Consider the following 70,922-nt stretch of genomic DNA (forward strand, 5'->3'; position numbering starts at 1 on the left):
GCTGGCGCTCTTGGTCAGATAGTGTGAGCTAAACGCAGTGGAAGTATGGGAAGGACTCAGGGAGACTAGCTGGTGGGGGAGCTGGTTTAACCATCAAATTAAACAGCTGATTTCAAGCAGCTCGTCAGGTAAAGAAACTAAATACAATTCTTAATATCAATGTCAGTGGAAAAACGATTTAAAATGAGTTAAACTACCTTAAGTTGAAACATAACACAACCGATCAAAATTACTTATATAGTTATAATTTATCTGTATTTTACGGGAAAGTACGCAGAAAAGAAGTGAAATCCACCAGTTTAGTAGCGTTTGGCTCCTCAACCATTCTCTAAAGACATGACGGCCAAATTATTACCGCTCATCTAACAGCTTAAACACAATCTACTAAAATTACTGTAACTCATTGATTTAAAACTGATTTTAAGCATTAAGGCTATGAGATTTGAAAAAAAACTGTTATAAAATCCAAAATGTTTCATATTGATAAGATTAGCGTGTTTTCTTTCCAACATCCTCCTCCAAATAATTTATATTATATTCTGTTATTTACAGTTTATTTGCTTCAATAAACTATGTTAATCTGGGATGAAATGGTAAGAAAATACAGTTGCAGAAGAGACTTGTGGCGGATGCATCAAAGAATGCCGGAAACGTGATTCTGTTTTAACTATTCGAGCAGTTTCATCTTTCTCTAAATGTCATATATTGTTATTTTAAACAACACACATTCTTCCTGAACACAAAAACACACACTCAGAAACTAGGTCTGTGCATAATTACAAACACTAGCTCAAGGAAAAAAGAAGAGAGGAGAGCTACAGTCGATGTTGCAGAAAGTATAAAACCTGCAACAGAGCACATGAGAAACTTTGAGTGTTGAGAGCTGCAGCTGACTGAACTCATCCTTTAGATTATGAACCTCAAACAAAACTGGGACATAAGATGTGAGCCGCCTCCTCACATCATTCATTCAATCCTCACACATACGCTATACTCAGCCTCTTTGCAGTCATCATCTCAGCTGTATATTATATCGGGCCAAAGCACAACTAGACGGTTTGTCTAGTTGTGCTTGGCCCGAATCCCTTTCAAGTAATTTTTCCAGCGCTTCACCACATCCTTGAAGATGGGGGCGTTGTCTATGGATGCCAGCAGCTGTAGCTGGTTAATGTGCGTGGTGTGATAGTCCCAGCGTGCCAGGTTGGGCGCAGTGCCCAGCATGTAGTGGCGCAGGTCATAGATGCTCCCAGACCCAGTGTCATAGAGCGGCAGCATGGCCTTCAGCGACTCCATGCCGCGGCTGAACAGCTGCCCGGCCTCCCTGCCAACCTTCTCGCCAGCTGTCTCAGTCAAATCATAGAGTCCCAGCAGGGAGTAGATGAAGCCATTGAGGACGAAAGAGCTGGGCGTGGTGGGGTATTCTTCATACCAGTCGTATTTGTTCATGAACACAGCTTTGACCCCGTGCTGCGCTGAAGGCACCTTGTAGGGTCCAACTGCCTTGAGGGCAGCGTTGAGGTAAGCCTGGTCCTTGGTGAGGAGGTAGGCTCTCACCAGGGTGGACATGGCCTGGCCCTGGGCCATGGCCGAGTACCAGCCGGGCTCCAGAGGCCGGAAGCCTTCACCTAGTTTACGTGTGACCATAATGGGCCAGCCGCCATGTTCGTCCTGGTTGCGCAGCAGCCAGTCGCTGGCTGCAAAGAAGGCGGCCATGTGGGCGGTGGTGGAGATAGTGACGTTGTCAACAAAGCCACGTCCATGTAGGACTAATCGCACCACTCGTCTGGGCATGATCTGAGAGAGGAATCATGTGCGAATGCAGACAAAACAATTAAAACACTGAAATAAGAGCCTAGTGTCAAACGTCTTCTAATTTGAAAATCTACTTGTAAATTCTCATATCTTAATAGATCATAAATTACATTTTTACAAACTCTAACAATTTCAAATACTTCAGAATTGATATATAGATAAAGTATTTAAAAAACAGTTTTAGTAACAAAAAATCATTTGACTCAATAAGACAAACCAGCAGAGGTTTACTGTGTGATTTTTAACTACAAATCATAGCTTATTAAAATCAACCAACAACATCACACTAACCTTAGTGGCCTTCACAGCCTTGGTGTTGGACAGTCCGACACCCTTCCTGAGGTCGGTGAGCAGGTCGCGGGTCAGAGTGCTCCAAGTGGTTCGCGGCCCGACGCCGTAGGTGATTTCCCGATCTTTGAAGGCGATGAGCTGTGTGCTGGTCACGTAGTGGATGGTGAAGGGCGGCCCTTTCTCTGTGGTCTCCAGGATCACAGACACACTGCCGTTGGTGACGAACTTGATGTCCAAGCTGAGGATGAAGTCTTTGGAGTTACCCAGCTGCAGGGCCACACCGTCTGAGGACTCTGTGAAGGTGGCGGGGGGTGCAGATAAATGGGGAAGATGTTAAAAACACACATAACGAACCTGAACTGCAGCAGAAAAGTTTCTAGTGTTTCTTCAGGTGCTTCAGGTCAGAAAAAATTACCAACCTCATTTGACTGATTTAAAAAAACTTGAATATTGGATGACAATGGATTATTTTAAGCACATTGGCTGCAAGCTTTTTTCAGGGTGTCTGCCTCCTTCAACAAGATCTGCTTTGATGTGTGTTTCTATGATCGCTCAACTTTTTTGTTCCCAAGATTCACTCTGTAGTCTCATTCTTAAATGATCAGAGAAATTCTACGGTCAAAGTATCTTTTTTATTACCTGCGGTCTTGTATCATTATTACGTGTGTGAAGCACCTTGCTCTGTGTCAGTGTGCGTGTGTGTGTGTATGACACACACACACACACACACACACACACATACACACACACACACACACACACACACACACACACACACACACACACACACACACACACACCTCATGAGATGTACAGTACAGATATGTCACTGCACACTGAGCTTAATTAGGAGGAGGACAGAAGCAAGGGAATAGAGAGGCAGAAATCTGAGGAAGAAGAACAGCAGCAGGATGGAAGAAGAAAGTGAAAGAAGAAGAAGATGATGATGCACTGCAGCAACTTTTCTATTTGCATCTCCAAATTTTCTTCCCGGCGAATTTTAAAGACACCAACTGAGATGATATTCGGTTTCCACGCAGCCACCACTCCTCTTACTGTATCTACTCTGTGCCAGCTCAGTTCAGGCACTTCTGCTCTGAATTCATTTCAACTCCCCGAAGCGCCGGCAGCTTCTGGAATAATCTCTCCTTTGGCCTTGTTACTTGGTCTGTGCAGCGAAAAAATTCCCCAATAAACCTTTCCTAATCACAGCTCCCCAAAGGATGGAGAGGGGGGGGAGAGTGTAGGAGTCAGGGGAAAAAAAGGAGGGTAATGGAATGATGGGTCGCACAAGTGCTCTTAAAAGGGAAGAGAGTGAAAATGAGCCAATGGTGAGAAGACAATTGTAAATCAGAGACGGAGAGATCTCACATGACATGAGCTGAGAGAGCGAAAGTAGACGAGGCCGACAGAGACACAAAGACAGTCGATCAGGGGGAGAATGAAGGAGAGAGCCAGTCTGGCAGGGGCCTCTGGATGACTACGGCTCTTTAATGCACTCATAAATCCATTACTTAAGGCAATGCAGAGAGTAAGTGGATTTGTACTCTGGCCCCGTGATTACTCTGCCATCAATAAAGGATGGGCAGGGAATATAGACGAGATCCCACCTCCTCAGTTCAGCTCTGCTCTCTGCCTGTTTAGCAATAAGAAATGAGACGGGGATGACATGCAGCTGGAAATATGTCAGCGTAAATCGACGCTCGTGTACATGAGTGAGAGTGTGAGACGAACACTTGTAAACACATGTATGTACTTGTTGTGCACGTGATGATCCAAGCGACATCAGTCACAAAGCACATGTGATTATTCATCCACACTGACTGGAGACACACAGAGCTTATATAAATATACTCACCAGTCACCACCCTTGGAAGTTTTTTTTAATTTTTATGTTTTATTGTCTGACAGCTTTGAATCAAAGTAGATTTAATGTTTGTTTGGTTTTAATTGGCGGAAAAAGCTCTTTAATGTCAAAGTGAAATCAAGATCTCCACAAAGTGATCTCGTTTTAGAGCTGCAACAATTAGTCGAGCAACAGAATATTAATCAGCAGCTGTTATGATAATTAATCGTAATTTTTTAAGCATTAATGCAAATGATTTGATGTTTTCAGCTTCTCAAATGCTTTGTTTTTTTTAAGAGGTTTAAGACTGCTGATCAGATGAGACAAGATATTTAACATCTCAAACAAAGTGCAACTGGCAATTTTTTCTGACATTTTAAAGACCAAAATTAATCATTAGTTGCTGCCATAATACAATATACATGTTTGTGTAAGTATTCACCTCCTTCCCGTCAGTATTTAGTAGCTGCACCTTTGGCAGAATTTGCAGCCTTGACTCTGTCTCTTATCAGTTTTATACATATGGAAACTGATATTTTCCTCACGTCTGTTCTTGTTTGGAAACCTGCTCAATCTCTGACAGGTTGCACAACGATCAGGAGTCAACAGGCTTCATTTTTCCAAGTCCAACCACAAGTTCAGATTGAGATCTGGACTCTGGCTCGGCCACTAGAGATTTGTTTTTGGTTTGACGTTAAAGGGACTTTTTCTTTTTGATCAGTGCCAAAAAAAGCATCCTACATTATATCTGCTTTGATTCAATGTTGTAAACAAGGCTGACACTAATGATTATTTTCATAATTGATTAAATGGTAAATGGCTGCATTTATATAGTGCTTTTATCCACAGCTCATTTACCCATTCAATCACACACACATCAGCAGCAGAGAGCTACCATGCAATGTGCCACCCTGACTTAACTTATTATAACTTACAATACAGTTATTATTTCATTACTAACAACTTTTTATAGACGCTGCAGTGGTCACAGCTGTTACTCCGCTGCAGCTACGTACACTGAAAACTATCAACCAACCACGAGTGGATTCAGAAAATACAGGTGCTCAGTGGTGGACCATGTTCGTGCAGGAATGTGCAGATGGTGGATGGTAGGTTATTATCAAGGGACAGACGATTGATCCACTTGTCAGAGGATTTGAGAGGCTGTTCAACACCAGCGCCCTAGATACAGTAAGGAGGAAAAATGAGAGACCCAAACAGAAAGAAAGGAGTAGGAGGAAGTGGAGGGAGGGGAGGACGGAAAGAGAAACTGACAGCAGAGGGAAGAAAACAAGGACATTTTAGATGAGTTTTCTGATGAGAGAGCAAAATAAACAGATAGAGAAAAGAACGATTGCAATGTTTAGGAAGTACAAGAGAGCTGAGGGGTTATAAGTGGGTAGAAATGGGTAGAAAGTGGTGGAGGAGAGACTGAAATCTAGGGGTAGATGAAAAAGATTAATGGAGAATGAACACTGGAGAGGGAGGGCCGAGTGGGTGATGAGAGGAGTGATGATGAAAACATGATGATGACAAGGAAGGAGAGAGAGAGAGAGAGAGAGAGAGAGAGAGCGATGATGGGGAGTTGGAGCTGTGAGACAAGGTGAGCGAGGAGCAGAGAGGGAAAAGAGAAAAAAAAGTGTGGAGAAGATGAAATGAAAAGAAATTGTTGTTGATAAGAAGTTGAGAGAGAGAAAATTAGTAGGAGAGGAAAATTACAGTAGAGACAGCATATCAACAGATGACAGAGATAGAGAGAGGGAGAGAGAGAGAGAGAGAAAGTGAGAGAGGGCGCCCTGGAAATATCAGCAGGAGATCAGACAGCTCACTGTCAGCACCGGCTGAAACATTTTGATTTCTCCAGATTCCAAAAATAACTCTGAAAATTATCTAGTGGCCGTGGTCAGCTGTGAAACTAGGCCAGACTTCCAATCTTTGTTATCATCATCATCATCATTTTATTTATAGTTTAGATATTCAAACCACTAACAGGTGTACAGCACACAGTCTGTACCTAATTACCCAAAACTGTTTTTAATGGAAATATGAAAGTTACACTGTGTGTCTCCTATAAGGATTTTTCCATCATCAATTAATCTGCTGATAATTGTCTTGATTAATTGATCCATCAGTTAATAAGATGACATCTTAAAACTGCTTCTGTAGTCGGACAAACAGTCCAAAACCTAAAGATATTAAATTTATTATCACATGAGACAAAGAAAAGCAGCATTTTGTAGCTCTGAATACAATCCTGTTTGAGACAAAGGACAACAGAACTAAAGAGGGAGACAGTTTTTTTCCCCTTCTTTATATTTTTTCTCCTTATAGATCCATTTTCAGATAAATAAAAGAGAAATATGCACATAATGATCAAATGTACAGTCTGAGGGAGGCTGGAGGAGACTCTGATACAATTTGACTGCGGTAAATTAAATTAAGAGCCCTTGGAGTTGAAGCAGTGCAAAATCCCACCAAGGACAGTGACATCCTTCAGTCAGTGTCACTTCTGAAGGCATATTAATTGTTTTATATTTGGGGATTTTCAATGCTCAAATCTTGCTAAATACCATTTTTGTGTCAACTCATCAGAGACCTTCACATCTTAACAAATTATTCTATCATGTTATGAGAATAATTTCTTAACTACAGAAAGGTTGATTAAAATCAAAAAGGTTTGTTTAATCCTTCACTTCTTCTAAATCACTTGTGACAATGTTAAAGCTGATGATATCTGACTGACGACCACTATATGACACAATTGAGTGCTCCCCGCTGTAGCATTCAGAGCTAACATTAGCTTCACAGACTGACAGCACGAGTCGCTTCAAAGCCTCGAATCCTGAAGAGCGACTAGACTGATAAAACTTAATAGATAAATATGTTCGACATGATAAAAGACAAACCTGGTGATATTCAATTTTCTTTTTTTTTTTCTTTTTTTTTTTTTTACACGTGAAAGCACATTCTTCAAGCTTCATATCCAATTTTTTATATTTATGTCTTCAGTAGGAACAAATTGACTTAGGGCAGAGTGACACAGTGACTGTAGGAAAGATGGACTTTGTATTTTTATGGGAACGGCAATAAAACAACACAATGATTTCAGCTCCACCCTTTAAAGTTTGAGCTTTAGTTTTCTGATGACTGATCTCCATCCACCAGCTGTTGATAATTTTAATCTGACAGCGTGGCTCGATCACCTGCGTTGTTTCGACGAAGAGACACGCTGTTTGTCTCTCTGATAAGAAACCAGTCTTCTAGCTTTCATTAGAACGGACAGACGACAGCCTAAAGCTTTATTTTGTCCTATAACCAACAAACAGGATTAAGCTTAATTGGCTACAGCTGATAACGTTTGCAGACAACAAGTCATTTCACTGGTATTCATCCTAAAAGCTAAAGCTAAAGTCTGCAGTGAAATCAATGTTGACTACATGACTTTCTGTCTTTAACACCAGCGGGAATCTTCACAATACATCCACACGGCACAATGTCTGACTAAGTGAACAAAATAGGAGGAAATGTGTGATGTGGGTTCTTTAATTATAATTTTTGTACAGAATCTGTCATAATGTGTTGAGTCCACCATCGATGAACGCAGTCTGCTGGTGTTCTAACGCTGTGGCAGTGACTCACCGCAGACTATCATCCCCGTCCTGAGGGTGTCGTTACATATCGAGCCTCTTACAGCCACAGTTAACAGGAGATAAGCTCCTTGCCCTCAGGCCATCTGGGCTTGTGGACGGCTTACGTACCTGGAGCACTGAACTGACGCACGGAGGTGGTGCGGGTCTTGTCGTAGATGCGGCTGAGACTGCAACCTTTCGGCACACTCCAGGGTGCTGTGCTGGCTCGGCTATCTCTCTCCTCGGCTGTATCGTAGATCTCTACGTGGGGCGGCCGCTCAGTCAGGTTTTTGCTGTAATGGCTTAAACCGTACTGGGAGATCTGGATGGCGTAGAAGTAGCCCTGAGGACCCCACTGAGTGGACAGAGGCACACCTGGGTGGAAGAGAGGGAAGAAAAGGAGGAAAATGATGTAAAGTAAATATAGAAAATGACCTCCTTACATGTGAGATGTGTCTGTGGTTGGTTGTCTTCTTCTGCTTATCAGTTTAAATGCTTCAAGCACAAGTTCCTTTTTGGATAGCAGTTGTCATAACGCCTTTTTTTTTTGGCTTGAGGAAAAACTGAATCTGTTGGTTAGTGTCACACTGTCATATCGATAAAATTGTCCTGAAATTAATTAGTGATGCCAAACACAAATCTCTCTAGTAATCTGACGGGGCTGACTGCGGCTGTTACAAATTTCTTGTAACACAGACACAGAAGACAATAGAAAATGGCCACTGCTAAAGAGAAGGAGAAAAAAGAGAAGGTTAGAAAGAAAAAGCACCTGCTTTGGTAAATGTGGTGAAATTCAAGTTAATCTACCGTGTTTCACCAGAGGCGAGCTTCCCTGCATACACGGCCAGAAATAGCTCCAGCAGAAGAATCACTCTGATTAACAGATAGTTCACATAAAGAGCTTCTGACAGAGAGAGCACAAGTGTAACTCAAACCCCCCATCCTTCTGAGAGGAAGACCAGAATATACTCACATTAGACTCCTTATGTAGTAATTTAATATTGTCTGTTTTATTGTATCCAACAGGAAGCATCTTGCACAAAAGACTCGATTTTATCTTTAGTTGTTCTCCGACATACAGATTCTGCTGTTGGCCCGAAACAGAAAAAACATTTGGACTACAAATAAAATAAACTTAAGTGTTCATACACATTCACCCTTCTCGACACAACATTCAGATAAATCATTTTGAGACATTTTTAAGAAAAGTATGTCAAAATGATCTTTTCAGTTTCTCAAAAGTTTAGATTTTTTGAGTCTTTTTCTTCTATGACAGTAAACTGAATATCTTGGGTTGTGGACTTTTGGATGTAACACAAGGAGCCATCTGAGGGCGTCATCTTTTGACATTTTATAGACCAAACAACTAATCAATTAATCCAGAAAAAAATTGACAGATTAATCGCTAATTATCATTTAATCGCTGATCTGACCTCTTCACAGGTATCCCAACCAACCACACTCAAACCGACTGGCCACAAAAACTTCCAAGTTACATGTATAATAAGGGGACTGATTTCAGAATACTGTATATACAAATATACACATACACATATCTGTCAATCCACTTTTTGCCTTTAACGTTGTATCGGTACGTGCATTTGTCCCGAACCATCACAGTATGGACGCTATAGTTTGGTGCATGCAGCTGTTTGAAGAATACAGTCTGTGACCCAAACAATTACTATCAAAATAGATTCATAATTCACAAACCCACATACACAAAGACATGTGGAACAATAATTCTACAGTGCGAGTTCAACCTGCGGTGCACCATTAGCACACTCCTGGATATATGCTAACCAGCTTAGCCAAGGTAGGCTGGTAACCTTGTGGTGTCGCTGCTTTCAGAATGAGAAATGAGAGACCAATAACACTGACAGAGTGCAACGCTATTATTAAAATATACTCCATTCTCTCTGTACAGAAACAATTCTGTGTCTCCCCGTCCCCCTCCTCTCTCAATGAGACTTGATCAGCATTCAAAATGAGGGCATGAATGTATTTATTTATTTGTGTGATGTTTATGGGGACACATATATAGCACGGGCCAGTGCTGCATGCCACATTATAGCTGCAAAGTTGTCACAAACAACTCATGACTGAGAACCGATGTGATGTATGTGTAGATAACAACCCAAATCCCACCCCTTCCCCTCCCCTTCCTACACACACACACACACACACACACAGTTCTCCATGCCCATCTTGTTACTGGCATCTCCCTTGACAACTTAAGTCAAATGACTGTCAAAATCCAACCACTGTGCCTCTCACTGACTAACACTGAGTAATCCGTTTGGAATTGACTGTTAAGCCTCCACATATTTTCACGACTCCCGAGATGACTTTTCTAGAAATCTGAGAAACTAGGTCTTTTGCCAATCAAAGCAGGCTCTTAGCCTACTGCATTCAATGTAGCAGAAGAAATGTTTCACTATTACTCGTAGTAGCTGCAGCTTATTTTCCTCCTTATTTTTTAAAACACTGGCCTTTTTTTCTACCTCTCACCTGTCAACAAACATTTGAAATATTTTAAGCTAATCGTAAAAACTGGTGTATAAGTCACACTGGTGTATGAGACGCAGTCTATTTTGGGGGGTGTTATGCAGGGAAAAACACTTTTCTATTAAAGACTGGTTTATTTGAATGCACCAGAGTTATTAATTATAAAATAATAATTAACATATATTAATTCTCCAAAACTTTCAATTTACTTTTATTTGAAAGACAATCAAAACACACATATTACATCTGAAACAGTGTGTCGGGTTAATGGTTAAAGGTCTCGGTATGATTTGCTTAACTGAACTGGACCGGTAAATTTAAATCAGACTGGGTTCGGGTTAGGCTATGAGTTTCAATTAAAGCTTTTAAAAGAACACAGGAAGCTATATGCTTAAAACTCTTGATCTCACTCACTGTGTGCAAATATTGTGCCCGAGTCGCTGTAAGTCTCACCAAGCACACTGTCCCTGGACTCTGTGTCAGTACCAGAGTCAAACAAAGCATCATCCTCTGTTACATCCAGTGGAAAAACAACAAAGTTAGTCAATCTTCTAGGCTCCAGTTCTGTGCAATAAAAGCTGATAATCTGTGCACTTTTACACATTGTACTCAAACATCTGCTGCTGTCCCGAACTAGTGGCTGAGATACTTCTGAATACACTGAATCAGCACCCGCCGGTGAACCCGCATGGTTTTATTTTATATTTTTCTGTACAACATACAGCAGGAACGGGTCATCAATAATCTATCTTTTTTCATTTGCTGTCGACACAGCTGGAGCGCACAGCACCTGCTTGACACCTCTGTTTATAGGACGTTATAGTTCATAAGTGTGTTTTACACATCATTATCTTTACAGTTATCGTTCTTAGTGTGGATGACCCTTTACATACCTATAACCATATGCAGATCAAACCGCTCTCTGAGACGCACCCCACTTTTAAATGAAAACATATCGTGCTAAAGGTGTGTCTTATACACCGTTTTTTACGGTAATTAAGATACACTATATGTTTAATATTAACAATGAGCAAAATTACTGTAATGTGCAATGTGAAGTAGGGCTGACCGATACTGGATTTTAGGGGCTGATACGATATTAGGGAGCAACAATTTTTCCAAATTGACATATTGGCAGATAACGTTGTACAGAACATACATAGACACACAATTTTTTGCAATGGTCCCTCAAATGTGGTTATCACAGTATGACAAAGATATGTAATGGACATTGATATATTACAGCTGAACAACAAACGTCATTGTATAAAATGACGTTAGTGCTCTGAAACTCACTGGGAATTCAATCATTATAATTAGCTATGAATAAAAAAAACACAAAACAAAAAAAAATACATATATTAAACTTGAATTAAGAAAAAGGATTAAATATTTTAAAAAGGTGCCTATATAACATAAAAAATAAATAAATATTAGCACACATCGGACAACATATTCACCGATACTGATATATCTGTAATAGGATGAATATATTGGTTGGGCTCTAATGTGAAGGAACGGCTCACAAACTAACTGAGATTTATGACAAATTTTTGTCTCTTTTAGCTTCCTTTAGCTAAACAGTTTTGGATTTAAAGCAAACAAACTCAAACAGCTGGAGTGTAGAAATAAACGTGTGAAGAAAAAAACAAGGATTTTGCTCAAAGTGGATAAATGGACTTGTATAAACTGGCCTTAAACATGACTCCAGAGGGATGCTTATGTTATCCTGTGTCCTTAGCCTTAGCCCCGCCAGTTTAAAGGAAATGATGTAATGGGTATTTATTTATGGCAAACATTTTGTGTTCTCCCTCTAGTGGCCTAATAGCTTCATACATGTTTAATATCTGTATTTAAAACTCGACACACTGCAGGAGCTGCTTGTATCCTGGCTGGTAACATGAAAAAGGTTATCGGACAGCAGCACAGATGAAAAGAGTAACGCCTGCACGCTCGCTAAAACCACAACTTCATTCGATTTTTGACCTGGCAAAGATCCAACTGGGATTGAAACACTGTCCGCCCAAATTTAATTTGTGGTTTGGAGTCGTTGTAAGCGGGCTGTAGCCTCAACGTGCCCGGCCTTCAGTGTGTTCAAAGACTCATTCATCTTTAGTCCACCTCACACGCCTTCACATGAAAGTGCTGCACTCATCTTGGTCAGCAGATTGAGTGTGTACAGGTGTTGTAACAGAGGAGAGGATGTGTCATGTACATGTTTGCATGAGTGTGAGTGTGCGCATTTTATTACACGCTTTAAAAAGGTCATACAATGTGTTAAAGGAGTGTGTGAAAATGTTGTTTGCAGTAGAACGGGGACTGACGATGGAGATGGTCCAAAACGAGACAGATCCTGATTTGAGACAGTGTTGTTGAGACGGGATTAACAACTTCCACTAATGACAGCGCCCAGGCTGCAAGAGTGTCATTATTATTCACTTTGCTTCTTTTCTGGAGTCTCTGGTGCAACGAGTGAAAGTAAAAACCTCCATTTCTAACCCTCGACTATAAAACCATAAGCCCTACAGGGGATGTGACAAGTAAAAGCACATAAAAGTGCTGTTTGTGATGCTTTTTTCCAGAGTCTGTGTAATAATATGAGCCTTGAGAGAATACATTTGCATTAAAATGACTAACTGTAAGTTTAGGACTAATTTGTCTGAAAAATCGGTGATGTTAAGCAGTTTTCTGCCCAACCCCATCACGGCTTTACGAAACCAGCAACTGCTTGAGCCGGAGATACCAGTTTAATGATCTGGATGCAAGATTTTGACATCCCAACAGAATATGTTAGGAGCTAAATGGATGTAATGAATAAGAAGAGGCATCAAAACATTTCCTGCATATTGCTGAGGATCCTGTTTAATACGTTTTCCATGGACAGCAGGGTGCGTTAGAATGGAAATGCTCTCGTGACCTTGTTTAAGCTCTGCGGCACCTCTGACTGTGACAGGCTAGTTAATGAACTGTTATTTTCACCTATAAAAATGTGTTAAGTTGAAGAGAGGTGAGTATGCTTGTGCACGCGGAGTGCTAAATAGCAAGGAGCCTTGAGCTTAATTAATGGGCCTCGGTAAATTGTGTGTGTGTGTGCGAGTGTGAGTCTCGATATGTTTCCTCTGTTTTGTACAAAAAGAAATGGTCGACAGGAAATGGGAGGGTGAGAATAACTTGGCTGCCTTCTGCTGGGCCCCGAGGTACCAATGGATTTGGCTCAGCTGACCCATTTTCCACTATATACAACACCAGTCAGAAGTTTGGACGCACCTTTCCATTCACTTAAATAAGGAAGAGTGTCCAAACTTTTGACTTGTGCTATATGTTCCCTTTAATACCTGTGAAACAATTAAAGGGCACGTTCACAGTTTTTCAAGTCTGTCCTAAATATAACAGTCTGCTGCCCGTATAAACACTGTAAGAGGTTTTCCTTGTTAAACGCAGTCCTCCTGCTCATGACTATTAAAAGATCCCCTTCAAATATGCTTTCAATGTAAGTGATGGGGCCAAAATCCACAGTGTGTCCACTGTCATTTTGTGCCAAAACACATTTAATAGTTAAATCTGTGGATTTTGGAGCCCTTCACTTACATTCTAAATGCATTATAAAGGGATCATATGTTCTTCATGCAGGAACAGCAGCAGGAATGATTATGATTATAAACCTGTTAAATGTTCTTGAAAGGCACCTGACTGCTGTTTTAAGACAGAATTGATTTGATTAAAGGTTACAGAGGCATAATTTGTGACCTACAGAAGTCTTTATATGGATGATGTTTCAGTTAAAAGTGATACAATACGTTCTGCAAAAATAAAACTATATATTTATTAAAATAATTTAAACGTCATAATTTGCTTTTCTCCGACTGACTGATGATGTTAAAATCTCACAAAAAGTGTGTGACAGAATAACACAGGACTCCTGAGTGTGGTGCCGTTTCTGTGATGAACAGAAAAGCAGATTTTTGTCACCACGTTTGAAAAAAAAAAAAAAAAAAAGCCAATGTGGGAAATTGCACTATCCATCTCAGCAAAAATACCTATTTACTGCCGGCCAATTACTTTCACAGACAGCGGCTATCATTGCTCATCAAGGTAACCTGACACTTTACCAATGAATATATCATTTATTACAACTCACCATAAAAACAAAAGGCTTGCTTCTTAAGTGGAAAAGGTCTCAGGACTGACTCTACTTCTACTCCCGTTACCTTCACTTTCAACCATATTTTTTTAAAAGTAAAAGGAACTGTATTTTTAGTGCTTGATGAGGTTCGGTTTATCTTTTCTTTTACTGGCAGCTTCAGGTTATTGATAATAAAAGAAGGATAATGAATATCTATTTTGTAATTTCAGGCGAGTGCATGGTGCCACTTCTTCAAGCGAGTGGAGGACAGAACTATATTAATGACAATGTGGTTTCGACTAATAGCCTTTTAAAATGAGCTATTGATCCTTGCTGGTAATTATTTTAAGGGGAACCTTGAAAAGAAAACAACTTTTGAGGAGGGACTCTTACTTCACAGACATCCAACAAGATCTCCCAAAAATCAAAAGAGAAAAAGAAGAGTCTCAATGAAGAAAAGAAACATTTTTAATTGACTTGACATTAATCACATTTGGTAGCGTTAGTGTTACAGAGAGGCTAATAGCGTCTGGGAATAGGTGGCAGAGATTGAGTGGGTTCTGAACTATCTTGTTAATCAAGTCTTAATTCACTTTCACACACATCAAATAGGAGAATTTAAGATGCATCACTTGTTTGAGACAGACCTCATTCTGTACATCACGTCTCTAGTAGTAAATTCAACGTATTTGGACTCCATACACTGAGTCTGCTTTGTGTGGGTGGTGTATGCAACAGAGTGAGCGTGGAAGTCGGGTGGTTTACTTTTGACACCATGGAGGAGAAAACACCACTGAATGCTGAATCTCATCTCACTTCATACATTTATGAAAATGCAGCTTTTTTGATTAAAAGGCATTTTTGAGATAATAAATATCTACTTTGCGTCCTGTATCTTCCTTTTCGATCCTTAATACACGTCTTAACGTAGTTTAAATGTGTCACATGTAGCTGTGAATTCAGAAAGTGTATTTAAATGTGTTATTTGCCCTTCCTTGTAAAATAGTTATTGTATCTCAGCAGAAGAAGTTAGGGATGCTTAAAATACTGATGTTCATATGCATAATGATTACATTTATGCAAGCACCACTTCAGCTCCTCAGGCAGGAGTGATCTGCCTGAGAAAATAAGGCTGGCTTTTTAAATCTCTTCTTAGTTCATGCTTTTATCCTCAGAGCTTATCCTGATTTTACTTGAGGTTTTTTTTATTTTAAATGATTGGAATTTATTCTATCTATTTTATTCTGGTTGTGTCACTATCCTTTGTTACTGAAGTTGTTTGTTTGATTTTATTACTGTTCTAATTATTTATAATCAGCTGCAATCTGCCGTCCCTCCAGCACACTGAGGTGAGCAGGAAAGATCATGGCCGACCCCTCCTACCGCTGACCTAAACTTTTTGAAATGCTCCCCTTCGGCAAGAGGCTGAGGTCTTGTCAGGACCAAAACCTCACGCCACAAGAAGAGTTTCTTCCTGTCTGCAGCCAGCCTCTTATTGCATTATTAACTGCACACTGTATATCTTGTTTACTCCTGGTCAATATTTAGTCTCCTAGTCTCATTCTCTTCTATTAAATATAGAAAATTTAAACCTGTGTCAGTTTTTCTCACTGGGAATATATATTATACATATTTTTTAATGTATTATTACTTTTTATTGTGTGTGTATAATTTTGACTTTTTTGCACCACAACAGCATGGAGGGAAATCCCTTGTATGTGCAAACTTACTTGGCAATAAACCTGATTCTGATATGTGGATTTTAAGATCTTACATAGTACATATTCTAACATGTCTCTGTGATGACTGTAAATAAACTAAAGTCTTACCTTCTACTCCACTTATACACTTGACACGGTCGCGGACCTCCACGTTGTATCCCTCAAAGGACATGAAGACACCATCGGGGTGATAGGGCTCACGCTGCGTGTACACCTTCGAGTAGCTGTGCTGGAACTCAAAACGATCGTAGCCGTCATATTGCACTACTTTGCCGTACACCTCAAAGTACTTCTCCATCCAACTGAAGGGCAGGTAGATCTCTGCACCCTCCCGTCGGCCCTTGATTGTAGATTCATCATTGATCAGGCAGTCGATTTCTTCGTACTTGATCCCATTGACAACACCGACGACAGGTGGGGGTTCTGGAGGCTGCGGAGGGTGTTGCTGGCTGCTGATGCTAGCATCTCCCACCCTGGGACTTGGAGCCACGAAGGCAGCACGGGGCAGGAAGTGAAGGGCGGTGTCGCTGGAGCAGCGGTTCCACAGCAACACAGTGATGAGTGTGAAGAGGGCGCAGATAACGATGAGGGTCTTGTAGTTCACCCGAGCAGCCAGACAGCGCATGGTCACAACTCACCTGCAGGGACACAAACATACAGGATGAGGTTAGAAGCACCTACGATTGATATTTTGTTGAGGCAAATTAAAATGTCATCTAGTCAAATGTCAGCACTGTAGACCAGCAGCCTGCAGTGAAATATGACATAGCAGGCTTATCGGTTAAAAGCCCTAACAGTACTGACTCATCATATTCCACTGAATCACAATTATTTAAGAGCAAATGAATATATTTACATGAATACGGCAGAAATCAGGTTACAAAAGAAATCAGATGACATGTTAACAAGCAAACTTGTTATTATGAAGTTTTCATAATAATTCAGAAAGTGTAGCTGTAGCGAGAAAGGCTGCAACTAACAATTATTTTCATTTAACCTATTACCTTCCAATAATTTTCTCATCTAATCAAATATTCATATGGTTCATAAAATGTGAAAAATGTCCACTCCAAGTTCCCAGAGCCCATGTTAGTCTTCGACAAGTCTCGTTTTGTCAGACCAGAGTCTAAAGACGATCTAATGGCAAAGATAATCTGTTTATTATAATCATAGATGTGTGAAAACCTCAAAATGTTCACATTTGGAAAGCTGGAATCAGTGAATTTTTTGCCATTTTTGCTTAAACAATTAAAAGGACAAATTGTTGCATCTCTACTTGTGACAGTTTTTAAAATTCAACATACAATGAGTGAGGACAAACAGTCAAAAGATTGCTGTGACAACAATATTTTCTTTAAGTCTTTCACACACACATGACCACATGTGAGAAGCTGACTAGGAAGTTAGTCAAGAAATCAGCTTTCTCCATTATATATCAACCTGGGGAGAGTCAGGTTTCTCTAATCTCATATCCTGAATACTGCTTCAAGTTTCTCGTTTACATGACGTTTAAGAAATCAGTTTACTACAGAGGGTTGACTGTAACCTGATTACTTTGGTGCATCTAAACATACTGAGGGACATAACCCTTTCATGTTCTAGTCAACTGGCTTATCTGTTAATTTATATCAAATATATATTATTATTATTAAATAAAGTTAAGTTGTTAGTGAAAAAAAAAACTATTTCACAAACTTTTTTCATGCAAATGAACTGCCTGATGAACGACAGCAGAGTGTGGATAACAACTGTGATTCTCTCATTCTTTCATCAAACACGGCACGAACCCGAGAGGATGCTGCTTGGAACAAGTTTCCCTAAACAGATGACAAGTTATAATTTGTGTCAAACACGCTTTTTTGCTTGGTCTTCTCACTTTTGTTTGGTGGATGAGTCAGATGCACCTGAGGACAGAGTAGGTAATTGCAGGGTGGATAATTGAAACAGCACGTTGTTACACATGCAAAATAGCAGGTTTGTAACCACTAAGAAACTCTGGATTGTGCTTTGAATACCACATAAGTGAATGTGGGTCGTCTTTAGTGGGGACAATGACTGGTTTAAAGAGTCTAAATACAGGTTTAGCGAGGTTGTGAGAGATGCTACATGAGGGAGACCCAGAAAACAACTCGGCCTGCATGTGGAAGAGCCTCAGACTGATCACCAACTGAAAGCCTCTCCCCCTCCACTGATGACTTGCGCCTGACCAACGACCTGAATGAGTCTTACTGTTGATTTGAAAGACAAAGGGACAATAAGTGACGCGATCCACTCCACTCAATCCTCCTCCCCCACCACAGCAGGGGCCCAGGCCTGTCCATAACCGCTCACTACTGAGGACCCCCCCTCCTCCTCCTCCTTTCCTACTACAATGACGACTCCCCTGCAGAGAGACGTTAACAGGCCGTTCAAGAGATAGAACCCCCCACAAAGCCGCTGAACAAGATTCTGTCTCTCCCTCCACCCTGAAACGCTTTGTCGATGAGCTGTCTCCAGAGTTCACAGACATTTTTAACACCTCACTGGAGACATGCCATGTACCAGCCTACTTCAAGACCTCCACCATCATCTCCATCCCTGAAAAGCCAAAGACCACAGGACTCAACGACTAAAGACCTGTTGTCCTGACCTCTATCCCATTTTAAAACCGTCACAGACCCTCTCCTGGACCCCCTGCTGTTTGCCTACAGGGCCAACATGTCTGTGGACAATGCAGTAAACATGACCCACCAGACGTTACATTACCATAAGATTCCATAATCTCATATTTTCACATTTCCAATCTTTGATTTAACATGGCGCAACTCGAATTATCATTACTATTAAAAAAACTGCATATACTGTTTACTCCTGGTCAATATTTTGTACATTTCATCTCATTCTCTCATCCATTTATTATTCAGTATTTAAAAGTTAAACCCTCGGCAGCTCTTCTCACATGTTTGGGGCCTGCGAGTGCATCGCTACTCCTCTATCTGAAACATTTATAATCTAGAGTTCAGTTAAGGAATTTGCATCTCTGACCCGCTCTGTGTCTCTTCCAGCTTCAGGGATCCTCTGCCCAGTAACTTATTCTGTTGGTTCACACGATAAGGCACCGTTAAGTCTTATATTGACATTTTAAATCCAGTCTTAAGACCCATCTTTTCACTTTAGCTTTTGAGTCTACATACAGGTTACTGTGACTGTATGATCATTTATTTTCTGTCTGTATCATATTATATGCTCTGCGTGTGTAGTTTATATATTCTTCTATTCTTACTGAACTTATTTAGATGTGTTCGAATGTCTGCAGCAGTTTTGCATAACATTTGTAATTAAAGTGACTTGTTTGCAGTAAGTAAGGAGACATGTTTCTGGACCAATCCATCGGGATGTGCGTTTTCATGTCCTCTGTGTTTCCGTGGCATTTTCACCGAGCCAGTAAGAAATCAATGCACATTCTGAGGTGCCCTCCTCCACACTAATTACAGCTTACTGCTCATAGAATTTACTATTACAGCAAACAGAGCCAGGTCGTCCGATGACAGAGGAAAGAGAGGAGGAAAATCATTACTCCCCAAGTTCATTTCAATAACTCAGCTTAATCTAGCCACTACTAAAAGGTCAATGCATTTAATGTGCATTAATTGGACAATAGTAAATTTCGCAGAGTCAAACTGTAGCGCAAGCAGCCACTTGAAAAAGTTACACTCTTATAAATGGGAAAGTGGACTTCCAGAGTGCTTTCACTAGCAAGTACTGAGGTAGTGTAAGCAAAAGATGAAGAAAACTAGGCTCCCTCTAAATCCGGGCTCGGGAGAGCAACACTGAATCTAGGTTCTGCTTATGTAATACAGTGGCTGAGATGTGAAATGTCCACTCAAGTAGGGACTGAATGTCCTTTCACCCACGACACAAAGATGAATTTTTCTGCCTCAAAAAATGGAGAAAGAACAATTTGAATATTTTCTTTCTTAAAAGCTCCAGTTTAATATTTTCCACATTTGTCTTTCAGCCAGTGGAAGAAAAAAACGTTAGTCTACTTGCCTGATAAATTATTGCAGCACATAAAAACTATCATGGATATTTAGAGAAATGTCAGTCTGGCGCAGTGATGAAAGATCGGGCCTACGGGAGCTCTGACAATGCTGAAAATGTGAGGCAGAAGGCTTGGGGACTGCACCCAGAAAGATAAGTAGGACCGGTCCTGTCAGGAAACTGACAATAAATAATTGGCTCTTTTTATAGTGATTCGTTGGCAGTGTTGAGCTCAGGCTCAAGGTGGATAGACATGGGCTTAAGCTCTGCAGCGTGGAAAGTATCCTAATGCCACGCGTCTAGTGTCTGACTAGTAGACCATTCGTCTGAAGCCATGTCCCATTTCCTGAACGTAATTTAGACCCTGATGCTGGAAGAGGCAGACTGGAAGAGGAGTTTATGTGACAGGCTAGTAAATTACAAGTTGCTGTTTGATTATGGATCAAAAATCATGAATGTTATTAATTCAATTTATTTAATTATTCAGTTGATATCACACAGTGTTACTTCTAAACCAATCCTTGACACTCAAATAAGCTTCTACCTATTTAGTACCTGGTTGAAACTAGCTAGAAAGTATTTAGAGGACTGAAGCTTTATTTTTTTTTAAAGAGCAATAGGTTGAGAAGCTTTCAAGCAAGAGGGCTGAACAAAAAAAGAAACGATTTGTTCCATATATTATTTCAATAAAAATAGGCTATACTATACTGTTAGAATTTCACCTGTCAGAGTGACAAATTTAAGGTATTTAACAAACTGGCATGTTTCAGACAGGACTACAGCTGTAATGATTTGTTGGTTAATTGCCAACAATTAAATTCCTCACTAACTATTTTGATAATCGATTAATTGCTTAAAGTCAACCTTTATGAGAATGTGTCCAACATCTCTGGTATTAATTAAATATAAATGTTTTCTGGTTTCTATGATAGTTAACTGAATATCTCTGAATTGTAGCCTGTGGGTCAGGACAAAAAAGTCATTTTGGACTTTAGGAAACAGTGGTCGATATTTTTCATCATTTTCTGACATTTTATAGACCAAACAACTAATCAGATAATGATAATGTAGTTAGTCACCCCAGTAGGTGGTGTGGGTGTTAATGAAAACGTCATCTGCCACCTCAACACAGTCCTGAGAAATGGTCTAAACATCAAAAGGTTTTCTAATAGCTATGATTGTTTATTTTCAGTTAGATTTTTGTGGATTCTTAATGAGACACTCAACTTTGATACCATATGCATTTTACTGGTTCAAGCCAAATTTCCGGAGGCTTTAATTCATATTCCACATAATAATAGGACTATTTATGGTGGTGGTGGTGGTGGTGGTGGGGGGGGGGGGGGAGTAATTAGGATTTAAGGGCAGCACTAAAAGCAGGCTGTAAGAACCATTGGCAGCTGAGCCAATGCGCCTCCTCTTGCTTTCTAATTCACTTGTTTATTTTTTGTTTTCTTTTGCACATTCATATGCAATAATAACATTTGGTTTCTACAATATTTCCTGTAAACTAAGTTGTCACTAAAGATTTCAGTGCAACACTGCTTTCACTGTTCTCTTGCTCAAATTTCCACAAATTAAGATGTTTGTAAATCATATCTACTGCTGTGCATGACTTAATTACAAGGCAAACAAACCACATTTAGCTAGTTACTCAGACAGTAGCTGCATTGTCTTTGGTGTAGTATGACCCAAATTCACTTACATCTATTAGGAGTCTGTTCTCACCACCAAAACAACACTGCACTGGTTGTTTATTCAAAAGCTTTTAATGACCTATGTTTTTCCTGATAAGAAACCTCTTCAGTTGTGTGGATAATGACTGTTCTCGCTCTGTAGCAAACACAGGAGCGTGGAGTTGTATCATCACAAAACTTGTTAGAGAAGGAGGTCGCAGTGGTTAGTTCAGTGTGCAACATGTAAAAAATTCAACATCAGAGACTGCAGTTTGCATCCCATCTTCTACTGTCGACTTCATTCTTTTTTAACCATAAATATATTATTCTTTTATTCTTTTTTTATACCTTAACATCAACCAGAATCCTTAGCTAACCTTTAACTGTTAACTTTAGCACTGGAAGATGGGATGTTTGTATGAGTGATTTTTGGAGATATGGGTCATTTCATTTTTGTTGTTCAGGTATGACAGCTTGCAATCTATCAGAAATGAATGCACCATTGTGTAATCCACAGGTTATCAGCTCAGGAGTGTTGCATAGATATAATCCCTCTGGTAATAACACTGTTATGATCTGGAGGGAAAATGACACTGACATAAAATATAAACAAAAAACAGATGTGAGACGACAGGAGGTGAAAAACAATCGTGTCGGAGGATAAAAGTCTTCCGTGCTTAACAGATTAAGGAAAAAGACACTGCAAAACAAAAGCAGCTTTTCAGCTTAGATGGTCCCACTGTCCTGCGTCAGGAAATTGAAAAGTGCCTGAAATAGCAGGTAGTGACTTGTTGAGACTGAGGATTTTTATATGAGGGCATCAATCTTTGTGAATATGATCAAATCTGGCTGTGCAGTATATACTTAAAGCAGGGCACAGTGAGAATTCAAAGAAGCATTGGTCTTTGTGTTTTGCAAAAGCACTGTTGCACCAAATAGTTTTTATAAGGCAGAACATTACCTGACGATAACGATGATTATGCCGTAGCTGTAGCCTCTGAGCTCTGCCCACTACTTCTCTTTTTGAAGGAAATGATGATGATGACGATAATTATTATACTATAGTATTTTAGCTTGGCACCATTCTGTCACACTCTTGACATAAAATGATATAAATTAAAGTAATTTAAGTAATTTTCTCCTCACTTGAGACGAAAAAGAAAAAGTATGTCTAAAGTTTGATCCATATGATTATTTAATCTCTATATATACTTCATATAGAATAGATCCATTTTTCCAATTAGCACATAATTTACATTCTAAGATTAACAAAAGCCTTGCTGAGAGTCATTTTCAAGGCATAAAATGTTAAAATGTAAAACACAATAACTCTAACTAAATTAGCTAAGATGATGTTTAAGCTTGTCACACATTTGTGTGATGTGATGTGTTTAGCTATAGTTTAGCACAAAGACTGGAAACAACCTGAAAAAGTAAAGTAAATTTACTACAAAGTAATATTTGTCATAAGAACCTTTACTAATCCATCTATTTGGAAACATATTACAAAAAGATATACTTAACATTATTCAATAATTTAATAAAATCTTCAGGGCGTTGAAAATGAACATTATATTTCACTGATAACAATACAAAGGCCCACTTAAATTATTCCAACAATAACTCTAAATCTAAACTTTAAATCCGACACTGCAGAAGCTTAACGACAACTGGTTGACACCTGCTAAATGATGCTGCTGACAGCTCTGCACTGTAGCTGCTTTAGCGAACACTTTCTCTGCAGACTGCAGACTGATAGTCTGAGTAACTTCACAGCTCCTAATCCCTGAGGTCCTAGGGGTGCTCACACGTTCAATAATACACAGCTTTTTTGCTGCTACTGCAGATCATCAAAGGCCTTAGACTCTGATTGCCAACATTTGCCTGTGAGCTGTGATGAAGTGTAACATGTGAGGGATCCATTGGCAGTTGCTTCATCAAATGCAGCAAGTGATCCCCTGGCTACCAGAATTAATTCCACCTGACATAGACAACAGCTAAACTTCTTATTTTAACACGTGCAAATATTTGGATGTCTTTATCCACTAAATCCCTGGTTACAAGGCTGGGGAAAACTGTAGCAGGATCCTAACACTACAATAGTTTGTTAATGATGAGAAAGTGTTGGCCGGTTTTTGGAGGAGTCTCAAATTGAGAGGTACATGAAATAAAATCTCTCCAAAACAGCAAAATAACACTGTGACCTTGTTAAACTAAAACTAGCTGTTCATCTCTGTCCTGGTCCCCTCTGCAGAATCTATGTACACCATTTACAACATGTCGAAGTGGCTGCAGCACTGAGCATAGCGATGGGGGAATGGAGTTGTTTTTCTTCTCCTGCTGTCCTCTGGCGTAAAAATCACAAGCAGTCATCACAGCTATAAAAGCGGAGTGCGAGCGAGCCACCCTTGGGGAGCCATTGGAGCAGAAGCCCAGTGTGTGCATGAGGTGCAGGTGTTGTAGCCCTGAGAAGTCTGATTGTATAAAATGACCCAACTTCTCACTTGATTTATCACCTCAGTAAAGTATTCTAATGAGTTTATGGTCTGAATTGCTAGTCTCAAGTCTTGTTCAATACAGCATGATGTTCATTTAGTAAATTATGGTCCAATTTAGAGTAAAATAGATGGTAAAGCAAGGCATGCTTTAGGGTGTGGCTACATTGTGTTTGACCAGACGCTACAATGGCAACAGCACTGATTAGGTAACGTAAGTATAGGTGTATACTTACTTCAGTGTGTTTTCAGCTCATGACTGTTAATTTTAACATTTTGGTCTCCTAAAGAGTCTTGTTCAGTGTTTGGTTGTACTAGAAGACCCTCTAAGAATTTGGATGTTCAGTTTTTCTTGTAAGTAAATTTTGTTTTTTGTTTTATTCTGTTTCACGCTAGCAAAAATATTCATTATCATTATCACAGTTAACCATGAACTTTAAAGGCACCGTGATAACTAAAGTAGTGGTTAGCATTAGGGTCAGCTCCACCCTCTCCTGGAAATATGGTAATTTCTGGCTCCAAAAATCCAAGATCCAAGAATCTCAAGGCTTCAAAATGAGAGTCCACAAACTAATGGGTGATGTTACGGTCACTACGTGCATTATTTATTTATTCATTTTACCAGTATATGAGTTTGAGTTTACTGCCTGTAAATCATCTACTAATGCTGAAGCTGTGAGGCATGTTAGGTCCTGTGGAGATGGTGATAGTGCGTGAGTGTGTGAGTCAGTGTTGGTGTGTGTGTGTGTGTGTGTGTGTGTGTGTGTGTGTGTGTGTGTGTGTGTGTGTGTGTGTGTCATAGATGTCAAAGTGATCTGAGGTCAGTCAGTGAGTTCTTTTACTTTCACATTTAAAATGCAACCAAACTTTTAAAGCAGTACAGATATTTAATCAGTTGAGACTCTACACTATGGCAATAAATTAATGCTGTGAGAAAAAGAAACAAGCTGATTTGCTGGACCAGTTTGTTGCTAAGACACACTTAGTATCCAGAACCAGTTAGCTATGGTAATCTTACGTTGGCACTAAGGAATCTATGACAAGTTACTTGCTTCAGTCTGGCTGCTGTGTGATCAACTGATCATGTCGACTCTCTCTCACTGACTGATTGCAGCTGACACCGCAGAGCTGCAGTCAGTGAGCATGGACGCCTGCATATTCATGGTAGAGCACTGACGAATCTCCAAGAAAAAGTACTGTTGCTAATGACTACTCAAACAGTCAGTGGGTTTTTTTGTTTTGTTTTTTAAATAAAAGGTACTACAAGGGTCTTAACAGTCACCAAATCGAGTGTTACAAAATTGGTCGTAATAGCTATTTTACTCCAGCCTTGATGTTACGCTTGGCCTACAAATAAGAGATGTGGGAATGTTTCTTGTTGCATTGCTTAAAAGAAAAGCAGACGCTCAGCTAACAAACCTACACCAACACAACAGACCAACATGTAAACTTGCATCACAGCTCAATAATAAAATATTGTTTCGAGGCAGCTGGGGAGCAAGTTAACTGCTGTGAAGTTAATGCGCCTGTGTATTTTATCTTTAGTTGGAGGATTAAGCAGGTCATTACCAAAAAGCTTATAACTGAGGCCTACTGAGGGATTAAGCAAACTCCTTATCAACGGGCGAGAGACAAGACAAAAATATATAAACACATTTCATAGTGCAATTATAACAACCCTTAACCATCTTCTTAGAGGCAGGTTACATCCACTGCTTGTCCTATATAAACATAAAAACAAGTGTGGATATAAGAAACAAGAAACACAAAAAGTTAAGAAACAAATCACGCTATGGTTAGATTCAAGTTCACATGGTGCAACAAGAATCTGGGCCATGTTCTTGTTGTAAAAGCTGTTAAGGGAAATGGCACCATATACCAATAATTGACTGTGTTTTTAATAGTGCTTGAATCCTAATAGTTATGTCCCAGATTAATTTAAAGAATCATACTGGAAAGTTTTGGATGAATGATAAAATACAGAGTCACTGTTTTTACACGTCCTTATGACTTTGTGTTTATTGTATTAATTCATGCTTGCAGTAGAGTAAAATACTGAAAAACTGCAAATTTTACACAAGATAAAATAGAGGCTTTACACATGGACACAAGACAAGATAAATATGTGTTCACATGCATTACTAAAAATGAGTAGGGTTCAGATTACTTAAAACATGTGGGGTTCGGACTCTTATTTAAAACATGTTCGAATGTTTAAAAATAAATAAATAAGTATAAATGGCAATCGTGACACCTCATCACTTGCTTCAAAATGGTCCTTTAACTTGAATGAACAGCCTAACTGCAGCATGCAGAGTTGATTGTCTCAGTTTGTTTTGGCATTAATCTCTGCCAGTTTATTTTGGTTTCTGCTGGACTTTGCATCTCGTGTTTTACCAGGTCATAAAGTAGACACAAAATGACTACAATATCTTCCAATCACTTGAAATGTACACAATAATATAATAATAATTTTGTTATTATTTGAGCCATGGCTTTACGGATGGCTACGGTGATCTGTCAGTCTGTCCACACCTTTGGACTAAAATGTCTCTGACAGAAGTGGATCGATTGAGGTCATGAAAAAAAATCCATGGTGCACAGACGATGAATCCTACTGACTGTGATGACTCTCACATAAGCCACTTCAGCAAGTTGACATTTTTGTTTTCAGAGTGAAATGTCTGGAAAACTATGGGATGGACTGCCATGACATTCGACATTCATGTCAGCCGCAGGATGAATACTAATAATTTTGGTGGTCCACTGACTCACTGCTGGGTGTACTACACTGAAATTTAGTACACACATTAATCTAGAGACATCATCATGATTACATTTCAGTTTACCCAGTAATTTGGTTTATGACAAAATACATACAAACTAATCACATTCCCATCAGCCCAAGATGATAAAAAATTATACTTGTCAAGCATCAACATCCTAACATTATCATGATGAGACTGTAAGAATTAGCTCACTTGAATGCAGCCTCACAGAGCTGCTAACATGGCTGAAGGCGTTTTGTCTTGTTTCATTAGAAGTGAGTTTAAAATGTACCAAACAAAAGTGCACTTTGTTAAGCATTACAAATTCTAGGTAGGGGTACAACTAATGATTCTTCTCATTATTGATTAATTTGCAAATTACTGCCTCAAATAATGAATAGTTTTGTCTATAAAACATCAGAAGACAGTGAAAAAACACCTGTCGCAATATCCTAGTGCACAAGGTGACATGATCTTCAAATGTCTTATTATGTCCCACATACAGTCCAAAATCCAAAAATATTCAAAAATCAGTCTAATAAAGAAATTAAAGGAATATTAGATCAGTCAAAATTATATGAATAATCAAATGTCCACATGAGCTCTGCTGAAACACACTTAAATTAAATACCATATTTACATTTTTTATGTCATGACCCAATTCTGTGAAATAGAGGCTTATGCACCTCAAATCACTGTGAAGTAAAGGCTACACAAATAATTTTAACAGACTCACCATCTCAAATCTCCACCATGGTACTGAATAGTTTGCCATCGTTCAGAGATTATGATGGTGTTGTACGGGTGTGTGTGTGTGTGTGCGTGTTAGGGTCACAAGTCCAGCAGTTTCTCTTTACGTAGACACACAATTACCCGTGTTATACCAGCTAATAAACCCAGAGAGAGATCAAAGAGCTCCGTCTTTCCTTATGCTATGACTCAGTGATGACAGGAGGAGAAATGCAGGGCACACAGAGACTTGTGTTAGCTCTGCTTTATCATTTTTATCATACAAACAAGACCGAGCAATGCACAGCAGATATAGAAGGATAAAGAGTTCATGGTTTCATTTGTGCATGTACTGAACTGAGCACGCATCAGCATGCAGAGGAGGTTGTACCTGAAATACAGTATGTCATTTAATTTCACATATAACATGTTATTTCACTTCATTAAAGAAAACCAACCAATGTTTACACCTTTTTCAAGCTGTATTCAACTGATGCTCAGCTTTCAATCTGTTACTTTTAAAATTAGATTATATTCTTTTTCATCTTTTACTGCATTTGTTTTCTACTTTTAACAGTCATTCCTGCTACTCTGTTGTATTTCTGATTTACTGCTTTTTGCCATTTCGTTTATCTCTGTAACGCGTCTTTGAGTGCCTTTTAAAAGCATCGTACAGTATAAACGAAACATATAATTATTAACATCTGAAGTATAACTGCTTATCTGCATGCGCTTACTGGCACTGTATTGAATCTTATCCTGAATCTTCACAGCTAGGGCTATAACAATATCGATACAGACCTAATCCATTCACATAGAAACGGTCATCTGGCTGGACATCCTGTCGACATTCACCACCGTCTCGTTCCACTGATGGCTCCTCTGGTATTTTCTACTTGCTGCTACTGCAGCACCTACACATAAGAGAGGAGAAAGAGGAGGTCCATTATAGTGGCCCACACTTGTGTGTGACAGCAATTAAACATATGGCGCACAATTGCATGTATTAATAGGGATGTGGTACAGTATATACAGCAGTACTGCATGTTTTAACTATAGACATGATTTCCCTTCTTTTTTTTCATACTGCAACAATCTTTGTCAGCGTATTTTTACTTGACCTTTTCACTTCAGTCTTATCACTTTTAAAAAGGAGGATTAAAAGTCTAAAATCCCCGTCAGAGGTCTGCGTTACTCCTTATATCTAACTCAACCAAAGTGGCCTCAACCGATCGACCGACCGACACACGCTACTCAGCCACTTTCTTACATTTCAGCCATCAATTTCCAGTAGCTGCTTTTTGCTTATTCAGGGTCAAATGAGGGTGGAAAGGGGGCAGGTATGGGCTGGATTTATCACATCAAACATTCATTGAAAGCTGGACACATTGACCTGGAGGTCCATCACAGGCTCAGTTCAGTGATGGAAAATATTCACATGACTGGGAAGGTTTAAAGGCTGGAGTCACAGATATGATCAGCACGCAGAGGAACGAATTCTTCAGTGTATCTTTGCCTAAACAGGCTCCACATTCTTCACATGAAATCCTTTAACAGGCTGAATGTTTCCAGAAGTAAATTATGATGGATTGCTCCTGAATGCAAAGCAGCTTTTTAATACAAACTTTTCTGGGGAAAACAAAATTAACTGCTGTAATTCTTTTTCACCGTGGCTAATTATAACCTTAAATCAATACTCCATAGACTTTCACATTGAGGCACTATAAATTAAGACGAGGAAACAAATACATATTTGTAATTGCAGCCATGATGAATTTATTGTGTTTTTCCGGCAGCGGGGTCATGTACAACCAATCTATCAGTACAAATGTGCGGAGAGTGACATGGATACTTTACTCTGCAATTAATTTCACCAATATATTTCTAGCTCCTGTTGAAACAGGCTATTAAACTAACGAAGGTGCTAAATCGACACACCAAAGAGAGCATATTGATCTTTTTTATGAAATGTGCTTATTGACAAAGCACTTAAATTAGTAGCTAGTCTCCCTTCAGTCATTGCATGAACCACTACGGATTTACAGTGAGTGCTCGAAGAGAAATTAAAAAAAGACCAAGAGGAAGTGAAGGTGAAATGGACAAAACTAATTGAACATATTGCAGCTTACAATGATATATAGTTCAGGGTCATTTTAATGAAGCTTTTGCCCGTTTTAAACAGAGATCCTGCCATACTGCTTTAAAGAAGGCTCATCATTAAGCTGGTTTTAGCTTTTTTACACTTAACCAAACAAAGCCGGCATAATTCTCTCCTCATGGCTTAAAGGCCCCATGAAATGAAAAATACCGTATCCCAGTTTTCATCAAGGCCCAAACAAATGTAGGAATTGATTTTAAATCCATCTTGCAACTGTACACCACTCAAATATTGCGTCACTGAAAAATACGTCACAGTAGAGAAGCTAAAGATGCTCTAACTTCCATTTTACTGGGCTTTTAATTACGTCTTCATATGTTATATACAGAACGGTGAGGCAGAATAACGTCAAAAGATTATCACCTCGAACCAGCTTTACAAAAGAGTCCTTTGATTAATTAATCCCAAAATCAAGGCCATAAGTTAATATTCAAAATCACCAAATACAACCTGAATGTTAAATGTATATAAAATGACATTTTGACCAAACGTTTCTGACATAATTAAGCTCTGATCCACAAAGTATGGATGTGTGTGCTGGTGTGTGAGTAACCTGCCTTCATCTGAAAGAGGGCACATGGTGTACCCAGCCAGAGTGAAAGGGAGGAAGAAATGTCAGCAGTCTTAATCAATATTCCCTGGCTACAGTATAGGCATACTGACTCTTTTTTGCTTTTTTTTTTTAGGCAGGTGAGCTGCAGGCGGAGGGCGAGAAGTAGAAAATGAGAGTAAAATTCAGCCCAGAGCAGCTCATTCTTCCTGGAGCTTATCCTGCACCACTATTGCCATCGAGGCATTTTCTGAGCAACATGTCATTCATTTCATTCGAGCAGATATCTCCTCTCGCTGAACATCTGGATATTGCCTCTTCATGCTTGAGATGCATCTCAGTTGAGTCACTGCACAAGCATCCACATGAAAGAGCTGGGTGCAACTTGATCAATTGAAAGCATTAAAAAACACCCCTGAAAACAGCTGACTGGGCGCTAAAGCAAAGGGTCATCAAAAAAGCAACGCTATCTAGTTTTTAATTATGCACTTTGAGACAGTACAGAGCAGTGTGTCTCAAGCAGGAATCTCTCTTTCTCTAATTTTAATATGATCTCTCAAAATAAAAACAAAAAACTGGCTGGTACACTGGTGCCTATTGTGGAGGTGACTATTGGTGTTTTTTACAGTATAAACATCCAAGAAAATATCAAGAAGTGTCAATACAATATCATAAAAGTGTTGTATTATGAAGGTCCCCCACCTCGCCTGATATAAAGAGTGCAAACATCTGAAGAAATTATCACATTTATACAAAATATTTGACTTTGATTAAGCTTCAGGGAGAGTCGGTGATGGTGCTTCATCATACAGAAAAGGCCAAATGTTTAATGAGTGAGGTGACTATTTACACCATCATCTACATTGATGATGAGATGTGTCGGGATCTGTCTGATTTAGCTCAGCAGGTGATTGATTACCCACTCTGCTAACATTTCCTGGAGGCAACGCTGCATACAGATAGATCTTTAAAACTCTTTTTTCCCCTTCTTTTTTGGGTTCAAATCATTGTTGTTCAAAAAGTCGGTCGGTAAGTCCTTCACATAGGTCTTGAATTTAATCTGATTGACTTCACTGGGCATCCAAGGATATACAGTGTTGCATTTGCTGAAATTTAGACAAACTTTTAATATTGATAAATTTGAATAAACGAGCTAACAGCAAACCACTTCGTGCTGGGTCCTAGAGCAGTAAGGGCTGTTTGATATAAACACTGTCACATCGTAATGGGGCGGGGCTTCTGGGCTGCCCCAATTAGTTAAACTGCCAGAGAGAGAAGAACGAACACACAAAGCTAGGAGGAAAAAACAAAGCTAGCCAATAGGAGGACAGACACGTTTGATTAGCAGCAAAATCAACCAATGGAAGGCCGTTTACTGCTTCTATGGTTCAACCAAATTTTAAATCTCACTAGTAAAGTTAATTGATATGTTTGTCAGTTGATACATATGTGGTTCTCAAGAAATAATGAGCAATTGGACCATTCTGAACAGGCACGTTTTAACTAGGCGCTGCACTAGTTGATGTGTAATAAAGGGCAGTGAAAGGCAAGCAGCACTCCAGCTCCTCTTCAAGGTGGCTTAGCATGTGGCTCTCCAGGCTTAGCACGGCACCGACACCATTTTCATAGCCTTTACATACTGTCCCATTCAATCGACCTTTCTTAAGCAAGCAGTTGACACCTTGCATATGAATCCTGAACATCAACTTTATGGCTCACTCTCGTGAATACATCTTGAACATTAGGCTGAGGATATTTCTTTTACAGCGGCTTGACTGAGAATGATATTAAGTCATTAATTATTCGAGTCGCTCCTCATTTGCTGCCACCCTGACACAAGCAGCCATTTATCAGGACTCGTAGTCAGGGTACAAAGAGAGATGGAGACCCATCTGTTGGACATCCATAATACATCCATTTTCTTTGGGGAGTCAATGACTGGCCAAACATTGAATGATCACACCACTGATGCCACCATGGTGCCAGCCATCATTGACCATCTGATGCCCGGAGCAATATCCAAGAATTTGGAGTCTGCAAAGTGAAGAGCTCAACTAATTGAGATTTCTGCTTGCAGAGCTGGAGCAAACTGATTAAATGTGATTACTTCTTATCACACATTTCATCAACTTTGAATCTGCCGAGTACACACACACACACACACACACACACACACACACACACACACACACACACACACACACACACACACACACACACACAGGAAGCATCATGACACACACATTTTCACGTCGTATACATCTTTCAATTTTAGGGTTACAATTCAATTAGAGTTCAATATCAGGGCTGCTGCATGGGTAAAAGAGCCCTGTCTTCTTCCAGGTGCTGGCTGCTTATATCTGAGTATTATCATAAAAAAAGCAACATTACTGACAAACAGATTCAATATGGAAAATTCAAGCTAATATTCTCAAAGATAGAAGAGTATTGAATGTGTCATTGGTTAAGAGACAAAACAGAAACAGCCTCTTTTCATGCTAATTTACATGATGCATGTTTTATACTAAAGGCTGAATAATATATGCACTCTAAAAAGGTAATTGAAGCTCCTGCTTATTACTGATTCATAATGACCTGTCACAACTGGTAAAGATGAGAAGATTCAGGGTTCATCTTAATGTGACCTGCATTGAAGGAATACAATGCTTCTGCTTTAATACTGGTCAAATCAAATAAAAAGGACATTTGCACACAAAAAATCAGGACATTGCCAAAACATAGACCTTAACTTCACCCTTAAAAATGACTCATGCATTGCTTCATGAACTTCATATCAAAATAAAACCAATTATTTTTACATCAGTGAGCTACATTTTTTTTTAAAAAGACTCAAACCTGGGGGACCTAAACTCGTCACCCATGCTAGGCATATTCTCCCTAAGCACCGGCCCCATGCCAACCTCTCCCAACTCTCAAAACATTAGGGTAATTTTCACACTGGATTTGTGAACAAAGAGGGCTTCAGTGGGCCTGCGTCACATGCTGGGAGATGTGTTGTGGCTGTCACAAGCGTTCAGGAATATAGACAGTAAATTCTCCTGTTTTTTAAATAGGTGCTTTGCATACATTTTAGGGGCTCTGACTCTCCCTCTCTTTGTGGGCGTGTGAAAAAGTGCTGCGACTTACACCCAGATTGGGGGGCGCAGCTGGTGATCCATTGTGTGTGCTATAGTTTCCTCCCATACACTAACTATTTTTTTATTTGTTAACTCCCAAACTAACGCACTTTACTTACCCTCTCGATAGACACACACTCTAAGCGGCCTCGCGTTTATTTAATCATCGTAAAAATATGGTGAGAGTGACACAGTTGAAGGCTGAGTCAACAAAAGCAAGCAGGCTCTGGGGGGAGGCAGGGGCTGGGGCAGGCGGAGTCAATGGCGCAGATGCAACATAAAACACAGGAACTTGAGGACTGACACTTCTCTGAGAGCCACTCCTGCACTGCACTCCAAATCTGAACTGGAGAAATAGGATGAGAGGATAAGGCTTGGAGTGGGAGGCAGCAAAAAAAAAGGCAAAAGGAAGCCAAGATGAAAGTAAATACGAGTTTGGAAGTTTTTGGAAGCTGATTAAATACCCTTGGTGCCTGTCAAGACTGTGGTGTTCTCTCTGTAGAAAACTCTGCTTTCATGCTTGTAGGCAATGGAGTAAATAAATGCTATGGCATCAGATTCCAGCAATAAGTCACAGACGCAGAAGATAAATACACACACACACACGCATATAACTTTCAGCAACAGCAATAAACCAGTTAAGGCACAAGAATTATTCATTATCTCATTTAGTATGCAAAAGCTGAAATTATAAACTTAGAGCCTCCAAAGTGGAGGCCACATGAGACTTCATTAAGCACTGATACTTCATTTTGCTGCTAGCTTAAGAGTTAAGGAGTTTCATGTTGTGTTTACCTTGATTCATGTTTTTTTATTTTTTAAAAAGGAGTAAGCCTATAACTTACGATCACTAATATTTTCATAATCAAATCATCTGCAGGTTATTTTCTTGATTAATCATTTAGTTGATAAAAACAGTGAAAAAATTCCCACAGTCCAAGATGACGTCTGCAGATTGTTCGTTTTGTCTGATCAACAGTCCAAAAAGACGTAGATATTCAGTTTACATTTATATAAGTAGGGCTACAACTAATTATTATTTTTCATTGTTTATTGTTTTTTGATTAATCATTTAGCTGTTTGGTCTATACAATGTCAGAAAATGGCCAAGAATGTCGATAACCATTTCCCAAAACTGAAGGCAACACTCTAAAATGTATTGTTTTGACCAGATAGTAAACACAATATATCTGGATCTATTATAAAGGACTAAAGAAACTAGAGACTATCTACATTTGAGAAGGTGAAATCAGAGAATTTTGACTTTTTTTTCCTAAGAAAAATTATTCCAAACAATTAATTGATAATCAAAATAGTTAGCAATACATTTAATAGCCAGCAACTAATTGACAAATTGTTTCAGCTTTAGATATAAAACAAAGAAAAGCATAAAACCTCACATTTGAGAAACTGGCACCTACTTAAAAAACAACAATCAATTATCATAAGAGCAGCCAATTATTTTCTGCCAAGCAGCTAATTGATTAATCGACTGTCAGATTGCTGCTCCTAGACTGGAGGAAACCAAATACAATGTTAAACACAAATTGATATCCCCTATTTTCCTTCACCTCAAAGTCAAAAATAAAGAGCCATACCTATTGTACAAACAAGCATACAGCATGTCGTGTCTTTGAAGAGAGGACAGTCTCGCAGACCAAGTACAGAAAGTCAAATGACACGAGAACACTTCGTACCGGCTTCTGTGTATCTGACGAACAGCTCTGAACTTGTTAGCAGCACAGACACCTCGATGTGAGCTCTGAAAAAGAAGAGGGCCGTGCCCCAGCTGCCTTTCACACGAAGACAAGACTTGCATCTTCAGAACCTTGTTAGTTCTCTGAAAAGGCCACCGACTAGTTTGGAATATTAAGCAGCTCGTGCTGTCGGAAATCAAAAGGATTTTGGAAGAGAGTGGGAAGCTTCAAAAAGGCTTTGATGGTATACATCGCTCAATCTCCAGCAGATATGACGGAATGAAAAATAAAGATGGGAACAAAGGGCGTCTGAAAAGAGGAGGGTGGTAGAGGTTATTCTCCTCTCTGAATTCTGCATATGCATATCATTTTCCTCAATCAGGGAGTCTTGCTCTTAAAATGTCACGACTTCTGAATGAAAAGGCATAGAGAGAGAACGAGGGATACAGAAATAGAAAGAGAAAAAAAAAGAAGAAGAAGAAAATGGGACACCGAAATGTTTCAGGTCATTTATCATAACAGCCACACTCAAGTAAGGTAAATGCAGTTGTCTCGCTTCCAGTAATGTTCAAATTCAGACCACATTTACAGCATTAATAAGTAAGTTACATGTCAGCACTGTTCCCTGCTATAAAGCGCATCACCACTGCTTTTTATTCTGTATGAAAAAAAATAAGGAAAACCAAAATGTACTGAAATTTTGGAGGTTTCAAAACTCGCTTTCGATTTGCGGTCTGTCCACTGCTGGTAGGGGAACACTAATGAGAGTTTGAGAATAGAGAGATACTGTGTCAGTATGGAGAAGGAGAAGAAGAAAGGAGAAGTGATGGGAGCAGAGTAGAAATCTTTGCTATTATTTTTGTGTGGGGGAGGAAAAAACAAATCTAGGGACAAATCTACGGTCAGATTCCCAATGAAATGATGAGATCAGCAGTGGTCTTTGCAAGAATCCTCACAGAAACAGCAAAGTCCCGTTTAAAAGACTTGAGTGCATACTTTCTTTTATTGGTATGACGCTTGGCCAAACCTGTTGATTTAATAACTCGTAGTGAGAAAACGAGCCATCACTCTGTAAAGAGAGTAGATTTAGTTTAATATGTTCTTCCTTCACTCACAGGGAAAGAGGCCGGCGCCTTTGAGGAATGATTTAATCCAGTTACAACACCTCGGACTTCCATATTCAACATGAAGAAGAAAAGTCAAGACCTAAAGAGAGCTGATCACACTGGAGATAAGATTGCACACAACTGAGTCTGTTGTTAAATTCAATATGTAAAGCACAAAACTACCCACAGAATTACCCAGAAATGTCAAAAGTCTGTAGGCTATCAACATCCTAGAACATATATAGAGAGAGGAGCTGTTCACAGGGACATGTAAAAGCCTCAAGGCGATTTAAAAATCGCTCTTTCTACTTGACCTTGTACGTACGTCTTTGCTATATTCTGCAAGGTTACCTATAAGTGGCCCTTCCACACAAATTAACACTCCAGTCAGGGCAGCAGTGTGCTGCCAATCTTCTGTTTTCTCTCTACCCTGTAATTGCTCTGGGATAAATCCCTTCAACCTCTCTGCTTAGCTCTTAGGCCAGTTTCTGCTCTTTCAGTTCATCCTTACACCATATTTATTTCTATGGTCACACAGTAGCATCTTAAGGGCATTAAAGCTATTTGAACTGGTGTACGCTTGTGATTTTGGTAATCCGGGACTGTCATCTGTCTGTAAACATCTATCAGCTTGTAATTCATTCAGTGTCTGTGAAGGCACGGCTGAAACATCTCAATCTACAGCTGCAACAATTAGTCAATCCAAAGAAAATCAATTTGCAAATGTGAGTTGTTGTTTTTTTTTTAAATCTTTATCTTTTCATCAGTTTGTGGCTGCCAGATGAAACATGTTTTTATGACGTCACATTTTCTTAATGCTTTATTAACCAAATGAATTGAGGAAGTAATCAGCAATTCAGTTGATAATGACAAAAATAATTAGCTGCAGGCCTCTTTGTATATTACAACCATGATTAATGAGCAATTTTTAGGTGAGAGTGGGACAAAAATAGACCAGAGGCCAGATGCATCAAACTCTCTGTATGCAGAAACACAGAAATACGTACATGCATTTCTTTTTATATTCCTTTTACATTTTGTAAATCTCAGATCAATGTGAAATCATGTGTATACAAGCCTGATTTAAACACCCAGAGTTTGCCATAAATGGAAGTAGACACATCCTAAATCAAATGTGCATATTAATACTTCTGCTGACTGCACCAGTTTTAACGAATGGAAAAAAAACAAGCATAATACATAACGCAATTTCACCAATTGTGCCAAATTGATAAGGTAGAGCAGCTTTCAATACACAACGATTACACATTGCTTTGCCTGCTCATAGTGCTCGTATTATTACACCTCATTATTTAATCACATGTACTCTTAAAATCATTACAGCAGTCATATCTCAGTCTTCATGATCAAACATCAGTAAGGTCATGAATTATTAATTTTACAGGGCTCATATTGAAACTGACTTTTCTAAGTCGTTCATATTTAAGGTAAAAAATTATTTCCACCTTATCATGTCGCCTCCAGCTCACTCTTGAAAACGGTGTGTGTTCACTTGGTCTGAAGTACTGTGTGAGACGCACATATTCTGCCTGCATTTATAATACAGCTTTACGTATGGGGGGAAATGGTGCGTGCGTCATTGTTCACGCACATTCAGACGAAATTGTTTGCGACCTCACTCTAGGTTTGACCCTTTTCCTGCGAGCTGAAGAGAAAGAGAGATCTCTACATCGTGTTGTTTTATTCTAAAGTGAAAAAAATAATAACAGGTGCTGCTGCATGTCCGTCATTACTGCAGGTGGGAACATTTATTACTGCTGAAACCTGCCACTGTAGGTAATGATGCAAAAGCAAAAAATATAACAAAAGGACCACTGAGAAAACAAACATGCACTATTAACAACCAAAAAAAACAAATAAAACACAGCTTCAGTTTTACAAGTGACACCTGTGATTCAATCATTTTCTTCCTCTTTTCTAGAATTATAAATATCTGTGACAAGCCAATTAAATGTGACTTATAGTGACTTTATTATTCATTTATTATATTTCATTAATCTTCTATCTTTTATTTTATTTGGATATTCTGAATTTTTACATTTTTATCCTACCTTTGGTGTTTCCTCATTGCAGATTCATGAGAGTTATGATATTGTTTCCTCAGCTCCTGTTTTTATCGAGTCATTATTTATAACATAGTCATTTATTGTGTGTGTGTGTGTGTGTGTGTGTGTGGGGGGGGGGTTGTAATGTTTTTGGGTGTTTTTTTAGTTTTGTTTCTTACTATGTAAAGCACTTTGTGTTACATTACTATGAATAATAAGTACTATACAAATAAAATCGGATTTATTGATTGATGGATATGTGCGCTACCTTTCCATCTAATCATCGCACACAAACAAGGCGCTCCCACTGGTTGTACAATCCTTTGCCCATTAGATGGATAAAGTGTGTTGAAGATATGACATTGAGATAGGCATGGCCCATCAAATTCGTCATTGCTAACAGGGCTGTCAGAGCTGAGCTGAATGGTGAATGTGCTACTCAGGAAGAGGTGTAGTAGGTGAGGGCTTAGGAGGGACAGAGGAGGAGGAGGAGGGGAGGGAGGAGGAGGAATGGAGGGCATGTCTGTACTTTGATGGTATTGCAAAGCCTACTTATTCAGCTGCACTTCCTCATATGTGGAGCTCCACAGAGACAGCAAATTCACTCCCTTTCCTGTAGTCAGCATTCGCAGAGCTTATAGACTTCTGCAGCACTCACAGTGAGGAGGCGTAATTTAAATCTCATGCAAAAAAAAAAGATCAAAAACAATCTGTTCTCTGGTTTATGAAAGCAAACAGAGGTGTTACATGCTATTTGACAAAAATTGTGTTAGTATATAGGAAACATTTGAATAACCGTTAACTGGAGAACTGGCTCAAAACATTACAAGAAACTGAACTTCCAAGTCTATATTTTTAACAACAAATAAAATGAACACCACTAAATTTAACATTACAGGGTGACCTGCAGTTGACTTAGCAGATATGGAGTCTTGAAAGGTTTTTTCATCTCTTTTGAAGCAAAATGCTTTCTGTGCGCCTGATCAACTTAAAGAACAAAGCCCTTTTTTTTCTTTACATATGAACTCCCACTCAGACCTGAGCTCCTTTATCAGACACCAGCCAGCACTGATTTACACCACTCATCTGAGACTTAAAAGGGGAATAAGACTAAATGTTTCATATTATTTGTGCCCCTAGAAATGATTCAGATCATCAAACCATCCATCTACACCCATGAATCCAGTTCACCTAACCTGCTCGTCTTTGGACAGTGGGGTATCCATTGGGGGGGGGGCAGATAAACTCAAGGCCACTGAAACACTGTGCTGTCCCTTCTTCTCCGTGTATATGCTGTTCTAATTATGTGGTGTATTTGAACAAAGTTGTCTGAAATCGACTAGTTACTTCCAACTTAAATCCTCTTTGGTCTGCCAGTTTGAGGAGAAACTCATTAGCAGAGCTGCTGCTGAAATTACAAAAAAATATATCCTGTTCATCTGTCAGTGGTACAAGAGCAGTGGAAGATACATTTGCAAGACTAAAGCTAACATTATTACAAAAAAGTAAATAAATAACCTCATTTTACAGATACAGATAATTAGATACAATCAGATCAGTGATTTTCTTTTTGATAATGTTAAAAGCTGCTCATTAGATATATAAACTGATTAAGACAATTATAACAGATTACACTTATTCATGTCAATAAAAGATGTAAAATAATGAGGGAAATAATGCGCGTATAATATTTAACCAGCACAGCAGTAAAAGTGTGTTAATAATATACAATACAGAATATGTATATATACGTAAATTAAATATGTTTTTGGACAAATGGTAACCAAGGAAGTGAATAATATGATTATATAAAGAATTTGCCAAACAGAGCAACAGATAAATATGAAACTTATCACAGTGTTCATATAAAAAGCCTGTGGCACTAATATTCTGACATTTACAGACAGCAGGAGAAGCACAGGTGTAGATACTAATAAAATTAACAATGGCTGGATTCCATGTAGTCGTTTCGGTTTCTGGATCCTGGTATTATTCATGCTGGCTCGCTGTCACACCTTCATGACTTACTGGGACGGAGCCATCTTTGATGTTATTAGTAACACCTGTGCTTTTCCTACTATGACAAGTCAATGTCAAAAACAATATTAGAAATTACCTCCTTTTTTCATTTAAATTAGTTTAATTATAAGACTGCCTTTATGAAACATTAAAGAGCAGAGTACACAGCCCATGATTATTATAAACGTCCCTATACAATCTACTTTATCAGTGCCATGGGGCATTTATAAAGATACATCTATAATTAATAACAGCTGTGTTACATTTTTTTGTGTCGGGAAGCTATAGGAACCAAAGTGGCTAACAGCTCGGCTATCTTCACTGTAAATCAACTGATAAATGAGGGCTCTTTTGACCCCAAGTAGTTTATCTTTACCTCAAGCACAGGGGATGCTACCAAGTGACCAAACAGGCTACAAGTGGGAAAAAAAGCAGAAAGAAGTGCTGAGGAGGCAGGTGCACTGGCTGCAGAAAGAAACACTGCTGGGACGTCTTCTAGCTTAGTAAGTCGAGCCAATCCAATAAAGACTTAACAGGTCTCTGGGGCCAAGGTCGCGCCTCCTACCTCAAAAGAAGGAAAACTTCATTTGCAAGCCTAATCAAGTGTGAATGTCACAGAGGCATAGCGAAGGAGGGTCGTGGAAGGCTAATTTTGTTCAGGGGGAAAATGAGAGCTTCAGAGCCTCTCGGTTTTGCAGTATTGGAGGGTGTCGAGTTGTAAAGATGGCTATTAAAACAATTAACTAAGACATCCTTTATCCACACTGGCTAGGAAGAGTGGATGGGTCTTATGAGAGTGAGTGAAAAAATGGCAGCCGAGGGACGTTTCAGTAGACAATGTTTATGCACCGAGTCCTCTAATTATCAAACTTGGATGGAAAATAATTCCTTCATAAATATGATATCATTTCTAAGGATAAATTACTCGTCTGGGATGTTGGTAACAGGAACATTAAAAACACAGTTTCTGTTTCCTGTTTGAGAGCGAGGCCAAAGCGTTACTGTCCTCAACTGAGCCGGACATCAAGGTGAACTGCTCAAAAGCGCATGTGTGAGTCTTCTCACCTACACAATGCAGGACTCACTATTGTCAGATGTTTTTTACTCCTCTGTTCCCATTTTTACCATTAATGCAACAAATAGGGGTTACTGTTTGAACTACAATGAAGTTCAGTCCTCCCCTGCAATATTAATCAAATATTTGCACAAACTGAACACTACATGCAGGTTGAGCTTTTTATGTAGGACGACTTTCTTTATTGTTTTTGGTCAATTTTTATTCCTGGTGACATTTCAGTTCAATTTTACTCTGGCTTGTGGCTATTATAAACTGGATTTATATAGAAATAAGGCAATGCAATAGATGTTTTGAGTTAATAACACCCAATTCAGGCTGACAATAACATGGGTCAAATCTGTGTCAATGACCTACAGTATCTGAATGGGCAAACGCCATCAACGCTTTGGATTAATATTCAGTCAAGTTGGAAATTATGGTGTTAACACACGTCATGTATTCAATTTCATTCTTATCTTTTACAAAATAAAAATTAAAAATCCAGTTTTATTTATCAGCCTGGGTTTATTATCATATTTGTGCTCATTGTCACTTTGGCATGTTAAATGTTCCCATAAAGTATGTTCCTATGTGTTTACTTACAACCTTAACCCATAATGAAAATGATCAGTAGTTGCAGCCTAACCTTTATGTCAAATTAAAATTTATTTAGAAAGCTTTAGGTATAGAAACGGATATACGCTGTTTTGCAGAGTTTTAAATCTCTAAAAAGTGTGGCAAGTACTAAGTTAGCATGACCCATACTCACAATGGCCACAATTTTTGAGAAAACACTGGAATTTTCCCTTAAATCTCCAATAAACACAGAGCAGTATAAAAAAAAGACAATGACAGACAAAGACAATGCTCACACTCTACTGGCTCAAATACCAACAACCAAGGACAGGGAAGATAAACTGCATGTTTGTCTAGCTGGTGCCAAGATAAGTTGTTCTTTTTGTGCCTCTATTCCATTGTGAACTTCAAGTGTTTGAACAAGAGAATGACACAGGAAGTCAGCAGCGAGTAAAAAAAAAAAAAAAAATGAAGTGGGAAGCATTCATTCTGTTAGTATGACACAAGGGGCGTTATTAACTTTGGCTGCACAGAGCACTGAGATGAGAAACAACACTGCAGCATCGCTATTCACGAATACTGAATAGACACTTAAACTGATATGTGAGACAATTCTGGCTGAGAGTCGAGTTGCATTATTGCCAGAATTTGTGGTGTATGAAAGGGCAGGGCAGTGGTGCTTGTTGGGTTTGGTTACCGAGGACAAATGCACAAGCCCTCCACACATGATCATGAGCCAGCCAACCAGAGCATTTGCTCCCTACATAGTGTTACAATTCCTTGGAAAGCCTGTTTGGACCCAGGGCCAGCCAACCAGAGCATTTGCTCCCTACATAGTGTTACAATTCCTTGGAAAGCCTGTTTGGACCCACCAGCTCTTAATCCAAGCTACATCTACAATACAAAGTCAGTGTAACAGCCACATTTTTCTGAGAGTCTAGTTCGTTATAACAAAGTATGGCGAATAATGAGATGGGGGGGGGGGGGGGAGGGATAGGTCCATATCTGCTGTCTGCGTGCCTGGGGGCAACCGAGGCCACTTTCTTTTGTTGTAAGGGGAGGTTGGTATTCAGCATAGAGGGGGAATAGAGAGAGGTGCCTGGGGGAAGGCCTGGGCTCCAAAGTATGCAGACATAAGCTGTCTGTGTTGCCTTTGAAGCAGGCCATGGTTGGCTGTACTTTAAGGGTCACAGGGCAAGGGTTTACAACATCCCACAGAGAGTCTGGACTCATCCAACCCCCTCAGCCCACTGCCAAGAATGAACACAGAATGGAGGATGTAAGGACGAGAAACATGGAGCTCAAATGCTAACAGAAGCAGCCATTATGCAGTGTGTTTGTTGAGGTGTGAACTTTTGAGTTTTATCCATTTCAGGATCAAAATCGTCTTTTTGTTGGCCAAGTATGATTCACACATTCAAGAAATTTGGGGTGGGATGACTCTATACATGTGAAACTGTTTCTGTGAACTTTAAACTGGATACAAATAGTGAAGAAGTCTACTGATTACAAAACATTTGAGTACTTTGATTATTTGAGTTCATATCAACAACACAAGCCTGAATCTAAAAAGGGACATTTCCAGGTCTATATTTAACTACTGGGGCTCTACTAGAATGTCTTTGCATGATTTACAGTTCAAAAAGCGATAGTTTGAACGGCTTTGCGAATTTGTGCAGTAAAAAAAAAAACACAGCTCTACATCTGGAACACAAATGAGCATCAGGTTCAATAATTTCTCTTTTTTTTACCATGTGGTGCGTCTTACTGGAAGACAATCTACACAGCTGAAGGGACAATGGACTGGGCTAGGGTGTCACTATTTTATGCCTTCTCTCACCGAATTTGACAACTTCTACAATGCTTTCCATGATCTTCAACTGTAAATATGGCAGACTAAAAAGAGAAAAAACAATGTTTGTTGATCTCTGGCACCTCCTTCTTCATCTATCAAGCAAGCAAGTCATGTAAGAGGCAAGCTATGATTGGTCAGTGTGGCCGTGCCTCTTTGTCAAGTCACAGCAAGAATTTATGACTCCATGATTGCCACATCTGATTCAACTTAAGAGGTCTTAAGTAGTCTGATTTCAGCATTGTAAAGTTCATAAGTTGAATAAATTATTGTGAGGTCAAATATGAACTACAAAGAGAAGACTAATGACCATTAATACCAGTGTTAGATAGCCATCAGAGGCGCTGCGATAATTCCGGTGACTGGGGATTCTGCGCTTCAGGGGGTTCAGGCTTTAGGAAGTGTTACGCATGCAGCCAAACAGAGCAGTCCTTTGTCCATTTGCCTATTATTAAGCACCATGGGTCGACCTGGCTTTGCCCGCATTAAAGACAAAAATCCCAGCACGAGTAAGTTCAAGGAGCTGCAGCAAACTGACGGAAAGATATTTACGTCATTTAGTCAACTTGAAGAAAAATGGAATAACAGTTTGGCATCCGTCATTTACAGGAAACCATCACTTTTATTCACTACTTGGAGTTGGTGCAATTGTGAGAGAAGCTTCTCCACCGACAAACACAATGCCACAATCTTTTTTTTTCTCTCTCTTTCACTCAAGTTGTCTTTGTGCTCTGAACCTTGGTTCTTCAAGGTTTGATTTGTAGAATATGTGAGGCTTCATGCACTGATTTACATTTAACAAGGTATACTATGCAGGATTTTACTAAAAACTTATTTTTATAGCTTAGCTTTTAACTAATTAGTTCTTTCTGACTTATACTTTTATTATTGTTCATTACATAAATTTATTCATCGTCTTTGTTTATTTCTTGATTTTATTGTAATTATTTTGAAATATGCAACTGAATTCTGTATATTTGTTTTTTATATTGTGAAGCACTTTGTAAGCACTTTTTTTTTTAAAGGTGCTATATAAATAAAGCTTATTGTTATTATTATCATTGAGAACAATATGTAGACTTTCACTCTAAATAATCCCTCTCAATCATCACTTACGACCCAATAGAAATGTGTGGTGTTGTATTTATCTGCCCTCTGCCTCCATTTTCTTAGTATTTTGCTCTGTTGAGGCCACGTCTGAGCTTCAATCTTTGGGCAGTGGGTGTGTAACTCCCAGCTAATAACAGTGTGCAGGGTGTGAGGTCCGGACATGTAGTGTAGCGAGCAGGTTACATTACTGTCTCCGTCTCTATGCCATGGATGTGTAAAGACACACACACACACACACGCGCACACACACACACACACACACACACACACACACACACACACACACACACACACACACACACACACACACACACACACACACACACACACACAGTCACGCAGTCACACACACACACACAGTCACGCAGTCACACGCAGTCACACGCAGAGCAGAGCAGAGCAGACAGGGCGAAGCTCTGCATTCACACAAAATATGGCAACACAGCAACTTCCCGCAGGGTCATAAGGAGGTGTGAGCATGTTTATTTGTGTTTAAGAAGTTAAGTACTGTAAAACAATCAAAAAATAATGTTATATTTACATGATACACAGCTTTTTTTCCCCCACTAGTGCTGCTCACTGTCTTCATTCACTCTCTAGCTCGCTCGACAGCCACTGCTCTGCTCTCTCTTGCCCTTGCTCTGCCCTCAGCTCGAGGCGGGGGAGGAGGGGCCCAACTTTGAATGCTGTGTTTACAAACACCAACGGACAAACCCTGCATAGTAAACCTTTAATACAGCACTTTATTTTCAGTGAAAGCGGCAATGTCATATGAAAGAGAGCAGAAGTAAACACCCAGTATGTCCAAGTTGGGAGTGATTCAGAGGCCGGAAAGAGAGAGAGAGAGAGAGAGAGAACATCAAGTACTTTTTATTATAGGGTGTGGACTGTCCAGACAATGACAGTGTGGTATATCAAAGAAGAGTGCATTTGACATTTGTTTTGTCTTCATCTTGGACTTTAGTTTTAATAATTTATACATTTCCCCCCCTACATGAATGCAACTTCTGAGCTATATTTTGTCTTTAGGAGTAGGGGTACTTTTCTGTATCTTTGATAAAATCAAAAGACTTTAGGACATCAACCCTTTGTTAATTCATTTTCTTTAAAAAAAAGAAAGATGGGATAACAACTTATTATTAAGAAGGGCTTATTAAAAAATGAAGGGAACTCCCCGAACTGGTCATCAGACAAAGATGAACTGTAAAAAACTAGAAGAGGCTGTTCTTTGTTTAAAATAGATGTTAAAACTATCCTTTTTTTATCTATATCCATCCAATCAGTAGGCTAATCAGCACAAGTTAATCATGTGCTAACAGTCACAAGGCAACACTTATGCTTTCCTTTTGATGGTGGGGTTTGAAAAGCAAGAAGAAAAAATTGAAAAAAGATGTATTATTTTTATTTTTTTTTAACTTTAACCACTTGCTTAGCTTTTGAATGTATTGACTTATTAATTTAATCAATAGTCTGAATACAGATAAGCATATATATCTATAACATTTGTAATTATAGCACACTAACAAGGCTCAATGGAAGATTTTCAGCTCTACAAAAATAATCTGCAATTTTTTTGGTTAATTTATTTATGTTAAAATAAAAGTAAAACTGGTTGCAGCTTCTCAAATAAGAATATTTGCTGCTTTCCTCCATCTTATATAATAACTGAATATCTTACATTTTTGGACTGTTGATTGGACATGTGACTCTGAATTTGTAATGAGCATTCTTACAATCTTCTGACATTTAATAGACATCATGATTAAAATATAAAATTTTAAAAATATAAAATAGTGAGCAAATTAATCAATATTTAAAATAGTCCTTAGTTGCAGCCATACATTTTACCACTGTGGAGTTGAAACTGAATATGGAGGACGACAAAAGAACAATAAAACAAAGGATAATGTTTGAATGATTTGGCAGCAGTATCTCTTCTTTGGCTGCTGGTAGAAAACAGATGGGAAAGCCTCAAGAGTGCGAGAAAAGCATCGTCACGCAGACCTCTCCTTTAAAGCTTAATTAAGATGATAAACACACTCCAAAAAGAGGTCTTGTAAACACAGATGAAAATAAATGTTACATTTGCTTTCTAGCTTCACACGAGAAAAAAAAAGTGTCTCATCTAGAATGAATTAATTAGTCAATGACAATAGACAGAAAAAGACACTTTTTAGCCTGCAGCACAATTTACAGAAACCACCACAATAAGGAGAGACGAAGTACTTACATTAGCAGGCATCTTATCACTATGGCAGTTACTACAAGAGTCAAGCATGAAATATGATAAGCATTGTTACAGTCGTACCATCAGCTGGCCAAAGAAAGGGAGGATTCATACTGAAGCTGATCAGAAGACACTTTAAGTGACGCGCTACACAGAGACATATGCTTTAGAATTTTAGTTTAGTTAATTTCAGTCATTTTTAAATGTATGCAACTCAATTACACATGTAAATAACTAAAGTAAATAATCATGTTATTTTAGAAACAGTGACAAACTTATAATATCTATATTTTTTACATTAACGGTCAAGCTATAGACAGATATTGTCCTACAGACATCAAAATAATGTCTATACATAGCTCGGCCTGTCACAATAATTATTTTATCGACTTCTGGTACAATAATGTAATTATTACATCATCATGTCTATATATCCACTTATTGTATGATACATGGACATGACCTTGATAATTTTTTCTCCCTCAGTATTGCCACACTTTACATTAGCAGCTAAGAGGCTACTCATGTCACATTGGTTCAGCAAGTAGTTGCCTACATTCTTCACTATGCCTGTCCTGAGTGGAGACTGCAGAAGCAAGCGGCGCTGCTTATATGGAATTAAAAGGTAAATAACTCTTTCCTGACCCATAATGAAAGTCTGCGTTTTTACAGAGGTTTAGCGCCCATTCTCCAATCCCATACCCTGCTACCCCTTGCATTATTATGCTATTATATTATCATTATAACAGTGGTATAAAATAGGCTTCAAATGACAATAATATTGTTTATCACTATTATTTCTGAGACAATATATTGTCCAAAAAAAAGTTATATTGGCAGGTCTATGTATTGCTAAATAATAAATAAAGCTTACTATAATGCAGATTGGCTGCATTTGTGGGGTTTATGCTGCTTCAGGTACTAGTGAGAAGTGAAATACCATCCACGAAGTCCAGTTTGAGTAATAAATCCATGAGTTTGAAGGTTTATCAAATGCCAAAACACATTTTGATTTTAAAATGCTGGAAAGTTATCACCATAATTGTTTCATCTATCGTCAAAACAATCAGGAGTAGAGAGAGGGTGCATTTATATAATAAAGTAATCTAACAGGAATGTGTGCTTACATCTATCTGATTGGCAACCACAGCGCCGTGCTGGATGACATCGCATTGCATTGCAGCTAAAGTGGAGCCTACTAATTTTTTTTTTAGCTCTCTGTGTTGGCACCACTGCTGTATCACTGGACTGTCAACTCAAGTCAGTTTTTATTTATATAACCCAATATCCCATATCACAAATTTGCCTCGGGGGCTTTACAATCTCTACCACAACACAACATCCTCCATCCACAAGACCCTCGATTAAGATAAGGAAAATCTCCCCCAAAAAAAACCTTTAACAGGAAAAGAAATGGAAGCACGCTCAGGAAGAGGAGAAATTCCTCTTTCAGTTTCCTGTGTAGAAGGATAGGCTGTATTTATTTCCACATAGAGCTAAAAGTCCATCTGACTGTGGCTTTAGACCTTGCTGCGATTGATTCTTGTTGGGCATGTTCAGACTTGGAAGAACCTCATACTTTACAGCATAATAATAAGGAACGATATCCTTTATAAGCAGCTGCATAATTCATATCCTGCCAGTGGATCAAAGGCAACCAGCAACGGTATCTGGTTTAAGGATAGCAAATTAGCAATTACTAAATATACACAGCACAGGAATGGACAGAGAGGAATTTAGCTTCTACTTTGAGATCACTCTGCAGCACTAGCGCCTTGAAAAAAAATTTCAAACTTGAGAGTCCATGATAAAAACACTACTAGCGTTTGACAGCTTTCTATCCTTTGCATGTCGATGTTTCAAATGGACTAAATATTTGACACTAAAAGGAAAAAAAAAGTTCAGCCACAAGGACGCGGAGTGGCAAAATGTGCTGATTAAGGGCACTCATCAGAGAAGAGACTGAAATGGCTTTGGAAGGATGTGCATCAACGATAAATCAAAGCACAACGGCAGAAAACTGCACTCCACCACATTCAGCAGATAAGAGGCAGATAGGGGCCCTGTGTTTAATATTTACTGGCGATGACAAACAGAATGGGCGAGTACGCGTTTAATAACACCACTTTGACATGTTTAATATCACAGAATCGTGAGGACTTGCTGAAACTGTGCAAGTAGCAACGTTTCCTATAAGTCTATGTGATTGTGCCTTTTTTATGTGATAAAGATAATACGTATAACAGTGTTATGTAACTTGGGAAACTGAAGGAAAATGTGCAAGACTAAATTCAATTATGGTGTGTGTGTCCTAAATATACAAACCTAAAAAGAAAGAGAATCAAAATAAGATGTGAAATTATAAGATTATACACTATATAAAAAGGAGTGAAATTGTGCTGATGAAAGTGGATAAAAACATCTCACTGTACAGTGTTTTTCTGTTGGTGGAACAACTTTTGAAAAAGGTACATTTTGCACCACAGCAGGAAATTGCCTTAATACACCTTAAGAGGGAGTGAATAGAGCTGTTGATCAATACCAGTGACTAAAGGATTACTTTGCTAGGTGCTGAGATTTATGGATGTCAAAGCTCTTTGTTTGGGTCTGGACTGGTTGCTGGTATTTCAGGTTTCACTCAGAACCTCTGGCTTTCCTAATTAAGCCTTATTATTATTATTATTATTATATATTTTACGTTTCACATTGTTCACCTGCAGTGCCAGCCTTTCTCATTTAAGCGTGTCCAAACTTTTGGCTGGCACTGTGTATATATATAAACTACATACACAATATTTTGCAGTGTGCTTTTCTCTGTTTACTAGACATTTCCATCTACTCTGTGTTCTGGTTTGCAAGCTGCCAACTTCTGTCAGTGTTACTGCAATCTGTCACCACTCAAAAATAGCACAGCACCACACTCTGTGGAACAAGGTTTTTGTTTCTACGTTTTCTTTGTTAGCGTTTTTATGAATGCCTCTCATTATTACCGAACAATACTCCAAACCACGTAAACACTTCTTATTCTTATCCCCACAATTATGAATAAGATTTACTCCAATTCTGCCATTACATGCAACTATTTTTCACTTCCCACCAGCCAGCTGGTACAAACCTGCACACTGTTTAAACTGCTTTAGTCACCTATGTAGCTTAAAGTAGTATTTTCTGCTAAACTGAGCTTGCGTTTCTTATTAGTTTTATAGATTGTAACGTGCAAACCAAGACACTCACACAAGCAATAAAATGTCAAATTCAAATAAAAGCTGAAATAAATTTTAAAAAGTGTAGGTTTTACAGATTTACTGCTTAAACAACTCAGCCCACTCCAACATGTTCTTACCAGATGTCTCTCATAACATTAAGATTGCACTGATTTTCATATATATATATATATATATATATATATAAAACCTACTACAGTACAAAAAGACTAGAAAATGATATGGAGTAAAACAGTAAGAGAAGGTATGATATGATCACACTGAAAATGTTGCATAAATTGTTTCTGTATCAGATAAAAACCACACACAAACACATTCATGCGAGTATTGTAGTTAAAAAAGCTAGTGTTTCAGTGTGAATAAGTGCAGGATTTGAGTATGAGTGTGTGTTTTATATGTTAAACTAGTGTGAAGATTCAGAGTGTGAAGAGACAAAGAGGAACAGAGAGATACTTTTCTAGGTAACTGCATACGAGCAAAAACTTATTACACACACAATGTAACCTAACTACCATGAAAAACATGAATTAGAAAATGTTTTAACTTAAAAAAAACTGCTCATTTTGAGTTTACATGGTTGACAGTAAACCAATTCAACAAGGACTTAAATGTATTTGATGATTATGTTCCTGTTTCGAGGGACGTTTGGAAGCCAGCAGACAATATAAATGTGAAATTTTATTTCTTGGTCATACCATGAAAACTACTGCTGCTGCTTACTTCTGCCTCCACCTCACTTTCCACTAAAGGAAGCTCTGCTTTGCATCCGCTTCACTTCGATGCCTTTCTGGTTCATGTGTAAACTCAGAGCATCAAATGAGACCAGACAGCACCGGACAGCAAGTTTTAGAGATGGTTTCCAGGCTGGCAGCTGAGAAACAACAATGGCTGCTATAATTTAATAATTTACAATTGACAGTTTCTCTGTAATTACACCCCATATATCAGAGATTATAAATGATACAGTTACATAGACATTAGTTTAATAAGTTTAACTAAATTATCTTAACTAAGGCTTCATTGACTTGCATTTTTGACCCCATTGCATGGGCTTAACCACTCTTTTTTAAACTTTTGCACTCACATTAGTATGCTGAACTTTAAAGTTAGATTACAGTAGGTGGAATAATAATAAGAGTGTGGGGGTGTCCACTGTTCAGTCTTGCGGATATATCTGCCTTTGATCTTACCAGTTGCTCCCTGCTCTTGATTAGTTCTGCTTTGAATCTTAAGTTTATTGGTTCTCTTTCCTCTTCTTCTTTTTTTTGTTGAGCTGCCTCGACATTCATACGCCTCTGATTACTAGCGGTGGTTTACTATGTCATTGTTTTATATACTCCACACCTGCTTTGAGATGGGTAACAGATGATGGGTTGATGTGGTTGGTCCAAAACTGAAAACTCTTCTTCTTGAACTCCGCCAGACATGCATGTACACGCTAAAATAAACATAGCGTCTAAGAAGTCCTGCACTAACCAATTATGACTATAACCAGATTATTACTGTGCTAGTATATACATGCATGGGCACACAGAGATAGATGTGATATGTAAGAAGGCATTTAGGGAACATTTAAACATGTTTCAGCTGGTTCTTCTGCAAAATGTTAAATATTTCAAGTATTTGGTAGTCTGTGGTGTGGTTTGACATATGAAACCCAAATCATTGCAGCTTGCAACATGTACAACATTTATCATAACAATCTGACACTTGACCTCCTTAAACCAGCCATGAAAGAGAAGCCGTTCAACCCACTCCATTCATTCAACCAGCTATTTTTCACCACAGACATGAGGTTATTCATTGTGTTGGGAACACATGAGAAGGCCCAGGACACGCAGAGTAACACTGCTGCCTGTGAGGAATACTTTCAATTCAGAGATTGCAGAGTCTGCAGGTTGCAGAATAGCAGAGAATAAATGAAAATTAGCACATAATTGTTCCCCTAAATACTGTGTTTATTTACTTTCATCTAACTTCATCATTAAATATGTCATAATTGGCCAGATCGCTCTTGTAAAAAGAAATAATGTATCTCACAACGGTTAAATAAAGGTGAAATAAAAAATAAAATGCTTATGAGGATAAACATTTTGCTTTGCTGCTACATTTTCACATCGGTGAGTGGAGTACAAATGCTTGTTAAATCAATTAATTTACAAGCAATTAGTAAGATAATGTAAGAAATGGTTGTATAAAAAAATCAAAAAATCAAAAAACTATTTACAACAATGCCTTTCTGGGTCAACACAGGAACAGACCAACACAACAAAGATGCAATGAACGTTGTACGACATTCTTCCTCCCAGTTTTCATTTCGTTTTCTACTTCAATGCGGAGCTGCAACTGACATTATTTTCATTATCAATTAATCTGTCTGCTAATTTCTCAATTAATCAAGTAGCTGTTTGGTATATAATGTGTCTGAAAATGGCAAAAAAAAAAAAAAAGGGCCATAATTGTTTCCCAAAGCCCGAGATTCAACTTCAAATCTTTTGTTTTGTCCCGACCAACAGTTCACAACACAAACATTTTCAGTTTATTGTCATAAAAGTCTAAAGAAACTAGAAAATATTCACATTTTAGAAGCTGGAATCAGAAAATTAAAAAAAAAAATTCTTCTTAATTTAATAGTTGGTGACTAACTGATTAATGGACTAATTTCAGACCAAGTTCTTTTTCATTCATACTGGACATTTCTATGCTTGTAGAATATACAGTAAATTATATAAGCAGTAAATTGTAACATAGCAGTACAGATGCATGTTTCTGTATAGATGTGCATGCAGGATAGATAAACCTTTATGTGCAGTTTATAGACTGCTTGTAATCTGGGACACTGAAACCAATGCCCTCCATTTTCATTGATGCTTTGCCCCCTCAATTTGCACTAGTTTACAGGTAGCTTTCTTTTTTCCCCTACTTTTATTCTATTTTTTTCATCATTTTACCTTGCATATCAAGAATCTCAGCCACATTCAGATTCCCTTGAGGTAAACAATGTTTTATCTTATCTTCTGAGTAGGACACTTAGTCTGGTATGGCCACATAGCTCCAGTCAGTACCCCGGAAATAGCGTAATGTCAGCTACAGCAGATCCTTAAAATGTACGCTGTTAACAGCTGTGTAGCTACTAAAACAGAAAAGGATTACACTGTAAATGAATGGCATGGATAGGCAGTAACATGTGCAGTGAAGGTCAGTATGAGCCACTGAGAAGAAACTTAACGTCACTGCATTTGTTTTTGTTGTTATTCCTAAAAGCAGAAGCACAATGGCACATAAGTGGTCATTTACCTTCAGTTCATAAAAACAAGCAACGGTAAGTACATGTGGCTTATGGGAGGAAATGTCGTGGGAGGGGAAAAATCTTCGAGGATGTTTCAATTTTCCACACGCTGGAAAGACACAGAGGAGTATCAGAGTAAACAACCAAAAGTAACCATTCAGTCGCTGTGGCTTTTGGGTGAAAACACAGTACAGAGTTTTGCATCCGATTCAGCGGTTCAAGTTAGGGGAAACATAAATGGTATTTAGTGGCCGATTTTTCGTTTTTGCACAACTTCCACTATGTTAGAGATCGTAGCAAAAGCCTTAACGCTGTTTAAACCCTCTTTCAGCAGCTGAATGTGAAAAAAGCCTCCAAGTGTCAAACTCTGCACAGTGAAGCTCAAACATCCAATTGTAGGAACAAGAAGAAAACATACATTTGAGTCAAACAGGACTTTAACTTTGCCTTTTAAGACCCTCTTCAAATCAAAAAGAAAGAAAATTTCTCTGTGCTCCTTGAAAATACAATTTTTAAGGAGCGAGCCTTTGAGCGTGATTTGGGACATCACAACTAGTTTGGATCAATCCTGGTCCAGTATAAGATAAGATATTCCTTTATTAGTACCTCAATGGGGAATTTTACATTACTGAAGCAGCAAAGTGGACGGTAAAAATAGAAGAGTGTCAATAAAAAGAATAAAGTATGCAACTTGCACAAGTGAGATGTGGAAACTGAAGCCTCCAGCTCACATACACTGAAAATGGACTTTTCTATGAAGTAAGAGACACATTACGTCCAGCAATTAAACTCCTAAAAATAAATATATCTACATATTCAGAGATTCTGACATTTTGCACTTTACTTTTCAACGCACACGACTGTGCAATATAAGTATTTTGGATATACTACTACTTCAGTTCAACTGTGCAACATACATACATATATATATATATATATATATATATATATATATATATATATATTCGCTTTTAAGTTGCCGCAATAACAATATCAAACTTAGGTATATTATCATTTGACACCAATATTACTTTTGTACATAATGTTACTTTTTTCCTCCTATATTTTTTACTACTATTGTTTTATTGAAATGTTTTAATAAATGTCTGGAGCAGAGGCGATTCTAGGATCAGACCTGAATTTGACATACAATGTCCTGCAAGTGTTCAAACCCCCTGCTAAACTACTCATTTCAGTGGATAATGTAAATTAAAACAAGAAAACTTAATACATAGTAGAGTGGTCTACTATAGTGTATAATAATAATGGTTCAGAATAAAAAATCACAGTAAATGAACCCTAAGGGAAAGATTATATATTAATGACAGAACTATCCAAAGTACATTAAAGCTGTTCAAACACCATTTGAACCTGTAGCATAAGTGTTTGTCCCATCTCTAACAGACAGGCTCGCAAAAATAATTAATAAAAATACAATGATCATTTAATTATTTTTAGGGTGCTGAGATCAAATTTAGGGTCTAAAATCGCCCCTGATCTGGAGTGGGATTTTAAGTTTCAGTGACTTCAGCAGCGTAAGTGCACAAATCATTTCTTTACCAAACACCAGCTGGAGGTTAGCTACCCAAATTAAGTTTGTCTAGTTTCTGCCCAGCTCCATTCACACACAAACACCAACTAAAACACCACCCTGTCACTGCTAACCTTTCCCAACAAGACAACAACACCAGAAGCTGTTTTTTAGTGTTCAGCAGCTAGCAAAGTGTGCCCGCACACAGCCAGTTTAACACTAAGCAGATGTGTCGTTAGCATACAAGCTAAGACACAGAGTCAACAGTGAGCTTTTGAAGTTCCTCCATCCTCCTCCTCCTCCTCCTCCTCCTGCTGCTGCTGTGGCTCCGATAACAGGAGCAGACCAGCCGGAGGAGGTGAGCATAAAGACAGGACGGGAAAGTGTTTCACAAAGAAAAAGGGGAGACATGTTAGAGGAGAGGAAATGAAGACAAGTGAGGTTTAAGTGGTGGTGGTGGGAAGAAACTGAAGTGTGAACATATGAGCTAGCTGTGTGCATATGAGTCTGCAGCCAACAAGACGCAACGTTAGCAGCCTTACCTGCGGGAGTAAAAGGTGTAGAAAAGGGGTGCAGCTTGCTCAAGGGACACCGGCAGTAGTTGGTGGGTGAGTTGAAAAGACTCGTGGGGTTAACCTCAGGCTGTGAATCGCGGTTGAAGAGAGAAGAGGACTGACTCACTGACCGACTGAGTTGCCTTGCAGCCACAACAGCGACTGACTTCAGCTCCGGATCCGCTGCTCACTGGGAAGGAATCTAAGTATCGCGAGATAAAGTGAAATCTCGGGGGGTTATCCACGGGCCAATCAGAGCAGAGCAGGAGAGAGGAGCCAGTGGAGAAGACTGGAGAGGCAAATGTGACATATACAATAAAATAAATATTAAATTATCCTACTTTTTTGTGTGAAACCACTCATTTTTATCGACTATTTGTATAAGTGATGTATAGACATGCCTATATCTGGAGGGGCAGACCCTTCTCAGTTGCTGCCCCCACTTACTCCCCAAATCCCTCCGTGATGGTACTGACCCTAATCAAATTCATATCTCTCCTTAAGACTCACCTTTTCAAATCTGCTTTTAATGTTTGATGTTTTTCTCTTGTCTTGTTTTTCTATTTTGTCTCTTTTACTCTACATTGCTTTTATTACTTTTTTTTCAATTATTCTTTATGGTTTTATTGTTTTAATTGTCTTTGATTCTGTAAAACGAGTATTGTTAATCTACGTGTTGTTTCTGCTCATAGTCATTTATATCATGCACATCACCACTTTATGTCTAAATTGCACTCTGTTCGGCCTGTTAAGCAACATTGTCCCATCCATGAGACACTTTTTAGTTGTTGTTTGTTTGTCTGTTTGTCTGTTTGTCTGTTTGTTTGTTTGTTTGTTTGTTTGTTTGTTTGTTTGTTTGTTTGTTTGCATGGATGGTTGGTTGGTTGTAATATTTTAAGATTTACCTTTTAAATGTGTTGTGTGTTGAACAATTGTAACATTATTTTGGGTACAAAATGTTCAGGCTTGTGCACAAATAATGGGGTGCCAACTGTTGCCAACAAGGTTAAAAGCCAATTGCATCATTGTTTAGTACTTGTCTAGTACTATTTACCTTAATCTAATCTAATCGAACCTAATCCGATATATATTGACGACTACAATGCAAATATAGTCTTTGTTGTATAATTGTGCAAACAGATGTATAATAATACATATAATACAGATCGTCATAGCATAATTACATCAGCATAAACAAAAATGTACTTTCATGTTATTACATTTTTTAATTTTTAATTTATTAATCTCATATCAAAAGTACAAAATATAAATATGGCAGATACAAAAAACAAAACAAAAAGCTGTGATACTTTGCATGTGTGTCTATATGTGTTTGTCATGTGATTTAGGTAAGACTAAAGATCAGGTAAATTTCATTTATTGTTCATTAGTAAAATGTACCTTATGATAACTTCTTCTCGTTGGAGGATTAGAAAAAAAGAGTTCAAACCTTTTTTGTAGCAGATTTTATTTTACCAAAGTTATTGGTTTCACCATTGCAGCAGTATTATTGGTGCTGTGTCAGTCCTTGTGAGCTGTACACAATAAATAGGAAAATTAACCAACTAGAGTCAGATAATGTAGCTTATCTTGCCTGGTCTCAGTCAGTGATTAATCCGAAACAGGTTGTGAATAGAGGAAAGCGTAGAGTTTATGTGCAGAAACCTTGCAAGAAACACTGGGTTGCCTAAATAATGCTTTCATTTTATGACAGAAGTTTTGTGTTATCATAAAAAATACTTCAAATGTGTCATCCCACTGTTGCACCTGCATATGGCATCTTAGAAGGCCATATGCAGGTGCATGAAGGTGGTCATGAGACACACCTATAATATTATTTAAAGCCTTAAGTCTCACCATCATCTCTCATCACAGTGCATCAGTCACTTTATTCAGGCCAAGTCTTTCATTATGTCTGCAGGTCAAAGGTTAAATCATTGTCGGCTAAGGGGAGAAATCTGCTTAAAGGATGGGTTCAAAATTGTTCCCTTCATAATGCAATTATAATGTGATGATGAAAGACAAAAATCCACAAGACTTCTTCTGTGCAAAAATACATTGAATGTATTTAAAGGTTTATCTGAAGCTAATATGAAGCTTCAGCTGTCCAAATTAGTCAAATCAAGTAGATATCTTTCAGCATTACAGTCGTTTTAATGTCACAGTCTCAATTTTTGTTACTATTTTTCCAACACAGCTCAACAGGGAAACACTGTCTGAGAAAACACAAGGAGGGAATTTGATGCTAAAACGACTGTAAATGTGGCAGATATCCACTTGCTATGATAAATTCAGACTGCTGAAGCTTCATTTAAGTGTCACATCAAATTTTAAATGCATTTTCACACAAAATAACTGTGTGGACACACTGTGGATTTTGGCTCCCATCACTTACATCAAAAGCATATTTGAAGGGGATCTTTTAAAAGCCAGTATGAACAGGAGAAAAGATTACTGTGAAGAAAACCTCTTTCAGTGTTCATATGGGCTCCTGGCTGTTGTTTTAAGGCAGACTTGAAAAACTGTGAACCTGCCCTTTAAGCTCCTCGGGTCCTTCTGTCAAATTCAAGTATTAGTATTTTTTTGTTTCAGCGGAGATGAATTGTCTGATCAATGCAACAATTATCACAGTGACTCTTCCGCTTCTCAATGAATGTTGTTGGGGGGGAAAAATGGCAGTTTAGATCGATGCTGGCTAATTCCACTATTATTTGGCCACCTGAATGATGCATGGTTTTAGATGTATTTCCTGGTATCCTGTCCGGCAGCAACCCCTTAATTCATCATCCTTAATTGGATGAGTGTCTCTGTTGCGTTTCAGTCTTTGTACACATGTTTGAGTGGGTTTCCTTGCCAGGCAGAGTATACTGCAGTACTGTGACTGGAATGAAGAAACACTGTTGAAATTCTCAAATGTATCACGTAAAGTGCAATTTCAAGCTCTTCTTTAAACCCTAATGTCTTTTGCATGAGGGCGTAAGAGGGTATTTTGACTTAAATAAGTGAGCCATTCCCCTTTCTTTGGCGTGCTGATACCAATATCTTAAGAAATACTCTATGAGAAAGAATAAAGGAAGATGATATCATCACAGGCAGAGATCTCAGCATGAGCATGATGCAAGATTTGAAAAACTGCGCAAGTGCTCTCAGTCTTTCACTTTAAGTGTCTCTTATGCCCATGGCTGACTGGCAGTAATGCTGTAACAGAGGCTATAAGATGTTATGGTCCAGCATATTTATTAAAATCAATACGTAGATTCAACTTAGTTAATTGATGTTCTTTATGGCATAGCTTAAAGGACAGGTTCACATTTTTTTAAGTCCGTCTCAAGACAACAGTTAGGTGCACAAATGAAAATTGAAATAGCTTTTTCTTGCTGTAATCATTCCTCCTATTCATACTGACCATTAAATGATCCCTTCATAATGCATTTGCAATGTAAGTGATGGGGACCAAAATCCAGAAGCTTCCTTCTGTGTAAAAATATATTTAAAAGTATATCTGACGCTAATATGAAGCCGTCCACATTAAACAAATCAAGTAGATATCGTTCAACATTACAGTCTTTTTCATTCAAAAGTCCTTGTTTTTGTTACTATACTTCCACTGCAGCTTAACAGGGAAACACAAAGAGGGAATTTGATGCTAAAAAGACTGTAAATGTGGCAGATATCAACTTGATATGACTAACTCAGACTGCTGAAGCCTTAACTAAGCCTCAAATAAACTTTTAAATGCATTTTCGAACAAAATTACTGTGGAGACGCATTTTTGTTCCCATCACTTACATAGAAAGCACATTTGAAAGGGATCTTACACAGCTAGTATGAACAGGGGGAATGATTTCAGTGAGGAAAACCCCTTTCACCATTCATATGAGAACCTGACTGATGTTTTAGGACAGACTTGACAAAGTATGAACCTATCCTTTAAGGTCAATGTTGAATGACTTTGGGCTTTTTGAGAATTCAACTTTCACTTCTGTTCGTGTATTGCATGTTGTAGGTTTTTGCAGTAGAAATCATTATTATTCCATATGATCTCAATAAATAAAGCTATGAGGAACTAATGCCATATTGTAATGTCTTATAGAGGCTCTTTTCAAAATATGTTATAAGCTATGTTGATGACTTTTTATTTGAAGTCAGATATGAACTCAAAAATATGCATTTCCATTTTTCTCCCATTGTTTTTGCTATATTGTTCCTGTGTATGTCCTCTAGGATTCGTACTGTGTATTATAAAACAAAGAAACCTCTCGTGATATTTGTTTTCCCCCGATCATTGTATGAAGCTAACTGTGGGAGGACAATGTTATGTGGAGTTTTATTTTTCAGTGTAAAGTATTGTGCACTGCAAAGAAACTTTATATTAGTTATTAGAACTTTTTCTCACAGCTATTGAAATAGCTGCCTGACAGGATCAAGGAACAAAAGCAACCGAACTGTGTTGTAACTATTGGTTTCTAAATTAATGTAGAAAAAGTTCAACGCGACATTTCACTGTGACACGCTGAATTTGAAGAGCTGCAGTAGGTAGTTTCCTTTTGCACAATGCATTTCAGACGTTATACTGTTTTTCAGGAGAACCGTAAACCTTCATGTTGATCCAAAACAAGATCCTTATAGGAATGAAGAGAAACATACTACAACTGCTATACTGTGTAAGATCATTTACAGTGATGACAGTAGGGAGCGTAATGGGACTGAAAACAGATTGAAATGTTAAGAAAATGTAACTTCACAGCTCATTTCTCCACTCGTCATGCATACAGCATACAAATCCAGTCATTCCCTTTTGTGCAAAGAAATATTCTGCGCTATCGCTGTTGAAAGGAAGATGTACTGCAACCAATAGTAAAGACCCAAGAATTTGAATTGGGGATTAAATAGAGTCATTTCAAAGCAGATAATTTCCCTTTTTTCATTTCTCCCACACTGAAGAATGCAGAAAGGGAATATATGAGTTGCTTTTGGTGACGACTCAGCAAGGGTTCTTCAGACTACAGTACGGAGAATATTTAAGAGCTTAATCACATTTTTCATTGACAAGCAGTAGCAGCCATCTCCATCATATTCCACTCACAGAAGAAAAACTGAAATTTTATGGAAATTAACAGGCTCCTTTTAAAAAAAAGAAAAAAGAAAAAAGAAAGAAATCCATTCAAAGGCTGATTAAACACAGCACAGCTGAGGAGATTTCTGGCTGTTTTCTGTGGCTCAAATTCTCAGTCTACTTACCTCCAAGTTGAAAAAATATGGACTCCCTGAAGCTGTTTAAAAAGAACTTCAAACACCAGTCTTACTTTTAATACCTGTCAAAAATCATTCCAGAACGACAGCAGCAGAAAATAAGGATTAGCGGGCTTATAAATCAAATTCCCTCCTTAAAAATGCTGCACAAACTAGTGTCACAAGCTTGGATGAACTTTACCCTAAAATTTCTAGTTGCAGCAGACTGGAAAAATAAAGCAAAAAAAGCAGGAGCAAATAGAAACCTGTTTTAAACGAGCCATCAAAACATAATTAAATGTTGGAGGCAAAATTGAATATACTATGTGTGAGCAGATGCACCTGTTTCCACTGCAGCCAGGAGGATAGCTGGGAGGATCTCTGAGGCCATATTCCTCTCTCTGAGTCTTTGTAGCATGCGCCAACTCTAAACTGACTGACTGAGTGAGATAAGGCGTTCGAAATCCCTAACATTCATTTGATCTATGGCTATTTGTATTCTCAGTCCATTTCTCATTTTGACTTTTGGAAAAAGGAGAGTAGGCACGCTACTTTAATGTGGTGCTCTCTGTATCTGATATCAACCTCAGGCACAAGAAAGAGAAATGAACTGACTGACAACGCTGTGTGGACAAAGATAAGCGGAGAGAGAGGGGAGGTTTCACTGAGGATGGAGACGTTCTGCAGACATTTATATTGAACTTCTCTGTCACAGCTATATCAATGTGACAACGTCTAACTATTTCCTTTTCAGGCACTGGAATGTCATTCAGTGATTTGTGTGCTCACTTAGGATGTGTTCATGGTTTGTGAATCTCTTGTCTCGGTTTTCAGCAGACTGAGCCTCGCACAGTGGCATGTAATTTGCACTAATGAAGAGTGGTTTCACTGTCTCCTAATATACACAAAAACCCACAGAGACCATTTGGATTGATAATAGTTTGTTAGTTAGAATGCTCATTTATATTCTTGGTCCTTGAGAACGATAAAGTTATGTTGCTAATGAAAGGCGGAGAGCAAAGGGAAATAATCAAATGCTAATTTTCACACAAGGTACCCTGGGATATAACTGATACAGGCCTGGATGCAGTTGACTTTGGAAATTAATTGCCTTTAAGTCATCCTGTTTCATATTCCTGAGTGGTGCACTGAAACTGATTTATCAACAGGAACCAAATGGTGTGAATGGAGGATTCAGTTATGAGCATGTGACAGGTTACAGATACCCAATATTTAGACTGAGACTGAGCTAGATGAGCTACAGTATCTATATGACTGTAGTTGGTTGGTTAGTCATATTGTTGTGGTGAAACATTTTGTAAGACGGGAATCTAACTTCTTACATAGAGCTCAAGCTTTTACTAATCATCAGAATCAGAAGACCAACATTTTATTAATGAGCAATAAAACATAATATCTCATTCAATCTTACTTCAATCGCATGACGAATGAAGTCTTTTATCTTCAGGAACGCTATTAAACCTGCCTATTCCTATAACTAATGGTAATGTAGCTAAACACATTATAACTGTGCACATCTTCATAGACTGAATTTTTTCTTCACATAAGACTAACCTAGCTGTTTTTTAATGAGCTAATATGATCATAATTTAGGTTTGTATCAAACAACAACAGATCTTCTTTCTTTTGAACGTATGTGTGCTGAGCATCACATTACACTGTAACTTGTTATGAAAAATGAATGAAATTAAATAATTAACAAAACAGTCACACAAAATAAATATTTCACTTTGCTAATCCAGAGATGTCCATGCACAATGTCTCAGTTTAAGATCTTTCCTCAAACATATTCACAAATCTGTTTCAAAGTCAAATAAACGTATAATCTGTCTGACTGTATGTCTATATTTTGTGCTTAAATATTATTTGTGTTCATGTTATGAAGCACAGTTCTCAATAGATATGTGAATCACCACTTGATGCACACAAAACTGTGGAAACACTCATATAGAGACTGTTTTATAAAGCCTCAGCCTTGCGTCCCTATTTCTGCAGGTCAGCAAAGCAATGCATAGTATTAGTACATCATACTGACACTCCATTTTGCATTTAGCAAAGGCATTTTAGCACTCAATGCTTTCTGAAAAACACTGAGTCACAGAAGCTCAGATTGCACGCAGAGATGAGTGTCAACATTTGATTGATCTGAAGCCATTGTGCACTATGAGCTGAGCTTCTTTTGTCTTTCACTTTGTCTGCCTTCTCAAGGTCATCAAAGATTCATGAGCTATGGCTTCCGGTATCTTTTAATTTACTTAAAGTACAACATTGCAGAGAGACACTGAGAAAGAACAGGGGTGTGTTTATTTTATAAATATTTTCTGAGCTCTCGTTCTCCCCCTAAGGACGCTCTGTTTAACCAGTGAACAAAGTGAAGGAGAAGAGAATGAGTGAAGAATACAAGCTTTCTTAAACCAAAGTATCCAAGGAGTTTATCCTTACATGCAAATCCACTCAAAAGTCTTCGGCTCTCACTTGAAATTAATGCAAAAAAAATGCAAACATATTGGATGTGATCTTGATGTTGATGATGTGATGCTAACAACACTACAGATTCAGAGATTAAAGACTGTAGATACAGATTTTAGTCATTTAAATATATTACATATTTTGTGAAAAATACTCTCTGGTAGACGCATACGTTTGAGATAATGTCGATAGAAAGCAGTTCATAAGCTTAATTTATCATAGGCATGTGTCTAAACCAATCTAATTCATATGACAATAATTTATATCAAGGCAAGGTTCAACAACGATTTTGTGGGTTTGTTAAAATTTATTGCAACAGTTCACTTATTACTTGTTATGTATTACTTTAATACTTCCATAGCAATTACCATAAAGCTGCTCATTTTTTAAGGGGTTATGCAAGTGCTGAAGCTGGCAGCTCCTCCTGACAGCCGAATGAAAACTCAGCTTTTTTAGTTGCAATCCATCACCGGGCTAAAGCCTGCTTTGACAAATTTGAGTCTGTGCACTTTTCAGTGGATGCAAATGTTGTATCGGCCACATTGTCGCCAAAAGGAAACCTGTATATGTGTATTTTAGGAGCTTGTAGCGACTCACTAATGAGTACTTGCACTCAAACTACCTATTATGTGCAGAAGCCGAACACCACGCTGCTCACTGTATGTTTTAATATCTGCACTGATATTAAAAAAACATTATACTCTGAGAAACAGGCATTCAAGAGAGGGTTCTGCACATTAAAATAGCTGCAACGCCACCAGTAATTAAAGTTTTATAATTGAGGCAGTTTGTGTTGTGTTGGTGGTCTGGATAGGAAGATAATTTCAGCCCATGGCTCATTATCACCAGGCCCACCTTCCCTCAAAGACCAGTTAAACTGTGACCCAGACAGGCTCCTGAACTTGCACACAAATGACACAACTGTAATTAGCTTTTTTACATTTCTATGGTATGCAGAGCTAGAGATACACACTGCTACTTGAGTCATGCTTATGAATATAACTTTCCTCTGGTGCTTTTGTAGCAGTAAGGACGAGGGAAGTAGGTCATGAATGAGCTTCAAGTTAAGATTGACTCACCTTAGTTGGCTGTTCTTGCCCTTCTTAGTTATATTGTCAAGCTTTTCTTTTACACATCAAATCAAAAAACATCATCAATTTCAGACATGGCAGACAAAAGCAGATTTCTCAATTCTGGTGCTAAATCTTCAACTCGGTCACCTGAAATGACGTCTGTCCCTGGCATTTTTTATCAGCAGTAGCTCACTGGCTAACTAAGCTAACGTTAGTTCCATGAATTGGATGAAAACACTGTTTGTCTGACTGACTCATTTTAAAACAAGAACCCTGTAAAGACGATCTTAAATATGCATTTGGTGGCTACATATACTGTATTAATTATGAATAACCTGTCTAAACACATGGAAATAAAGAAACTGCCCTTTTCTAGTCAGTGCCAGTATTATAAGTATCATACAGACAAGATTAGACTAATATAACACTGTTTGGCTGCTTGGCCTAAATACATGAATGTATGCAACTAATGATTATTTTCATTATTGATTAATATTTTGATTATTTTTTGGATTTATCAGTTAGTTGTTTGGTCTATGTGTGATTGAAGAGGCAGAGAAAATTCTGAATGATCCAACATACATCCTGATCTCTGAATTTGAAGTTTTGCCTTCAACCCAATGATTCGGAATCTCGAAATCGAGACTGAACCAGTTCAAGAACTCATTCAGTAGTGGATTTTATTCTGAAACTAAGTTATATTGATTTGACTGTTCACTATCTGGTTTGATTTTATTCATTTTCTAAAAATTGCAGTTATTTACAGAAGTTGTCATGTATAATTTAATTTATGGTATGGACTAATGATTGTATTATTTGTCTGGTTTGACCATATGTGGATTTCTTAAATGATGTTTTTATTTCCATGTTTTTTTATTTCCTTTTATTATCCCACATATGTGCTGTCTCACTAGCCATGTGAATTTAAGCACATTTAAACACATTAAGCAGGTTTAAACTTGAATGTATGTGTATGTGTATATGATCTATGTTCTATGTCTACTTGTGAATTATGCCATTGTCGACGTGTGTTGTGTGATGCAGCGGTTTGGAGAAACCAGACAAATTTCCGTTGCGGGACAATAAAGTATATCTTATCTATAACATGCCAGACAGTGTCCAACAGTTACAATATCTTGAGTAACTTTGGTTGGGGCTGATATAGTATTCCCAAAATCCCAAAACAACAGAGCCAATGTCTGGGGGTTTTTATTAAAAAGATAATCTGTAATACCACAAACTAATGTAGTGAGTTAATAATATACTTGTTGGATGTGGAAGTGACACTTGGTACTGTAGGTTATGAGACAGTCGAACATGCTAACGATTGTAGCTAACATTAGAACAGATAAACACACTGTTAAATACATTTCTTACACTCTTTCTCTATGTTTTGGGTTCATAAAGATGATTTAAAAAAAAAAAAAAGATGAATAGCCTCCAAACTCTTTACATGCTGAGGACCATTTTGTCACAGTTAGAAATCATAAGCTTTACGGCCTTGTTGTGCTTAGGTACGGTTGCTAAGCTACAACTAGACAATATCTTTTCAGGGAAGGACGTTAGCAAAGTGAAAGTTGTTAATTTTTGTTTTGTGTGTTCAGGCTAAACAATGAACACAGTGGATAATTTTTTTAATGACAGTTTCCTGCAGTGAGGAAACTGTCAAAGCTCACACACATTTCTACCAACAGCTGCCTGTTTCTTTACCGCCTGTAGTACAATAATGAAAAGTCGGAAGACAACAAGAGGTAGGAAGGAGTCAAAATACACCAAGAGCTAGAGAATAGGTGAAGTCAGCTGTACTGTGTCAGCAAATCAGCACTGCCTTTGTTACAGCACAGACAGAGAGGAGGAAATATTTAAGAATTGAAATGGAAATGGTTTCAGGACACAATAAGCTTTTCAGACAGGTAACAATGAAATCTGCTGTTTCTTTAGGGGGTCCAGTGACAGCATGCTGTAGCTTTCTCGTGATTCAAATAAAATCCATCACAGCCTCTTTTTGTTAAATTCTTGAAAAGTTGAGCTGACTTAATTAAATCACAAATGTTACAGAGAATTACCCTGAATTACCATGAAATAGTTTGTTAGTGTCTACTACCAGCAACACATCACATTCACAGTGGTATCTCCCAATGAGAAGCTGGAAGAGGCGTATAAAATTATAATGCAATAAAGTGCAAACAACAAATTCACTGATTAAACCCTGATCTGATAAATTGAGATTGATGTGGATTTTACACATACCAGTATACATGCTGAGCAGACCATTTTTCTAGAAGCGGAGAGGAGAGTAACTAATGAGTACAAGTGAAAAAAAGAGTGCAGCTTTATGAAGCTCCCACCGCTTCTATGGGTTAATGGATATTATGCAAATTAGGTCCATACTTTAAAAAACATGAACACTGGGAGAAGTCATGCCAAATTACAAAAGTTTTCTTTGAAAACAGCTGCCTAGTGCAGCCAAAAAAGACTATGAGAGCGCTGAGAGTGAACCAGAATAGTCTAGTTGCAACCAGACAGCTGAACGATGAGCTGAAACTCGCTTTAAAGCTCTGTAAAGCCGAGGGGAGCTACAGAGTCACTGATCATTTTCTTTAGGTATGACACTATGAGCCAAACCTCTTATATTACAGATTATATAGCTGTTTTAAGAACATATATTGTTTACCATGTTCACCATCTTAGTTTAGCAAGTTGGCACATTTGCTAATTAGCACTAAACACAAAGCATAGCTGAGTCATACATCAAAAGTTATTTATAAGGTGAGATGAATATATGTCACCAAATTTTATGCCAATCAGTCAAATAGTTGTTGAGAAGGTTTAACTCCACAAATGTTGACCTCATGTTGACACTAGAAGAAAAGACTATTTGGATTCATCCTCTGGGAACCATGAATGCCTGGACCTAATGGCATTGCCATCCAGAGCCACACTGCAAGTGTGTGTAAGCTTTATTTATATAGCTCTTATCACACAACACAGTTGATCCAGCGTACTTCACAGCACACCAGGAAAGAAAAAAACAGAGCAAAGAAAGAAGACAAACAGTGAGAGTGACTGGATTTGACGCATTCAAGAAACGCCTGAAAACTCAGCTCGAACCCTTTAACCTTTTTTAACACTTTGTTGTTTGTTGCACTTCTTTCTTACTTATATTTCTTACTCACTTGTCTACTTCAAGTTGTTTCTTACTTTAAATATTAAAAAAAAAAAAAAAAAAAGTGTATAGCGCTCTTTCTCATTGTACTTGTACTTGTTCAGCTACTTGAGAATTTGTACCACGGCTCTTTTGGAGTCGCTGTCTTCTGACGCTTGATTGTCTTGCCTCGCTTGTAAGTCCCTTTGGATAAAAACATCTGCCAAATGACAAAATGTAATGTACTGTAGAGTGAAGACAATAATAGTCATATGAAACACACACACACACCTATAGAGGCTTCATAAGAAATGCCTGAGCTAGTTACGTGAGGCACATATGAAGGCCAACGAGTAAATGCAGATTTTAAAGTCACTTTTTAACATCTCAGAAGGATGAGACAATTGTATTCCAGGACGAAGGGTATTACAGCATTTTGGGACAAAGATAGAGAGGGTCTGTCTCATCTTTGGTTAGAAAATCTCAGAAGCTCTGTAATGTAACCAGAGAAAATACTTTTTAATACTTAGTATAAAAAAAGCCCCATTTTAAACTAATTTCTGTAACTAGCAGGGAGCCTGTAGGGAGGCAAGAATGAGAGTAATGCGGTCCCACTTTCTGGACCTTGTTAAAAACTCTTGCCACAACATTCTGAATTATTTGGAGCCCATATAAACAGGAACGTTAACTACATGTTCTGCAAACTCCACTTGGAAATGAGTCTCATCTAATGCAATTGTGTCTCATTCCAGCGTACAGTGCAGATTATCAGATCAGTGTCAAATGCTCCTCTCATCTCATAATTAACATGAGGACACTATTGCAGATTAGCACATAGCAAATATGTAATTATGCATCATCCGCCGTGTTGAAATACGATTAGGCACTAGCTGGGATATTTTGTGTGTGTGTGTGTGCGTGTGTGTGTGTGTGTGCGCATGTGTGCGTGTGTTTGTGTGTGTGTGAATGTGTGTGTGTGAATGTGTGTGTGTGAATGTGTATGTTATGTTATGAGAGGCAGAAACTGAGACATGGATACAGTGCCAGAGTGTAAATGAGGGTATTTAACATGTTTTACAAACAATACTACAGACTGGAGGAAAGGTGCATAAAAGTAAACAGTAGAAAGATAAGAGATGGGAGTGTTTTTGAAAGGAGTGACGCAGAGCAGTTGTGTATTCAGAGCTAAAGAAACTCAGGTGCTGTTTCAATACCAAAGATGATGCTCTTTCCCTGATTAACACTCTTAACTCTCTCAAATATAAACCAAAGAGAAGCAGGTCAAAAATGTCCCCCTGTCATGTGAATTGCATCTCACATTGATAATTTAAAGAAATCTCATGCTACAGCAGTTGAAACATGAACAACGTCTTCCAAATATCAAGATCAATCAGAGCAGGAATTCTTTTTGAAGAAGCCTGAATATTATTTTTAATGCGATGAGTTTTTAAAGTGTACGCCTGTGAAAAAGCTAGTAGGTGACAGGAAGCCGAGCATGAGAGGAGCAGAGAGTCTACACAGTAACATCTGACTGCTGTAGCCGAGCCGAATGGGGAGACTTCATTAAATTTTAATTGCAGCACGATGCTGAGTGCATTGCCATCTACATTAAGATGCATGTGACCTTCTTTTTTCTCATTTCGCTTCCACCAAACGAGTGTGAGCATCTCATCTGTCCTCTTGTCAGCTTAGCAGCCGATTAAATAAAAGGATTGCAGAGAAAACATGGGCACAGTTAATTTCCGCAATTAAAAAATAAACAGAAAAACACTTGAAGCTATTTGGTATCTCATGAGAACAATCTGCATTTCATTTTCTGTTGTGTTTATGGATATGTGCATTATTCTAGAACATGTAGCACATATGGTAAACATACAAAAAAATACAGCTTATAGAATTGCAGTAAGTTACAAAAAAGATGCAAATATAAGACCCGCTACATCATAAACCACACAATGGCTGGGTTAATTTGAAAAAAACTGCACCCACAGTCTTCACAAGAGGGTCCAATTAATTTTAACTGTCTAAACGGTGTTTTAATAGAAACACTTAAAAACTAATGTATGCACTGAAAACACCCTGATCCTCTAACAATAGAAATCACACTCCGGCATCAAGAATAAAACCTGACTCACACGGCTCCTCACAGTTTCAGGTTGATGTGAGAAGAAGAAGTCACGTGAGCAGGAAGCAGCTTGTTCAGTATGCATGCTGGAGGAGATTGGTGTGTGTTTATCGTCGTCCTGTCCTGGACGGGTGTTGCATTACAAGGTACTGTCTCCAAACTGCCAGAATCAATTAACATGAATAATGAATGCCAACTGACGCTGATGGTCGTGGTAGTGCTTATTTTGTTCCAGCTCCCGTTGTTCTCGCACATGCAGATCAGTTTAATTTTGCAGGAGTACAGAGAGGTGTGTTTCTTTTGAGAGGAAAAAGACTGAAAATATCTTGTATCAGGTGTTTGTGAAATGCACAATGTGTCCTAAAAGAGACTAAACTCTCCACTCAGCAGCACATACACTGAACATTACCTGTTCTGACTCACATGATGAAGCAGGGTGATTTCCACTCATATCTGGACTGACACCATTGAGTTACATCAAGAGACACCAATGACATTACTCACCCTACTAAGATCATGTTACACCCTTCAATTGGATAGCTCACACATGTCATCCGGATCAACAGGCACTAACCAGTGGTCAGCAACCCCCAGTGGATACTTGACTCTTCACAGCCTGCTTCAAAACTCTGAGTACCTGCTCACTGCACAAGCATCGACACTTCCTACAAGCACTTCTAAAGCTGATTATCATTTTATGTATATTTTAAAATCACAACAAAAGCTAAGTTGTAAAACTGAAAATTTGCAGTTTTAAGGGGGGTACAGTATGTGCCAAACTTTCTTGGCCAGGCAATCCGCGAAGACTCCATATTTTGTTTTTAAAATTTGCATCTAGTTAAGATTTGGTGTGGCACTTTATCAGTTTTTACCTGTGTTGGTTATTGCTTATGATACTTTTAATTAGATCAAAAACATCACAGGTTTAACTGAATATTTAGATTGTTGGTTTGTAATGATCATATTTGACACTTTCAGAATTGTAATAAATGCATTTTGTGATGCATTTTATTAGGTAAACCTAAATTATATAATGTAATATATTGGAAACTATTAAAATAAAATGTTTCCTCATTATCAGATCAC

General features: G+C 38.3%; 1 protein-coding gene across 2 annotated transcripts; it reads right to left on the reverse strand.

The window, feature by feature from the left end:
• Positions 1–1,057: 1,057 nt before the first annotated feature.
• On the reverse strand, positions 1,058–55,932 carry glceb (glucuronic acid epimerase b). 2 transcript variants are annotated; one of them, XM_062425014.1, is made up of 6 exons: positions 55,760–55,932; positions 28,420–28,532; positions 16,039–16,568; positions 7,708–7,953; positions 2,104–2,396; positions 1,058–1,794 (listed from the first exon to the last, which is right to left on the reverse strand). In XM_062425014.1, the coding sequence occupies exons 3-6, from the start codon at positions 16,553–16,555 to the stop codon at positions 1,063–1,065; spliced, it is 1,788 nt and encodes a 595-aa protein (XP_062280998.1). In that variant the 5' UTR covers positions 16,556–16,568; positions 28,420–28,532; positions 55,760–55,932; the 3' UTR covers positions 1,058–1,062. The 2 variants fall into 2 exon arrangements, with proteins under 2 accessions (XP_062280998.1, XP_062281008.1); XM_062425024.1 differs by lacking the exons at positions 28,420–28,532; positions 55,760–55,932 and having other exon boundaries at positions 16,039–16,854.
• Positions 55,933–70,922: the final 14,990 nt, after the last annotated feature.

This window comes from Scomber scombrus, chromosome 1 (genome assembly GCF_963691925.1).
Source record: "Scomber scombrus chromosome 1, fScoSco1.1, whole genome shotgun sequence".
In the NCBI taxonomy this organism is placed as follows: domain Eukaryota; kingdom Metazoa; phylum Chordata; class Actinopteri; order Scombriformes; family Scombridae; genus Scomber; species Scomber scombrus.

Bases quoted from the DNA above. Each gene is read 5' to 3' on its own strand.
- glceb (XM_062425014.1), bottom strand. From the start codon at position 16,555: ATGCGCTGTCTGGCTGCTCGGGTGAACTACAAGACCCTCATCGTTATC. The intron at 7,954-16,038 runs GTAAGACTTTAG...TCTTCCACCCAG, and splicing joins GTGTATAAGTGGAGTAGAAG to GTGTGCCTCTGTCCACTCAG. The intron at 1,795-2,103 runs GTTAGTGTGATG...TTCCTCTCTCAG, and splicing joins AGGCTGTGAAGGCCACTAAG to ATCATGCCCAGACGAGTGGT.